The sequence below is a fragment of the Pseudophryne corroboree genome, chromosome 6 (assembly GCF_028390025.1).
Source record: "Pseudophryne corroboree isolate aPseCor3 chromosome 6, aPseCor3.hap2, whole genome shotgun sequence".
NCBI lineage: Eukaryota > Metazoa > Chordata > Amphibia > Anura > Myobatrachidae > Pseudophryne > Pseudophryne corroboree.
The window spans coordinates 449410428-449482516 of NC_086449.1; the positions used below are offsets into that span (position 1 = coordinate 449410428).

The following is a 72089-nucleotide window of genomic DNA, read 5'->3' on the forward strand; positions in this document are numbered from 1 at the left end:
TAAAATGGAAAAATTAACCACTAGAGAATTGAAAAGTTGGTATGACCTCATTACACTTGAAAAATACCTAGAGGTGGGACGTGTCCCCCGAGGTTTGAGGTTAAATAAAACCCCTATTACGGGATATCAAAATGAGGAGTTCATTAAAAGTTGGAATAGAATTTTAGATGAAAGTGCAGCCAGATTGGTAGGCCTTATTGTAACTGAAAGAAAGAAAGAACTAGAAACCTTAGAATTAGATCTTAACAAATTAGAAACAACTTTGTTAAAGTTTAATGAGGATGAAGAATTTAAGAGAGATGTTACTGACCTTCAACATAAATTAGATAATTTAGAAAAGGAGATCATTCAGCGCAAACAAAAAAAGTTTGCAAGAGACAAGTTAGACTATGACAGTGGAAAGATACATGATTGGGGCACCAATGCGAATAATAAACCTGATCAAAGGGGATGGAGAAGGACAGAGAACGATTACAACAATGAAGTTTTTTTTATCCCAGACGGGATTATTCTCCCTTTCACTACTGCAGACAAAGAGGCACCTACGAGATGAGGAGAAGGAATTCCCGCCAGTCTTCTAGACGTAGATACGGGAGAAAACCTTCTTATAGAACCGATTAATCACTCGTAGGGCGATATCAAAGATTTGTACATCAAAATCGATATGAACAATTTAGATCCCCATCTCCTAAAGGTAGGGTTTTTTTAGAGGAGAAAAGGAAGGTAGGTCTACCATACCTCCAAGAAAGGGAACGTTTACACACCCGGTTAGAGTCCCTACAGGGGGTGAAAAGACAATTACTCCCAGGAGAAGAGGTACAAGGGGCGGAAGAAAGATCACCCAACAAGAAAAGAAGAGCGATCAACCTCCTGCAAGAACCATTAAGTCATCAATCATCAACCTTATTAAGAAGGAACTATCAACCTCACAGGTATCAGTACTGAACAAAGGCATGAAATTTGCTCCCAACCAACACGTGGATAAATTTAATTTATTCATAGATTTAAATAAATACATACAAAGTCTTACTTTGAAAAGACATTTTTTTTAAAACCCTATGCCTAAACTGAACCATGAACCTAAGATTAAGCCAGTGGTAGCACCCCCATCCAGATATTACCCTGTTGAATCGAGAGGAAACCATATTGAATTCTTCTTCAATTCCGTAAAAGAAGACTTTAGGTAACTTAAGGTCCAAGATGATAGATATTGTGGTAACCTTACTCCCCAAGAGAGATTAGCAGTCAAGCAGCTAAAGAATGATGATGAAATAGTGATTAAATCAGCGGATAAGGATGGAGCTGTTATCCAGGAAAGAACGGCTTATGTTAAAGAGGCACTCAATCAAATTGAAGACTCTTCTACATATGAACAACTAATAGGGGACCCCATGTTGGTGTATAGTGAGGAGTTGGATGATGTATTGAACAGGGCTAAGAATAAAGGCATCCTTTGCAAGGAGGTATTCGATTAGTTGAATAACAAAACCCTGAGGGTTCCTGTGTTTTACCACCTCCCCAAGGTGCATAAAGGGGTGATGCCACCACCCGGTAGACCTATAGTGGCAGTGGTGGACTCATTGACCTCTAACCTGTCACATTTTCTTGATATTAAACTTCAACCGTATGTCAAGAAACAGATGTCATATTTGAGAGACTCAACTTATTTGTTAAGAATCCAGGGTGAATTCCAATGGCTACCTACTTACAGATGGGTTACAGTAGACGGCCAAGCTCTATACACCTCCATCCCCCACACCAAGGGGTGTGAAGCAGTTCAGAAAATCCTTGTTAAGGATAGTTCAGTTAGTGAAGATGAGAGAGAATTCTTGCTGGAGAGCGTTAGGTTTATTTTAAACCATAATTACTTTGAGTTTAAGGGGAAGTATTACCATCAAAAACGTGGTACAGTGATGGGGACAAAGTTTGCCCCATCGTATGCTAATATCTACATGGATGGATGGGAGAATGACATCATATATTCTGATGGAGAATTCAGTTGCTCCAACATCAGGTTCTATAAAAGATATATAGATGACCTGATCTTCATTTAGGACGGTGAAGAGGATGCCCTTGACAGCTTTATCTCTCGAATTCAGATTAATACCTTCAATCTCAAATTCACGTATAAACAACATGCTTTGACCATTGATTATTTGGACGTTCTCTTAAGCATCGATAATGGAGGTAGCCTCAATTCAAAGACCTTCTTCAAAGAAACAGATGCCAATAGCTTTATACCTTTTAATAGTTGCCACCTGTCCAGGTGGAAAATCTCAGTTCCATACTCACAGTTTTGGCATATGAGGAAGAATTGTAACAACATAGTTATTGGGAACAATCATCCATTTTGGTCGAACAATTTATTGATAGAGGTTATAATGTGACGGAACTACGGAAATATCAAGTTCGCGCTTCTGAAATAGATAGGACAAGTTTACTGGTTAAGCAAGATCACACCAAAAAAGAGAACCAGATGGAGAGACCGTTCATTACTCAATATAATCAGGAAAATGTTAAAATTAAACGTATTTTGAGTAGACACTGGCACCTTCTTTTGAAAGATCCCATATTAGGACCACACTTACCTGAAAGACCCAACATCATCTTTAGGAAGTCAAAAAATCTTAAGAACATATTGGCACCCAGTCAACTATAGTCCAATCATCAGAATACCGATTCCACTAGTAGTCATCCCCTTATGAAAAGATCGGGTCTCTTCCCGTGTAATAAATGTACTTGTTGCCGTCTGATTGACAAGAAAGGTTTCTGTTAGAAAGATGAGTGTCACAACTGAGGGCCTGAGCTGACGGGAGGCAGCCTCAGTTGTAGGGGCTGAGATGTACCGGAACCTGGGAGGTTGTATCAGACCCCTGGACATGTAAGTAACATGAATAATAACTGCCCGAAGGCGTGACCACAACAACTTGGATAAAAGTCAATGATGTTTATTATGACAACTCCGCAACACAGCAGCAGTAAAAGAAAACATAAAAGTCAGCAAAGAATAAATACAGTTCCTGGGTACTACAGGATGGCAGGAGCCACAGGGCACTGGTAGTGTGAGATAGTTCTTATAATCTTCTAGATGGAAAGTCCTTACCAGGCTCAACTGTAGCAATGGAGATAACCCAGGATTGTACCAGCTGGTGTTCCAGGAAAAGCTGGGTTGCTGAAGATAAAACGGCTGCTGTGGATACTGGCTGGAACCAGACTGTTGTTAGCACGGAGTGGATACTGGCTGGAACCAGTTAAATAATAAATGAACTTGGGAGCGATGAAATATGAGCTGAAATGTAGAACTTGAGAGCGGAGAAATAATAATACCGGTGGAGAGTGGTAAAGTGTAGAAAGGACACCGGCCCTTTAAGAGAAGCTGTACTCTGCTGGAAGCTGGGCTGGAAGCAGGTAATGTTGTAGCTGGAAACAGATGAATCCACAATGGATTGGAGAGTCAGGCTACACCGCAGGTGGAATGCTGGTGCGGGTCTCTATGGTGGAAGTCTTGAGACAGGAGCTGGAACCTGGAAGACAATCACAGGAGAGAGACAAACAGGAACTAGGTTTGACAACCAAAGCACTGACGCCTTCCTTGCTCAGGCACAGTGTATTTATACCTGCAGCAAGGAAGGGATTGGCTAGGCAATTATGCAGATTATCAATACTGAGAACAGATTGGTGGAAATGATCAGCTGACAGAATCCAAGATGGCTGCGCCCATGCAGACACTTGGAGGGAAGTTTGGTTTGTAATCCATGTGGTAATGAAAACAGTAATGGCGGCGCCGGCCACCGGAGACAGGAGGCGCCAAGCTGACAGGTGCACATCCAACCACGCGGACACAGCGGAGGCCGCGGCTGACGTAATCGCCACTCAGACACTCTGCATGCAGAAGCTCAGGGACGGCGGCGGAGGCCGCGGGAGACGCCATGCCAGGTGTAATATGGCGTTTACTGACAGCGTCTCAGAGTGACAGGAGAGGATACAGGAATGTAAACATCAGGATAACAGATGGGATCCGGTCCTGGAGCGCTGAGCCAGCCTTAGGAGGCATCTGATGGGTAAGAAATGGCGTCCAGATACCCGGATCGTGACAATGAGTATAGTAAAATTAATCGTTTAAAGACAGTGGTCACATGTAATACAAATTATGTGGTGTATAAAATCAATTGTAGCTGCAAGTTATCCTATATAGGCCAGACTAAGAGGTGTCTAAAAATAAGAATACAAGAACATCTGCGAAACATCAAAAATAAGGTTCAAAATCATAGCCTCCCCCGCCATTTTCAGGAGAAACACAACTCAGAAATTCAGGGCTTGACATGTACGGTTATTGAGCATATACAGGAAGATAAGAGAGGAGGGGATAGAGACAGACAGTTAGCCAAAAGGGAATCTTTTTGGATTTATACCATGAACACTCTCATCCCAAAGGGATTAAATGAGAGCATAGATATGGTAGCCTTTTTGTAAGAGCAACCATACTGGTTCTTGACCCACTCTTTATTCCAACAGTTAGTGGCTGGCATTAATTGGGTGGGTTTACATCTGGTATTTTTTTCAATATATTTTTCAATGTATTATATAACTATAACCCCTCCCCTGTTATTCTTTATAAAGGTAGATAAGCTCTCTGTATTAGAATACAACACTGTAATTGGTCAGCTCTTGTACAAATGTTCTTGTGTCTTTGGAATTTATAATTGTAAAGGTGGAACTTTGTTCTTTGTGGTGCCAATAGTGCTATATGTATAGTTAATTAATTTAGAGGTGGTAATTTAATTTATTTCATGAATTTTTAAGTATCTTGAGTTGTAATATGCCTAGCCGATATAGATATCATATTTGTATTTATAAATCGATCCCGTTACCCCTCATTAAACATTAGGGGTTAGGTTTATAAATCAATCTGAATAGGAGACATAATAGTAATAGGTAATATTCGATTGGGGTCATGGAGGGTGTATATGTATGTATGTACGTATATATATATATATATATGGTACCAGGTGGCTTGAATGAACAGTTTAGCTTACAATGTTTCTCTTAAAAGGTTTATATTATTCTTAAAAGGTATTTTGATGTTGATTTAGAGGATGAAACATAAAGTTTGAGTATAATGACATCTTTATAATAGTATTATGAATGTCCATTCTATACTGTCCCCGTATATGGTGATGTTTTTACATGTTGTTCACATTTGTATATATCCCGTTGCCAGGTTACCGGCGCAGCTAAGGGAGGAGGAGCGGAGAACACCACGTGATGCGGGGCTACGTCATCTGTCCCCGACGGCCGCCAAGGAGGTATGCGGAAGTGGGAGGAAAGCATACAGACGGCAGAGCGGGAGACTGAATAGACGGCACGCAGCGCGAGCTGGTGACGTCATCCGGACCCGCCGCATCGCCGCACCTGTCGGGAATCAGGCACGTAGTGGTTTGTAAGTATAAATGTTTGTTCTGTTAACACTGTCTTTTGGTTCTGACGAAAGTTGTGAAATACAACTGAAACGTTAATCAGCTACAGAAGTCTGTCTCCCTTTCTTACCATTACTTCAAGTTCCCCAGTGAGTGCCGCCGTTGGTCGGGTTATATTTCACATGTTGTGTTGGAAGGCACCGGGGCATTGCGACAGGAGGTATTGAGTGCCGGGCACAAGAATTGTATATCTATATATATATATATATATATATATATATATATGTGCATATGCATATTTATATATAAGTTAATGTATGTATTTTTTTAGGTAAAAAGTAGTATATATTGGTAATTTATTGTCAATGGGTTGTATAATATATAGTAAATAAGGATAATACAATAAATAAATAATACATATTAATCACATTGTTTATAGTTTAGTAGTTATAAATACATTTAATCTATTCACTGTTTTACACAGCATTGCTAACCTTATAAAACCTGGTTAGCTTTGAAATTGCCACTGTAACTTATTGGATATTATACCTTTATAACTATGTATTAAGTTGTAGCACTTTTTGTTGCTATTATGGTACGAGCCGAACGGCTCCTTAGCCACCCATAACACAGAATAAACCTTTTATTGATAGTATTAGACCACGTGATGTAATCACGTGATGGGAAATCCTTAGCTGTCCCGCTGGAACGCATAACAAAATGGCGCTGGAACGCACTCGGCCCCGCTGCGGCGGCCGCGTGTGGTTAATGGAGTGTGTCATGGGGCGGCGAGCGGGCGATGTTGGCGGCGCTGGCTGGGAGTGTATTCCCCTTAATACTTATACTAAATAGTTTAAGTTTACATAGTGTTTACATCAGACCCTCCAACATGACCCGCCCCACTAGGTACAAAATGTTCTGTTTCTGGACTTCCCTCTTAATTTATGATTTCCATCACCTGTGTTGAACTAGTTATTTGATAAGAAAGCTGTTTCTTCACAGGTGATGGCAATCATAAATAAAGAGGGAAGTCCAGGAGCAGAGCATTCTGTACCTAGTGGGGCGGGTCATGTTGGAGGGTATGGTTACATGTGCTAGTATCATCGGACACATGTCCCGCCCCACACTCGTTTTGATTGGAGGAGGAAACTGTCAATCTGAAAGAGTCAGTCTCAGGTTGTGCTGATTAATAAAATGCATTGTAGGTAATACAACAATTAAGGTTTTTATTCACAACTGGTTTATTAATGAGGTATTTCAATAAAGTATATTATTCTATGCAAGTATTCTAGTGGGTTCATGTTTTTGTCTTGGTTTCACTATCAATAAATAAGGAGTAAAAAGCAATTTTCAGAGCACCAATCATATCCAAGTATTGGATGATATCACTATCCTTTCCCTTTATAAAGGGCTAGTTTTGGCTCAGTGCATCATTGCACAGGTACTGAGTTTCCACTGCAGATTCACAGAAGGTGAGGTTAATTAATATGGAAATTTTGGCACTACTTTGAACAAAGTTCTATTTAAATGTCTTTATTATGTATATTTTGTTTTGTAATATTATACTTCAGACCTTACACAACTTGGGGTTCTTTAGATATATTGGTATATAAATATATTCACTTATTATGTTTTGTGTATATTTTATAATTATGTGATAATGAAATTGCACTTCTTTTTATTTGCAATTTATTGTTGCTATAAATGAATTGACTGTCAGCATTATCAAAATTTTTAATTGGCATCGATAACAATGGATGGGATATATTCTCTTTCCATTTTTGTATAGTGGGGAATGTCCCCAGTATGGGTCCTTTATATTAGAAGATTGCCATACTTACTGATATGGGAAATAATGTACCAATTATCTGTAATCAGAATAAATAACACCACTTGATTAAATATACACCTATATGTACTCATTAGATTAATTTGCCCTAATATCAATTTACTAGGTTTCTCACCTAACTGGTTTCTTCCTCTGTACCTGAGTGTCCAATTTTTTTTACAAATAGCCTCACTATAAGGTATGTGGGGATTTGTGGGATACCTACATTAAATTAAATTGTTTGCTTGTCTCATATACATCATGCTAGTTCAATATAATTGAACTAATTAATATTCTTTAATAGGCCAGATCGTTTGCCCACCAGTAAACCCTAGTGACATACGGGTTTTTCTTTCAAGCATATAGGAACGATTTACCAAGTCATTTTAATTTGATTAATGACTGCTTGTATCAGTCAGTTGAGGTATGAGCTAAGATGTTATCATGATCTTGGAATTTCTCTTGTTCTTTCTTCTTCTTTTTGCAATCCTTTTTGTCTGTTTGCTCCGATATACTTAAAATCTGTACAATTGTATGTTTCTCATTTTTTGTATGAATAAGATATATGATTTTAGTTTTGTAAAATCTTTTACAATTATAGATGTACCCCTGATGAAGTCTCGCTATAGGGATGAAACGCGGTGGGTTATCTATATTGTGATGTTATCTCCGAATCAGCATTAAGGAGAAGGAGGAGAATATTGTGGATCAACTACAATTGTTTTCAACGCTAAAAATCATATTGCTACGAATGTGGAACAATACATCTCCTCTGTAACGATTTTGATATTATTTTGTTTTAATAATATTTTTTTAGGATGGAACATGTTATCAATTGTTTTTAGGTGTGTAAGCCACTTGTAAATTCTTTGGTAAAAAATTGGGTGTTGATAAGACACTCTGGCGCCAGTTCTCCTATTGCCATATCTATCTATCTATCTATCTATCTATCTATCTATCTATCTATCTATCTATCCCGACCAACGGCGGCACTCACTGGGGAACTTGAAGTAATGGTAAGAAAGGGAGACAGACTCCTGTAGCTGATTCAGCTAAATCAGCTACAGGAGTCTGTCTCCCGTAGCTGATTCAGCTAAATCAGCTACAGGAGTCTGTCTCCCTTTCTTACCATTACTTTAAGTTCCCCAGTGAGTGCCGCCGTTGGTCGGGTTATATTTCACATGTTGTGTTGCAAGGCACCGGGGCATTGTGACAGGAGGTATTGAGTGCCGGGCACAAGAATTGTGTGTGTGTGTATGTATGTATGTATGTATGTATGTAAACAAAATTGACCGGCACACTCCAATATTTGATTAACAAACAGCCTAAGTTCCCTCAATGTTATGCAGATATAAAGAGAGAGAAGGTTTCGGCACTTACAGGACTTGGCATATGTTCAAGAATCCAATCGTGTCCAAATTTTCTTTGCTGGACATCCATTAAGCAAAAATCAATGTTTTATTTATTTGACATAAATTTCCTCATCTCCTGATGAAATTTATGTCAAATAAATAAAATGTTGACTTTTGCCTACTGGATGTCCAGCTAAGATAATTTGGACATGATTTGATTCTTGAACATTTGACAAGTCCTGTGAGTGCTGCCACCTTCTATCTATCTAGTGTTAATCAACAAATATAACACTTTCCATAACATGCAATTATCTACTACCTTAAATTATTTTTCAGATGCTGCTGTATGTTGCTTTTTTACAGGTAAATGCAAAGTCAGTTTTGTAATGCATTGCACAGAATACATCAGGCTTCCTTCTATCATCAGTTCACCTAACATTATCTATACTGTACCTATATTAAACATATCACAATCTAGTAGAAACAGCTGTCATGGAGAACAGTTAGGTGGTACTAATGAGCCCCCTAGTCAAATCAGTAGTGATAAAATCCTCAACCACAAGGTTGAAAAGTGAAGTGATACCACCAATGTGTCCTGCCAGAGACAGGTAAGCCACAGAGGACCATTTGGAGACAGATAATGTAGTCTGTACTAAATTAATTGGCATTTATAAGAGCCATAGAGACGATCAGTTGGAGACCGATAAGAAGATCTGTCCCAAGAAGAATGATTTCCTGAGAAAGATGGTAAGCAGAGAAGCTGAATGGGAGAGCTCACTGTGCATCAGGAAAGAACCTTGAGAAATGACTGCAGTTCTAAGAGAGGCGGATGGAATCCTGAGAGACTATAAGACTGAAACTGTGATTCATAATAGCTGTCCATGTTTAGGCCAGGTTGAAGAAGTGAGATAGTACCTTAATAGGGGATGGTCTGTTTATTAATTTCTTTATTTCAGTAAAGCACAATTTGTATTAAATCTGGATTTTACTATCTGAAGACCCTTATTTAGCACTCAAAGGATTGCACCACTGCCAAATCCACCAGAGGTAAATTATCCAGATCTTACACACCCTAAATATTGCTAAACTTTAGCAACCCAGACATATTATCACAAGATTAACCATATAAATCCTATTATTATACTCATAATACTGTATGGACAACTACATTATTCAATATGTAAGCACAACAGTCCCCATTATAAAAAACTTGCATGTAGCTCATTGCTGCTTAAATACATACTGTACAGTCCATAAACTATGCTAAATACTACATTTTCATTAAGAACTATAAACTTATTTCAATTAAGCACATAGTCAGTCCTGAACACATAAAACAACCTATACATTAAAAACTGTACCATCATTGTCAGAACTAATAGGTAAAATATAATTGGCTAGTCTTGGTAACACAACCACAATTCATTTTTCAAAGCATAAGTAAATCTACTCCTTAGAGGCAAATGTAATAGCCTGTGACTTGCAGCCATCGGCTAGATCCTGACTGATCTGGTTGATACTATTGGTTTGCCATTTCAAAATCAGGCAGACTTGCTGGGATTTTGCCAGTGCCTCAAAGTGTTTGTATTGTCTAAGTTATCTATTTGATTTTGGATTGGACCAAGCACAGAAAGAGGTCTTAAGGTCCATACACACTATGAGCGATGTCACCTAGTGTTTCCTCTCTTGGGCCGGCGGTGGCAACCCATACACACTGAGCGATAAGACCGTTTATATCGCTCAGTGACATCACACAGCAGCCATCCATGCATGCAGCTCCTGGACGGCAGTCCAGATCGAGCATGCATGCACTGCTGACAGTGAGGATTGTTGCCAACCCACGGGGCCGCTCATCGATTGTCACTATGGTATACACACTTGCCGAGAAAATTAGCAACGTCACTCAGGAAGGGGGAAAATTAGCGATGTCGTTCAGGAAGGGGGAAAATGAGTGACGTCGCTCATTTTCTCGGCAAGTGTGTATACACCTTAAGTGTGCTTCAGGGCACTCAAGAGCCTGGGTTACAGTCTGATTTAGCTCTCTATCCATGTGGAATTTGTTTGTTTTCCTCACATTTTCATGGATTTCTTCTGGGTACATCCGTTTCCTACTTTTATTATTTACTATAAGCAGCGGTGGCACACATTGCAGGGGGGTTGCTTAGCACATTAAATACATGTTATGCTATACTGTATGTAATATATGTGCTGGCTGGTTCTCCCAAGGATTGGCAGCACTGTGTGTATCACAGCCACAATGTTGCACCTGGGACTCAGCAGACTCAGTGTTCCGTGTTAAAGCTACATTTACCATTATATTATGTTCTTAATTATTTTGCTTCCATCTTGCATTCAGTTATCCATATTTTCTCTGACGTCCTAGTGGATGCTGGGAACTCCGTAAGGACCATGGGGAATAGCGGCTCCGCAGGAGACTGGGCACAAAAGTAAAGCTTTAGGACTACCTGGTGTGCACTGGCTCCTCCCCCTATGACCCTCCTCCAAGCCTCAGTTAGATTTTTGTGCCCGATCGAGCAGGGTGCAATCTAGGAGGCTCTCCTGAGCTTCTTAGGAAAAGTTTAGTTTTAGGTTTTTTTATTTTCAGTGAGACCTGCTGGCAACAGGCTCACTGCATCGAGGGACTAAGGGGAGGAGAAGCGAACCTGCCTGCTTGCAGCCAGCTTGGGCTTCTTGGCTACTGGACACCATTAGCTCCAGAGGGACCGAACGCAGGCCCAGCCTCGGAGTCCGGTCCCAGAGCCGCGCCGCCGGCCCCCTTACAGAGCCAGAAGCAAGAAGAGGTCCGGAAAATCGGCGGCAGAAGACATCAGTCTTCACCAAGGTAGCGCACAGCACTGCAGCTGTGCGCCATTGCTCCTCATACACACTTCACACTCCGGTCACTGAGGGTGCAGGGCGCTGGGGGGGGGGGGGGCACCCTGAGAAGCAATAAAAACACCTTGGCTGGCTAAAGTTACATCACATATAGCTCCAGGGCTATATGGATGTATATTAACCCCTGCCAGATTACAGATAAAAGCGGGAGAAAAGTCCGCCGAGAAGGGGGCGGAGCCTATCTCCTCAGCACACTGGCGCCATTTTCCCTCACAGCCCCGCTGGAAGGACGTCTCCCTGACTCTCCCCTGCACTACAGAAAAGGGTTAAAAAGAGAGGGGGGGCACTAATTAGGCGCAGTATAACTATATACAGCAGCTATAAGGGGAAAAACACTCTATATAGTGTTATCCCTACATATATATATATATATATATATATATATATATATATATATAGCGCTCTGGTGTGTGCTGGCATACTCTCCCTCTGTCTCCCCAAAGGGCTAGTGGGGTCCTGTCCTCTATCAGAGCATTCCCTGTGTGTGTGCTGTGTGTCGGTACTGCTGTGTCGACATGTATGAAGAGGAAAATGATGTGGAGGCGGAGCAATTGCCTGTAGTGGAGATGTCACCCCCTAGGGGGTCGACACCTGAGTGGATGGGCTTATGGAAGGAATTACGTGAAAGTGTTAACTCTTTACATAAGAAGTTTGATGACATGGGACAGCCGGCTACTCAGCTTGGGCCTGTCCAGGCGTCTCAAAGGCCATCAGGGGCTCTAAAACGACCGCTACCTCAGATGGCAGATACAGACGTCGACACGGATACTGACTCCAGTGTCGACGACGAGGAGACGAATGTAACTTCCAGTAGGGCCACACGTTACATGATTGAGGCAATTAAAAACAAAACTGTTTTACATATTACTGATAGTACAACAGGTACCGTTAAAAAGGGTATTATGTTGGTGAGAAAAAACTACCTGTAGTTTTTCCTGCATCTGAGGAATTAAATGAAGTATGTGATGAAGCGTGGGTTTCTCCTGATAATTCCTAAAAGGTTATTGGCAACGTACCCTTTCCCGCCAGAGGATAGGGCACGTTGGGAAACACCCCCTAAGGTGGATAAAGCGCTCACACGCTTGTCCAAACAAGTGGCGCTACCGTCCCCGGATACGGCCGCCCTTAAGGATCCTGCTGACAGAAAGCAGGAGACTATCCTAAAATGTATATACACACATACTGGTGTTATACTGCGACCAGCGATCGCCTCAGCCTGGATGTGCAGTGCTGGGGTGGCTTGGTCTGACTCCCTGACTGAAAATATCGATACCCTAGATAGGGACAGTATATTACTGACTGTAGAACATTTAAAAGATGCATTTATATACATGCGTGATGCACAGAGGGATATTTGCCGACTGGCATCAAGAGTCAGTGCGCTGTCAATATCCGCCAGAAGAGGTTTATGGACGCGGCAGTGGTCGGGTGATGCCGATTCTAAAAGGCATATGGAAGTATTGCCTTATAATAGGGAGGAGTTATTTGGGGTAGGTCTATCAGACCTAGTGTCCACAGCAACTGCTGGGAAATCCACGTTTGTACCCCAGGTAGCCTCTCAGCATAGGAAGACGCCATATTATCAGGCGCAGTCCATTTCGGCCCCATAAGGGCAAGCGGACAAAAGGCTCCTCAATTCTGCCCCGTGGCAGAGGGAGAGGAAAAAGGCTGCAACAAACAGCCAGTTCCCAGGAACAGAAGTCCTCCCCCGCTTCCGCCAATTCCTCAGCATGATGCTGGGGCTCTACAAGCGGACTCAGGTACGGTGGGGGCCCGTCTCAAAAATTTCAGCGCACAGTGGGCTCGCTCACAGGTGGACTCCTGGATCCTTTAGGTAGTATCTCAGGGGTACAAATTGGAATTCGAGACGTCTCCCCCTCACCGTTTCCTAAAGTCTGCCTTACCGACGACTCCCTCCGACAGGGAGGCGGTATTAGAAGCTATTCACAAGCTGTATTCCCAGCAGGTGATAATCAAGGTACCCCTCCTGCAACAAGGAAAGGGGTATTATTCCACGCTATTTGTGGTACCGAAGCCGGACGGCTCGGTGAGACCCATTTTAAATCTAAAGTCATTGAGCACTTACAATGGTGTCTCTGGACATCAAGGATGCTTACCTCCATGTTCCAATTTACCCTTCTCACCAAGGGTATCTCAGGTTTGTGGTACAAAACTTCCACTATCAGTTTCAAACGCTGCCGTTTGGATTGTCCACGGCACCCCGGGTCTTTACCAAAGTAATGGCCGAAATGATGATACTCCTTCGAAGAAAGGGAGTTTTAATTATCCCTTACTTGGACGATCTCCTGATAAGGGCAAGATCCAGGGAACAGTTGGTGGTCGGGGTGGCACTATCTCAAGTAGTGTTGCAGCAGCACGGTTGGATTCTCAATATTCCAAAATCGCAGTTGATCCCGAAGACACGTCTTCTATTCCTGGGGATGATTCTGGACACAGTTCAGAAGAAGGTATTTCTCCCGGAGGAGAAAGCCAGGGAGTTATCTGAGCTAGTCAGAAACCTCCTAAAACCAGGCCAAGTGTCAGTGCATCAATGCACAAGGGTTCTGGGAAAAATGGTGGCTTCTTACGAAGCAATTCCATTCGGCAGATTCCACGCAAGAACTTTCTAGTGGGACCTGCTGGACAAATGGTCCGGATCGCATCTTCAGATGCATCGGCGGATAACCCTGTCACCAAAGACAAGGGTGTCTCTCCTGTGGTGGTTGCAGGGTGCACATCTTCTAGAGGGCCGCAGATTCGGCATTCAGGACTGGGTCCTGGTGACCACGGATGCCAGCCTGCGAGGCTGGGGAGCAGTCACACAGGGAAGGAATTTCCAGGGCTTGTGGTCAAGCCTGGAGACTTCACTTCACATAAATATCCTGGAGCTAAGGGCCATTTACAATGCCCTAAGCCAAGCAAGACCTCTGCTTCAAGGTCAGCCGGTGCTGATCCAGTCGGACAACATCACGGCAGTCGCCCACGTAAACAGGCAGGGCGGCACAAGAAGCAGGAGGGCGATGGCAGAAGCTGCAAGGATTCTCCGATGGGCGGAAAATCATGTGATAACACAGTCAGCAGTGTTCATTCCGGGAGTGGACAACTGGGAAGCAGACTTCCTCAACAGGCACGACCTCCACCCGGGAGAGTGGGGACTTCACCCAGAAGTCTTCCACATGATTGTAGACCGTTGGGAAAAACCAAAGGTGGACATGATGGCGTCCCGCCTCAACAAAAAAACTAGACAGATATTGCGCCAGGTCAAGGGACCCTCAAGCAATAGCTGTGAACGCTCTGGTGACACCATGGGTGTACTAGTCGGTGTATGTGTTCCCTCCTCTGTGTCACGAACCTCGGGCAGCGGCGACCGCGCTTGTCCCTGCGGGTGGCCTGGTCTGCCCGGCGCCTCTCTTCCCCTGTCAGTCTCCGGCTTCAGCGGCGGGTCGGCGCTGCTCTCCGGCGGCTTCCCGGAAGCAAGGGCGCCGCCATCACAAGCAAGGGCAAGGAGGCGGAGCAGGTCTGACGTCACCTGCCTGCTCCGCCAATCAGGCTAGGGCGGGGAATTTAAAATCAGATACCAGGCAGAGATCCGATGCCTGAGTATCTTCGTTTCTCCTGTGGAAGCTATGATCCAGAGCTCCCTCGTCCCTGCAAGCATCCTGTGCTTCCAAGCATCCTGTCCCTGCAAGCATCCTGTGCTTCCAAGCATCCTGTCCCTGCAAGCATCCTGTGCTTCCAAGCATCCTGTCCCTGCAAGCATCCTGTGCTTCCAAGCATCCTGTGCCTACAAGCAACCTGTGCTTCCAAGCATCCTGTGCCTACAAGCACCTCCGTGCCTCCAGTTACCTCCGTGTCTCCAAGCACCTCGTGCCTCCAAGCACCTCCGTGCCTCCAAGCACCTCCGTGCCTCCAAGCACCTCGTGCCTCCAAGCACCTCGTGCCTCCAAGCACCTCCGCGCCTCAAGCACCTCCGTGCCTCCAGTTACCTCCGTGCCTCCAGTTACCTCCGTGCCTCCAGTTACCTCCGTGCCTCCAAGCACCTCCGTGCCTCCAAGCACCTCGTGCCTCCAAGCACCCCGTGCCTCCAAACACCTCCGCGCCTCAAAGCACCTCCGTGCCTCCAGTTACCTCCGTGTCTCCAAGCACCTCGCGCCTCCAAGCACCTCGTCCCTCCAAACACCTCGGTGTCTCCAAACACCTCCGTGCCTCCAAGCACCTCCGTGCCTCCAAACACCTCCGTGCCTCCAAGGGTCTCCCAGCACTCCCTGTACTCCCAGTACCTCAGTGCCTTCAATACCACAGTGTCTCCAATATCTCAGTACCCCAGCCTTCATTATTTCTACAAGTCTTGTCTTACAGGAGACCTACAAGAATTCCTCTGGGCCTCCCGCCTGCCGTCTTAGTTCTGCATGAGGAAGACCTACATCCGGCCATCTCTACTACGACCCAGTGGCGGTTCCTCTTCCCGGTCATCGGAAGAAGCCCCGAGTCCACAACACTCCCAAACCAGGTCAGTGATAGTATACTCAGGCCTCATGGACTCGGGGGATCGGAACACGGACTCTAGTGCCATCCAGAACCTGGCTTCTCGAGTGCAAAGTCAGGAAGCAGCACAAGGTCAGGTGATGCAGTACCTCCAGCAGTTGTCCGGGCGTCTGGATCAGATTCAGGCGTCTCTGGCCTCAGTAATTCCGGCTCCTGTTCCAGCAGTCGCACCAGTTGCCGTTGCCAGCAATGTTCAACCATCGGCCGGTGTCACTCCACGCCTTCAGTTGCCTACTCCGTCCCGCTATAATGGGAATCCCAAAAATTGTCGTGGTTTCTTGAACCAGTGCGAGGTACATTTCGAGCTACTTGCACACAACTTTCCTACAGACCGGTCCAAGGTAGCATATATTATTTCTCTGTTGGAAGGTTCTGCTTTGGATTGGGTGTCTCCATTATGGGAACGATCTGATCCCATGGTTTCCAACTACACCAACTTCATCTCGTCCTTTCGAAGGATTTTCGACGAGCCCGGCAGAATGACCACTGCTTCTTCCGATTTGCTCCGTGTTCGGCAGGGCGCCCGTTCCGTGGGCCAGTACGTGGTTCATTTCCAGACCATTGCTTCCGAACTACGCTGGAATAATGATGCCCTGAGAGCTGCCTTCTGGAACGGTCTTTCCGACCGGCTGAAAGACGAGCTGGTTACTAGAGATCTGCCGGATCCATTAGAAGATTTGATTTCCCTTTGCGTCAAGGTGGATCTTCGGATGCAGGAGCGTGGAAGAGAACGTAACCGTTCGGATCGTTCCAGGTTCCGGAATCCTACTCCTAGGCCGGTGGCCTCACCTAGCTCAGATGAGCCCATGCAAATTAACCGCTCCCGACTGTCTCCGGAAGAACGACAGCGTCGTCGTGAGGGTAAACTCTGCCTTTACTGTGGAGCCGCAGATCATTTTCTTAAATCTTGTAAAGTCCGTCCGGGAAACGGGCAGACCTAGCTTGTTCCGGAGGAGTCAAGCTGGGAGTTACGACAAAAGCTTCTCCAACTTCGGACTGCTTGCTTCCAGTAACTCTAGTCTCCAATTCAGTCTCCAGGTCTTGTGAAGCCCTATTGGATTCCGGAGCTGCAGGGAACTTCGTTTCTTCCTTCTGTGCCCAAAGTTTGGGTTTAAAGTTACGGCCTATCGAGCGGCCAATTTCACTGACGGCTATCAACGGGACTAGAATTTCCAAAGGTCTCATAATGTGGCGCACGGGGCCAGTTAAGCTGCGGGTCGGGGCTCTACATCAGGAAGATTTGGAACTCTTGGTAATCCCAGAAATGCCCCATGATCTGGTTCTTGGAATGCCTTGGCTGAAAAGTCATAACCCCCACATCGATTGGAAGTCGTCACAAATTCTGTCCTGGAGTTCCTTTTGTCACACTAATTGTCTTACTCCTGTTTGTCCGCTCCGTGTTACCTCCAAAACGGATGAAGAGCACATTCCGGAGGCATATCAAGGGTACAAGGACGTATTTTCGGAACAAGCTGCTGACCTGTTACCACCTCACAGGCCTTGGGACTGCCCTATTGACCTTGTCCCAGGGAAGACGCCACCTCGTGGTCGCACATATCCTCTGTCTCTTCCCGAGACTCAAGCCATGTCGGAGTATATTAAGTCCAATATGCTCAAGGGATTCATTCGCCCCTCTTCCTCCCCTGCTGGTGCAGGCTTCTTTTTCGTGAAGAAAAAGGACGGGGGGTTGAGACCATGCATCGACTACCGCGGCCTAAACGACATTACTATTAAGAATAAATACCCCTTGCCACTAATCACAGAGTTATTTGATAGGGTTCGTGGTGCCCGCATTTTTTCAAAACTCGACTTGAGAGGAGCTTATAATCTTATACGCATCCGAGAGGGGGATGAATGGAAGACTGCCTTTAATACCCGAGATGGGCATTACGAATACTTGGTGATGCCGTTTGGTCTTAGTAATGCTCCCGCGGTTTTCCAGGGATTCGTCAACGAAATCTTTCGTGATATGCTGTATCAGAGCGTTGTGGTATATCTGGACGACATACTGATTTTTTCCAAGAATCTTGTCGAACACAGGACTCAAGTCAAAGAGGTGCTACACCGTTTACAAGAGAATCATCTCTACGCCAAGCTTTCCAAATGTACCTTTGAAGTAACATCTATTCCGTTCCTCGGTTATGTCATCTCGGGGACGGAGCTTCGCATGGATCCGGAAAAGTTGTCGGCCATTCGTGATTGGACTCAGCCTCTTTCCCTGAAAGCAATACAAAGGTTCCTGGGCTTTGCGAACTACTACAGGAAATTCATTAAAGGTTTCTCCACCATTGTTGCACCCATTACTGCCCTGACGAGAAAGGGTTCTAATCCTAGTTTGTGGCCTCCGGAAGCCATTGTAGCTTTTTCTCGCTTAAAGTTAGCTTTCACGACGGCTCCAGTTCTCCAACAACCAAATTTCGAGGAACCCTTCTTCTTAGAAGTTGATGCATCTTCAGTCGGGGTGGGGGCTGTCCTCTCCCAGCATTCCTCTGATAAGAAATTACATCCGTGTGGCTTCCACTCTCGTAAATTCTCTCCAGCCGAACGAAATTACTCTATTGGAGACCAGGAACTCTTGGCAATCAAATCTGCCTTGGAAGAATGGAGATATCTTCTAGAAGGGGCTAAACATGTGTTTACCATCTACACGGATCACAAGAATTTACTGTACATCAAATCCGCACAATGTTTGAATCCTCGCCAGGCGAGATGGGCACTTTTCTTTTCCCGATTCTCGTTCATTATCAAGTACCGTGCCGGGACTCTCAATATTAAAGCAGATGCGCTTTCCCGTTCACAGGTTCCCACAGACGAGGATGAACCTCCGGAGCGGGGTTTAATTCTGAATCCAGTTTCTGTCTCTGCTGCTTTAACTACTCCAGCTCCTCCTCCTGGAAGAATGTCCGTACCAGCTAGATTCCGCCCAGGAATACTACGGTGGGTCCATAACTCCAAGTTTTCCGGTCATCCCGGCGCTCAGAAGATGTACAAGTTTCTGCAAAGGTCTTACTGGTGGAACACCATGAGGAAGGATGTACAAGATTGCGTTAATTCATGTCCCCAATGTACACAACATAAATCTCCTCGTCTGCCTCCTGCAGGGTTACTTCGTCCTCTGCCTATCCCTGTGAGACCCTGGACTCACATTTCCATGGACTTCATCACTGACTTGCCCTGTTCCAAGGGTTGCAACACCGTTTGGGTTATCGTTGACCGTTTTTCGAAGATGGCACACTTTGTGCCCTTGACTGGTCTTCCGACAGCACCGAAACTGGCTCTATTGTTTATCCGAGAACATTTTCGTTTGCATGGGTTGCCACAAGAGATTGTTTCTGACCGTGGAGTACAGTTCACCGCCAGGTTTTGGAAAGCCCTTTGTTCAACTCTACACATTAAACTTAAGTTTTCGTCGGCTTATCATCCCCAAACAAATGGACAAACGGAACGAGTCAATCAAGATCTAGAGACTTTTCTTCGGTTGTATCTCTCTCCTTCACAGGACAACTGGGTGGAGTTGTTGCCTTGGGCGGAGTTTGCCCATAACCATTTGTTTCATTCTTCCACTGGGGAATCACCATTTTTCGTCAACTACGGGTTCCATCCCCGTGTTCCGGAATTTCCAAGCCTTCCGATAATAGAGGTTCCTGCTGTAGCGTCCACTCTACGACACTTTGGACAAATTTGGAGAAAGGTTCATGCTAATCTTAAGCAGGTTTCTGTTCGGTACAAGTTCTTTGCAGATAAGAAACGGCAAGCCGCACCTCAATATAAAGTTGGGGACAGGGTATGGCTGTCCACACGGAATCTCCGGTTGAAGGTGCCCACCATGAAATTCGCTCCAAGGTTCATCGGTCCTTACCCTGTGCTACAAGTCTTAAATCCTGTGGTCTGTAAACTGGGTTTGCCTGCCCATCTTCGCATACCTAACGCCTTCCATGTTTCTCTACTCCGTCCCCTCATACTGAATCGATTCCACTCAGCACTCCCAAGGCCAACGTCCGTAGTGGCAGAAGCTGGAGCGGAGTTTGAAATCAAAGCTATTCTGGACTCTCGTTATCTTCATAAAAAATTACAGTACTTGGTGGACTGGAAGGGTTATGGACCTGAGGAGAGAAGTTGGATTGGGGCTACTGAAGTAACGGCTCCTCGTCTGATTCGGATCTTCCACTCCAGACATCCGACTAAGCCCGGGAAGTGTCCAGGGGCCACTCCTGGAGGAGGGGGTACTGTCACGAACCTCGGGCAGCGGCGACCGCGCTTGTCCCTGCGGGTGGCCTGGTCTGCCCGGCGCCTCTCTTCCCCTGTCAGTCTCCGGCTTCAGCGGCGGGTCGGCGCTGCTCTCCGGCGGCTTCCCGGAAGCAAGGGCGCCGCCATCACAAGCAAGGGCAAGGAGGCGGAGCAGGTCTGACGTCACCTGCCTGCTCCGCCAATCAGGCTAGGGCGGGGAATTTAAAATCAGATACCAGGCAGAGATCCGATGCCTGAGTATCTTCGTTTCTCCTGTGGAAGCTATGATCCAGAGCTCCCTCGTCCCTGCAAGCATCCTGTGCTTCCAAGCATCCTGTCCCTGCAAGCATCCTGTGCTTCCAAGCATCCTGTCCCTGCAAGCATCCTGTGCTTCCAAGCATCCTGTCCCTGCAAGCATCCTGTGCTTCCAAGCATCCTGTGCCTACAAGCAACCTGTGCTTCCAAGCATCCTGTGCCTACAAGCACCTCCGTGCCTCCAGTTACCTCCGTGTCTCCAAGCACCTCGTGCCTCCAAGCACCTCCGTGCCTCCAAGCACCTCCGTGCCTCCAAGCACCTCGTGCCTCCAAGCACCTCGTGCCTCCAAGCACCTCCGCGCCTCAAGCACCTCCGTGCCTCCAGTTACCTCCGTGCCTCCAGTTACCTCCGTGCCTCCAGTTACCTCCGTGCCTCCAAGCACCTCCGTGCCTCCAAGCACCTCGTGCCTCCAAGCACCCCGTGCCTCCAAACACCTCCGCGCCTCAAAGCACCTCCGTGCCTCCAGTTACCTCCGTGTCTCCAAGCACCTCGCGCCTCCAAGCACCTCGTCCCTCCAAACACCTCGGTGTCTCCAAACACCTCCGTGCCTCCAAGCACCTCCGTGCCTCCAAACACCTCCGTGCCTCCAAGGGTCTCCCAGCACTCCCTGTACTCCCAGTACCTCAGTGCCTTCAATACCACAGTGTCTCCAATATCTCAGTACCCCAGCCTTCATTATTTCTACAAGTCTTGTCTTACAGGAGACCTACAAGAATTCCTCTGGGCCTCCCGCCTGCCGTCTTAGTTCTGCATGAGGAAGACCTACATCCGGCCATCTCTACTACGACCCAGTGGCGGTTCCTCTTCCCGGTCATCGGAAGAAGCCCCGAGTCCACAACACTCCCAAACCAGGTCAGTGATACTCTGCCTCTCATACCCAAGGTGCTGAGAATTATACGGCGGAGAGGAATAAGAACTATTCTCGTAGCTCCGGATTGGCCAAGAAGGACTTGGTACCCGGAACTTCAAGAAATGCTCACAGAGGACCCGTGGCCTCTACCTCTGAGAAGGGACCTGCTCCAGCAGGGACCCTGTCTGTTCCAAGACTTACCGCGGCTGCGTTTGACGGCATGGCGGTTGAACGCCGGATCCTAAAGGAAAAAGGCATTCAAGACGAAGTCATCCCTACTTTGATAAAAGCCAGAAAGGATGTAACCGCAAAGCATTATCACCGCATCTGGCGGAAATATGTTGCGTGGTGCGAGGCCAAAAAGGCCCCAACGGAGGAATTTCAACTGGGTCGATTCCTGCAAGCAGGAGTGTCTATGGGCCTCAAATTGGGATCCATTAAGGTTCAGATTTCGGCCCTGTCGAGTTTCTTTCAAAAAGAACTGGTTTCAGTGCCTGAAGTCCAGACGTTTGTTAAGGGAGTGCTACATATACAGCCTCCTTTTGTGCCTCCAGTGGCACCTTGGGATATAAATGTTGTTTTGAATTTCCAAAAATCACATTGGTCTGAACCACTTAAAACGGTAGATTTAAAATATCTCACGTGGAAAGTGGTCATGCTGTTGGTCCTGGCTTCGGCCAGGCGGGTGTCAGAATTGGAGGCTTTATCCTGTAAAAGCCCTTATCTGATTTTTCATATGGACAGGGCAGAATTGAGGACTCGTCCTCAGTTTCTCCCTAAGGTGGTTTCAGCTTTTCACCTGAACCAGCCTATTGTGGTACCTGCGGCTACTAAAGACTTGGAGGACTCCAAGTTGCTCGACGTTGTCAGGGCCCTGAAAATATGTTTCCAGGACGGCTGGAGTCAGAAAATCTGACTCGCTATTTATCCTGTACGCACCCAACAAGCTGGGTGCTCCTGCTTCTAAGCAGACTACTGCTCGCTGGATTTGTAGTACAATTCAGTTTGCACATTCTGTGACAGGCCTGCCACAGCCAAAATCTGTAAAAGCCCATTCCACAAGGAAGGTGGGCTCATCTTGGGCGGCTGCCCGAGGGGTCTCGGCTCTGCAACTTTGCCGAGCTGCTACTTGGTCAGGGTCAAATACTTTTGTAAAATCTTACAAATTTGACACTCTGGCTGAGGAGGACCTGGAGTTCCCTCATTCGGTGCTGCAGAGTCATCCGCACTCTCCCGCCCGTTTGGGAGCTTTGGTATAATCCCCATGGTCCTTACGGAGTTCCCAGCATCCACTAGGACGTCAGAGAAAATAAGAATTTACTTACCGATAATTCTATTTCTCGTAGTCCGTAGTGGATGCTGGGCGCCCATCCCAAGTGCGGATTGTCTGCAATACTTGTACATAGTTATTGTTAACTAATTGGGTTATTGTTGTTGTGAGCCATCTATCCAGAGGCTCCTTCTGTTATCATGCTGTTAACTGGGTTCAGATCACAAGTTGTACGGTGTGATTGGTGTGGCTGGTATGAGTCTTACCCGGGATTCAAAATCCTTCCTTATTGTGTACGCTCGTCCGGGCACAGTATCTAACTGAGGCTTGGAGGAGGGTCATAGGGGGAGGAGCCAGTGCACACCAGGTAGTCCTAAAGCTTTACTTTTGTGCCCAGTCTCCTGCGGAGCCGCTATTCCCCATGGTCCTTACGGAGTTCCCAGCATCCACTCCGGCATACGAGAAATAGAATTATCGGTAAGTAAATTCTTCTTATTATTCCCCTCTCTGGTGATTCTTATCACCATCCTATTACACAAATCAAAAGGTTATTATTTGAATTACTAGGGAGTTTTAGGATATCATACAAAAAAGGAAAGAAAAGATGCATGACTGGATTAAAAAATGATAATCACCCCATCAGATGGGGCTGTCCACATTTTTTAGTTGTTAATAGACTCTACACAAATTATTGGTCTGCACTTGAAGCATATGAATACTATGCCTAAAATGATTGACAAACATAAAATATTGTATTATTCTAGAGAAAAGATTAGCAACACTTGATACTAAGCACCCAAAAAGATTCCTACCATTCTCCAGCTCCTTCTGTATCTTTCCCCATGTTTTTTTGTAATTCCTTATTCAAATATATAATAATTTTTGACTTACACTATTATAGAATTTGAAACATAGAAACATAGAATTTGACGGCAGATAAGAACCAGTTGGCCCATCTAGTCTGCCCCCTTTTTTTTTTAAACCATATTTTTTTATCTCAAACCTCATTTGATACTCATTTGTTTGTAAGGATATCATTATGTCTATCCCATGCATGTTTAAATTGCTCTACTGTCTTAGCCTCTACCACCTCTGATGGGAGGCCATTCCACTTGTCCACTACCCTTTCTGTGAAGTAATTTTTCCTCAAATTTCCCCTGAACCTCCCCCCCCCCCCCCCCCCGCCAGTCTCCGTGCATGTCCTTGTGTCCTATTGCTTCTCTTCATTTAGAGAATGTTACCTCCTGGACTTTGTTAGAAACTTTAAAATATATCAAAGGTTTTATCACGTCCCCCCTTTCGCTTCTTTGCTCCAAACTATACATTTTGAGATTTCTTAGTCTTTCTGGGTATGTTTTGTGATGTAGGCCATGCACCATTTTAGTTGCCCTTCTTTGTACAGTCTCTAATGTATTAATATCCTTTTGAAGATATGGCCTCCAGAATTAAACACAGTATTCTAGATGATGCCATACCAATGACCTATACAGTGGCATTATTGCTTCTATGTCTATATACAGTATGTGTAACATTCTTCACCTACTATACCACAGCACATGTACCACTTTCAGCTACTAACAATTGAGGCAACTAATTATACTACCATCTAATCCATTAAAGTCAATATTTCTGAAGGCACCTTTTCTACCATAAAAATAGTGGATAATGGAAAAAGTACTCCAGCAGTAAACTCACCATCTGAGAACATAAAGGATATAGGGGGTCATTCTGACCCGATCACAGCATACTTTCGCTCGCACAGCTGCAACCGGGTCACTACTGCGCATGCGCGGGGGCTGTAATGCGCACACGCGTCATTGCGGGCAACGAAGAAGGGAACGAAGAAAGTGATCACAGTGGCGATTGTTTGAAAATAGATAGGTGGTGGGCGTTCCTGGGTGGCAACACAGTGTTCGGACCCATTTTCTGGGAGTGGTAAGAAAAACGCAGGCGTGTTTGAAGAAATGCAGGCGTGTCCAGGGCGGGTGTTTGACGTCAGAGCCAGGACCAAACAGGCTGAAAACATCACAGCTGGTAAGTATGTCTAGACTTACTTAGAAACTGCACACATTTTGTTCCCATAGCAGGGCTGCACAAGCGAATGCAGCCTTGCTATGGGAAAAAAAACCACCCCCATAGGCGGAGTATAGTTGATCGCACAGGCTGCAAAAAGCAGCTACGTCCGATCAACTTGGAATGACCCCCATATTTCCTTCTTTTTACTTCCCTCTTGCTATGCTGTTTCAGGTACCTCTATGGGACCAGGGCATGTTTCACAGAGATGTGTTTTGGGTATTGATCTAATTGGTCAGTAAATCTCACAAAGGGAACTACATAGGAGAGTACATATTGTTCACTGGCTCCCAAGGTAATTCATGAATAGGGTATTTTCTACATACCCAATACCTTTCCTTACACAGTAGCATGGTTGCCCTGTAGCAACTGTTACTTGCAAGGCAGGAGCATAAAATTAACTAGCTGCTGGTACATTAAGATCCACTACAGACTACATTATAAGTGATTTCCATCTGTTTTCTTGTGGCAAGACCATTCTCTATGTATCAATTCTGAGATGTTGATAAAGTGAGCTAGTATAGGTATGCCTGCCTCTACAATAATAGGCATGTATAGACAAATCATTTATTTTTGTTAAGTGTCTTTGCAATCCTACAATATATTTGTATAATTGAATTTCCTGTCAAAACATCTGTATGCTCTCCGCTTTGTAATTCTTTATTTACACATATTCTTTCTGCTATAGCACTTAGCTCATATTAACCATATCTGTAGTCATTGAAATATCCAAACTTTCAATCATAATAAAAGTCAAGACAATCAGGATATACCATCCAAAAACACAACCCCAAAGTCCTTAATCTGGCCTTGGGACCAACAGCCTATTTCTGTACATGATGATTTTCATAATATTTTTTAGCATTATGTTTCTTATTAGAGTCACTGCACTGGCAAATGGATCACATTTTATTATGAATGAAACATGCACTTATTGGCAACTGGCCACGGAGGTGCCTGCAAGAACCATTCACTTGAATTGAATCAGCTCTATCTTGAAGAATGTCTTTCAATTGAGCTGTATCAGGAGATCAATACTGTCTCCTCCTTTACTTTAATAGCAGCTGTAGTTGTCAGCAATGTTTGATAAGGTCCTTCTTACTGGTCTGTCTTCAAGCCTGCTCTCATGAAATTTTGAACTATAAACTCATTACCAGGTTGTAGATCATAGCAAGCAACATCAGTGGTGGAAGTAGAACGTTTTTCAGTGGTACTGATAGTAAAAATGGGCGAGGTTATGTGTCATGAGAGGGCGTGGTCACATAAGACTAGGGTAGTGGCTACATTATGCCAAACACTGTAATGCCCATTACACATTATGCCACACACTATAATGCTTATTACACATTATGCCCCACACCGTAATGCTTATTACACATTATGCCACACACCATACGGCCCATTACACATTGGGGGTCATTCCAAGTTGATCGCTAGCTGAAAATGTTTGCTGCGCAGCGATGATGCAAAAAAAGACACTTATGCGTATGTGGTGCAATGTACTTTCACAAAGGCCGATGCAGTTTCAAACAAGGTCTAGCGATGCATTTCAGTCACGCTGGCTGCTGCAGAGTGATTGACATGAAGTGGGCATTTCTGGGTGTCAACTGACCGTTTTTAGAAAGTGTTCGAAAAAACGCAGGCATGCCAGGAAAAAAGCAGGCGTGGCTGGGTAAACGCAGGGCGTGTTTGTGACGTCAAATCCGGAACTGAACGGTCTGAAGTGAGTAGGTCTGAAGCTACTCTGAAACTGCACAAAATAATTTTGTAGCTGCTCTGCGATCCTTTCGTTCGCACTTCTGCTAAGCTAAAATACACTCCCAGTGGGAGGCGGCATAGCGTTTGCACGGCTGCTAAAAACTGCTATCGAGCGATCAACTCGGAATTACCCCCATTATGCCAGACACCGTGAAACCCATTACATCACACACCGTAATGCCCATTAAACATTATGCCACACACTGTAATCTCTTACATATTATACCACATTCCGTAATGCCTATTACATATGATGCTACACACCGTTATGCCACTGACACCATTTTATGTCCCACACACAAAAATGCCCCTTATAAATGATGTCCCAGCTGTGGGCTGGTGGTACCACCACCATATTTGTTAATGGTACTCTGTACCACCCTACTTTCAGCACTGAGCAACATCCACAAGAATGGTTTGTGTACTGATCACAACAGCATGTATTTCTTCAGCTGGTTGCTTAGTAAAATTAGATAGTTCGTAGTGAAGTAATTTCTCTTACTGTGTTCATTTGTGGGTGGAATAACAACATTTGGTAGTTTTCCAAACAGTATCTCATAGGGAAAGTAATTAATTCTACTCTAGGGGTTATTCTGATATAATTCAGTACAATTTACAAAGCTCCTGTCCACTGAAACTAGTTTCTCTGCATATTTTTAGAACGTCTGCCTTAATTGTGCCATTGTAATGTTCGTCTTTGCTACTGGATTGTCAATTATATGCTGCATGTAGCTCGCAAGCACAGTATCTACTTACATATACTTTCATATAATGTAGTTAGAAGCATATCAGGAAGTCTGATTCAGACTAACCCTGCCCATCTAACCTGTATTGGTGAGTCCATGGGACAACTGTGACCATGCCAGCAAGAATTATTTTGGGGCTGTAGGCTTACCTTTAAGAGCTTTGACATAATATATACATAGAAGAAAAGAAGACTGTTATGTTAGGATAAAGATATGAAATTAAAAGTATGTCTTTATTAATTAAGATTAAAAAGGATAGAAAGTCCTGAAAAACAAACACTGAAAACCAACTGGTCAGGTTGGACACGAGAAGAAACTGGACGTGACTATAGGAGTATAAATAACTTTGTTGTCACACCATGAAGCAAATTGTATTGATATAAACTGAATTAACAGTCAATTCATAAATTCACATCCCATATACGGATTGGCCAACCAGCTTGGGTCAGGTATATTCCTGATGGTTGTGAGCTAAACAGATAAGGAACCTGTGTCAATTCTGATCTGCGCCTGACTGGGTGATATTAAGAGATGAACTGAAGAGAGTGTAGTAGCAAATCTGCTGTCAGTGTTAGGCACAGAGTAATTTATGTATGACAGATCCTACTACACTTGGTATTCCTATGGGGTCACCCATCCAAGTACTGACCAAGCCCAACACTGCTTTGCTTCCAAGATCGGATGGTATTGGGCGTTGACAGTGTGGTATGGTAGTAGATCACTGATAGTGCTCCCCCTCTGGGATCACTGATGAGAGTTCGCCGAATGTGATTTAGAAAAAGAGATAGTGTTACACAAAGGTTTGTGAATAAATGTGTTCAGATGGATCTGCTGTCAGCGTTAGACAGTGGACATATCCACTTAGTCCTTTCCTGTAGATTACAACTATTTGCATTTCATAATATTTGTTCACTTAGTGTGTCTATCTATCATCTATCTATACAGTATGTGTCATTAGTAAACATTTTCTTTTACAATATCTTTGTGTGTTGCTTTGTGCTTTCTGCTCAATATTTTCCATTAGTAATCTCATCATGTCCAGTCATAAATGCTTGACATTTGATGACCATCATCAAGTCTCTTTGTTTCCAAATCCTGCACCACACCAACTGTGCTGAGTGTGGCGGTAAAAGTGTGGTGGAAAAAACAATTTTTATGTCTGCCATAGAATAGTGATTGTGTTGTTCCAGTTTCTGTCTGTTTAGGGAGGCCACTATTAACATAGTAGACTAAGTCATTGTTCCCTCGGAGTGGATTGTTCAACTACATATGGTAAGTAATCAAGAAGTGTTACACTTTCCTTACCCCATTCATCTCTGTGAAACTTATCAGTTTTATTACTGGCATCAGAGTAGCTGGTTTTAAAATTGACATTTTACCAAGTAAATGAAAGTAGGAATACACACTTTAACATTGCAATCCAAAATAACGTTTGCAGATTTTTCTACAAGTACAGCAGTGTACAGATGTGTTCTCATACATCTTGCCTCAATACGCCACACAGTTGTAGATGCCTGGTGTGAGCAAGCTGACTGGTCCTGTGCAACTCCTTTAGCATTGGGCATCTTTTTTTGCCAAAGTTGCATCTTATTCACATTGCTACTGTATGTGAATAATATGCACAAACAGACTCTGCTGATTAAACAATGTGGCATACCTATATTCTGTATGTGACCGCACCTGTATCTGCATACAAAATGTTATGTTACAGTGTTTTCTATGAAATGCTATGCTATAGTGTTTTCTACGAAAACACAGTAGCATAGCATTTCATAGAGACCTACATCCACAGTCGCACACAGAATATAGGCATGCAGCATATCATCTAAACCAGCAAAAGCTGATTGGTGCATCCTATTCACAATGTTTTGTGAATAAGATGTATTTTAATAGAAAATGTATGAAAATAAGCTTAGCACTACCATGTCACACCATGGCATGACGTGTCTAGAAGGGTTGTTTAACATGCAGGGAAGCTAGGTGTGTGGGGACACATTTGTAGCTGCTGCTATTTCTCTAATACATTCCGGTAGTCCGATTGTTACGGGGGTCTAATTGGCCACTGAAATAAGCTGCTTATAACCATGTAATTGTGTAGAGACTCTTGCTACATGTGCTAGTTGTTCATGAAAGAATAAATAAAAATCCATCTTATAATTGGAGGTGGGACTATTATGAGATCATTTTTCAGAGGTTCAAATGTTTATTCAGTATGTACCAAAGGTTCTGGCACAGAAGCTTTAGTTAAGTCTTACAAAGGGGCAGTTAAGTAGGAATACTGTAGTTAGAAATCCAATTACTATAGTAACCTACTATTCCTATTTTATTTTGTTAATGTGTAATCTGATTTCTTGAATAACTACAATCTGGAGATACAGCGTAGATGTTTTGTACCTTCAGATAAACAGAAATAAGAAACTTTTTTTCTTATGATATTGTTTCATCCTCGGGCTTGGTCACGGTTATTTGGCAAAATGAAATTATCGGACTTGGGTACCCACTAGGACCCACATACACTAGACCACCCCACAGACATTGTTTATATCTTAAGGTACTTTCTTTATCTTTTCCTGTACTCTAAATGGCAGAGTATTTGCAGGAGCCGGACAATCTGTTACCGAAAGCAGATACTGCTCTTTACACTCAGCCAGAAGGGTTAACCTTAGCAATCTCATCCTTCCTCCTCTGCACATGCTTTGGAAGCAACAGGAAGGAAAATAGAAGCCAGACTCTCTGAGTTGAGTTTTTTCTGGACTCTTGTCTATTACTATATTTATTACTATGATAATTGCAGAAGGGGTTTTGGGAACACTCATTCATTATTCGATGCATAGATGGCAGATAATGAACAGTTGTAGTCCATCCTCAATCCTGCAGTTATTTTAGTACTTTTACTATACTACTGCCTATCGCTGTTGAGAATCTACAAAAGCTTACACATTTTTCATGGAAATTATTACCTCTGTACTGAAGATTCTCTTTGGAGGTATGATATGATGTCTGGTTAAAATATATGCTGTGTTAATATAATGTGTGCACTACAATTACTACTGTATATCTACTGGCAATACTTTATATAATGTTTAAAAAATGCTTTTTGTGATCTAAAAACAATTACACTTTTAAGAACAAACAACATTGACTGGGGAGTCTTATCATATGCAATTAATTGCCTCCATTTCAGGCAGATATTATATTGCATCTTGATAACATAATAAATAATTATAACATTTTGTTCCTGGGAATTGTGATAAAATTGATTTTTTCTTCTTTGTTTTACCTTCATTTTGTGTTTGTGTTCTAGGTTTTTTAATGAATCTCAATAAATATTGTTTTTAAATTACTATACTGAAGAAGTGCCCCCTCAAAAAAAGAGCTTCTTTCCTTTTTCTGTATGAATTAATATTAAGCCACATGGAAAAACAAGGGATTGTAAGTTTTCAGTTAAGGTTTGACTGGAAATTGTGGAAGAATTTACAAAGCCCTGTGGAATCATTGTCCAGGTGTATTGTGTGCCCCAATATGTGAATGTAAAAAGATACTGATCATCTGGATGTATTGGAAATGAAAAAAATACAGAACATAAGTCAGCTACTGAATTTTTTTTACTATCTGATGGAATTTGCATTAAAAAGGTGGCAGGAATTGGTACGACAGGACGCAGTCACTTAAACAATTGCATCAATTGCTCTTAGGTTTTGAACTAGCCTAAGCTCCTCCCACTGCTCTTGTGTACAAGAAATATGGGCATGTTCACTGGACTTTGTGTTTTAACCAATACCCCTTGATGTATTAGTTACTGAATTACGGGAAACACACAATTTTTTGTTTCAAGATTTAAGGGATATTGCAATCTACTTGAAATTATTGCCCATTTTGAATTTCATAATAACTGATTAAGAATGTTGAATCTCTCCAACATCATTAGATCCTGTTGTCCACATTGTGTCAGGTATTGTTGACAACAGTTTCGGTACTTCTGGAGGATTAAGGTTCAGTACATCTAGGCTGTGTGGATCACTAAGCAATGCATTAACAACCAACCACTGGATTAAATCTGGCATATGTAAATATACCATATCTGGGGAGATGATTTCAGTAAAATTAAAGTTTACACAATAAGTATTTTCTTTGCAAATTAGCTATTATATCTGCAGCTAAAAGAATTGAATGCTCCTTGTCCGTGGACTGATTGCTATTTTACCTCTTGTGTTCTTGTTAGCAGAATAATTTTATTAGCTACCCCTACTGAATATATGATATTATTTGTGGTAGGTAAAGATTTTTTGCCTGTTACTGTATAAGTGATATTGAAGGCCCCATATCAATCAGAAATGAATGTCAAGAATGTTCAATTGGTAAATCAATAGTTGATTCCTTAGGTTCACAACATATTTATGTCATAGTGATAATGAAATTTCTGCGGTGTCATTTTTAGAAAGGAACTGTCTTGATTTCTCTCATTTACAGGCACAATCCCTAACAAAAAGTCGCTTCCCCTGACAATTGAAACAAATAATTTGTGAATAATCAAATTTTGGGTGATGAGTAAAAGCATTTTTGTTTTTCTGTTGGCCAGCCATATCGCATGTGTCTAGATCACCAACAGCTTGTATTTGTTTCCAAATATATTTATACAAGCAATGAGAAATTTGGTAACTCCTCTTTCCAATTAGTAATATTATCCAGGTGAATGAAAAAGGGGTTATTCTGAATAAGAAACAAAAAACAAGTATTCCCTAGCACTCTGGATAACATCAGCAACAGGATTTGAAAAATATATTGTGGTAGATCTCGGATGCATATATTTGCAAAGATATGTTAAGCCCCCAGGTCAACTTCAAGGCATCACTGAGTCCTGGGGTCCCAAATACTAAGTCTAAATCTGGGGCGTGGTACCCCATAAACCGACTCTGCTTGCAGCATTAATATTCTGCAGTTGTCCACTTCTTGGTTCCTAAAATGGAATGAAAACAGACACTCTTTTGGATATGTTTCCCTTCTAAGCATGATTAATTCTCCCTTCCTGTTTCGATATGTTATGACTTTATTCCAGGTGTCTGCTTCTTTCTGTTTTTTTTAAACATCACATTTCACTACTGTACCATTGCAAATAATCCTTTGAAAATATGACATTATTTACATGTTGTTGTCAGGATCTTTAAATTTTCTTTTCTCTTTACAATTACATTTAAAAATCCTCAAAAATGTCCCTGTAGATAGAATTAAATAGTTTTTAAATTATTGTAATCCTGACCTAGCACCTCCACTGCCACCCCCCTTCCCCCATACTACACAGAAGAAGGATTTCCTTATAGTTGAACTTTTTTCTGGTGATGCCTTCACTTGCATCTCCTCTGCATTGCTTGAACACAGGGTTGCCATCAGAAATGATGGGGCCTGGGACTAGCAAAATGGGCAGCCCCCCCCAAAAAAATAATAATAATTAAATATTTATATATATATATATATATATATATAAATATATATATAGACAAAAAAGTTCCAGTATCCTGGAAGGGCACTCTCCTTAAGAAAATGGATCAAAACATCACTTTCAAGGTGTCATCACAGGCTTTATTCAGTTGACGTTTCGGCTCACGAGCCTTTTTCAAGACAAGCCATAAAATATTCCAATTCATAGAAGTCGAATCCGCAAATATAAGTCATGCATTCAGTACCAACTCCACAGACAAGTGGCCCTGTGGTCCTATGACCTGCTCAATGTAACAGTCACAGAACAGGGGATCAGATGGCCCACTATCCTCATATCAGATAACCGGTGTAACTGCAGTCCCTGCAATCAGGAGACTGCAATTACACCGGTTGTCTGATATGAGGATAGTGGGCCATCTGATCCCTTGTTCTAAGACTGTTACATTGAGCAGGTCGTAGGACCACAGGGCCACTTGTCTGTGGAGTTGGTACTAAATGCATGACTTATATTTGCTGATTCGACTTCTATGAATTGGAATATTTTATGGCTTGTCTTGAAAAAGGCTCGTATTGTTGAGCCGAAACGTCGACTGAATAAAGCCTGTGATGACACCTTGAAGTGATGTTTTGATCCATTTTCTTAAGGAGAGTGCCCTTCCAGGATACTGGAACTTTTTTGTCTATATTTGTGGACCTACCTATTATTGGTGGATCTCACTGGGAGCACCCCGAACAGTAATGAATGATGGATGAGAGTGCAGGATCTACGTGTATATATATATATATACTATACTATAATATATATATATTTTTTAAATTCTATGTCCCCATAGCTTTGTCCCCAGCACCATATTATGCATCTCACACAGTAATACCCCACACAGTAATGCCCCAGTACCTGCTCATTGAGGTACTGCTTGCTGTCAGGTGTTCTGTGCGTCGTCGTCCCCCGCTGGATCCACTGCAAACTGTTTGGCAGCCTGCTTCAGGTAAAACTTTTGAAAATGTCATTCGAAATTGGCCTCCGCCTCAAAGGAGACAGTTATTTAAGATACTAGAGCCTCCTCTAGCATCTTTAATATCTGTCTCCTCTGAGGCGGCAGATATCTTGAGAGGGACATTTTCAATAGCCTGCTGGAGCCTGGCAAACAACGGCAGCGGTGGGGGCAGGAGGATGAAAGGTGGCAGGAGGACGGATGGTGGTGGGCGGGCAGTGGCATGAGCGGCCCGGGACTGTTGTTAAAGAGGCCAGGCCCGGGACAGCTGTGCCAGGAGCACCCCCCTGATGGCAGGCCTGCTTGAACATGATAGTCCACAAGTTGTGACCTAAGGAAACTTCTTTGATTAGTGTTTAGGTAGGGATGACTGGGGTTTATCTTTCATTCTATACAGTAAATTTACACCAAAGGCATTTATTAAAGTTAAATCTATTAGGTGTTTTTAAATTGCTGTTAAGAGAAAAATGGTGAGTATGGTATATAAACAATAACATTTACTGTACAAATAATTTAGTCTCTCTTTTTTACTTACAGTTGGATTTCCCAAATGCCATACAACTTAATACTTAACATTTGTAAGGAGAGATGCTATGCTGATTAGCCTGGCTAATCAGGGTTGTATTCAAAGGGTTGTTTTAAAGGGTTATGAAATATTATGAAAATACTTTTCCAGGACCTACACAGTGGCTGTATCTGTGCCAGGCATTGAAGGATTGTGCTTTGCTGGGATGTGATGACTTGCTCTCCTTTCATTGCAGGTAATTGCACTGATCCCTTGCAGTTTGGGTCTGTTTCGAAAACTCATGCTGCAGTGCAAATATATTCTATTGGGTTACTACAATGAAAATATTTCTATCAGCAGTTATTATTGTAATCGATGAAAATGTATTTCAACTTTCTTAATTGTTGGTAATCTGCTATCTCAGTGTTTATTCTAGTGGAGTTTTATTGCATCCTCTAACTGGGGGGAGGGGGGGTTACACATTGATTGGAATTAATGGACACACATTGATAGCATTCATTCTTAAGGAGAGATGGTAGGCTGATCGGGGTTGTATTATTCAAAGGATTGTTTAAAAGAGTTATGAAATATTATGAAAATACTTATCCAGGATTAAAAAAAGGATGAAAATAGACAGAAACATCCAATCAACTTTTCAGCAAAGGAACAGACAATCAACATGCCTTTCACCCTCATGCAACCTCATCTGTCAATTAAACGTATGTACATATCTTTCTCTATGACATGCTCATACAGTCTAAGAACAGAATGTAACTATTTTTTATGTAAGAAAATCAGTTTTTACATCATGATTTGCTTGTGACTGTAAATACCTGGGTTTGGATCTTTAGATGCAATCTACGGTCAGCTGTGCTGATCAAAGTTCACTCACATACGCAAATTATTAATAATAAAAAGTGTTTGTAAATGGACAGCTGAACACCACCAGTTATCATACTGTATATTTAAATGTTTAAATGTAAATATTGCAACTTTATTAAATTCTAAGCCTACAGGAACTGTACTTTTGTCCCAACGAAACCATGTACTACAAATTGATTTTCTTCATTGCAGTCCATAGTTATTTCTCAAAACAATAACATCCTTCATTCTTCCTGCAACTCACCCCTCTACACATTGCTGCCTCAATTATCCTCTCCCCTCTTATTAATACTCATGAGATTTTTAGTTATCTTTCTACTTTGACAATAACATCCGTAACCGGTCACCATAAAAAACATTCACAAACCACCTACAACTGTATTTATCTCTTTCTCCTGCTTCTATTAGCTGGTGACATTTCACTGAATCCATGATCCAACCACATATCTCACTCACATCAACCTGATTCATAGCAATATAGAAATCCAGCCAACCTCAAAAATATTACATGTCTCCCTGCACCCTCCAATTCACTAAAATGTGCCTTATGGAATGCATGCTCTGTTAATATCCATACATGACCTCTTCACAGCTAACAACTTCGATCTGCTGGCTATAACTTAAACATGGCTCACGCAATCAGACACGGCCCCCCCTGCAGCACTGTCACATGGTGTTCTCCACTTCACACACACCTCCAGGTGGTAATCTACCGTGGCTAATTGAATACCCCCCCGTATGCAGGAGATTGCTCTAAATATAACAATATACATGAAAAACTGAGCACAATGAAAATAAAATCACAGCATAGCACACAGTGACTGATAGGTAGAAAAAAAAAAATCACATAAAGCAACTTAGGTGACATCACACTATAAAGACTAAGGCAGTATCAGCTCCTAAGTAATTACCAACATATAAAAAGTGAAAAAAAATCCTGCATTGTAACTCACACAGCAATAGCAGTGTAACCCTATGGTATTATGCATTGACTATTAAGTTCCAAATAATAATGAAAAGCATGACACAAGAGAGATACACACATAAATAATTAATACAATAACTAAAAGTAATAACTAAAAACACAAAAAAATAATTATACACATATTGTAACCCCAAAGACAAGGAGATATTGCTACACTCCCCCCACTCACCTCAACACCAAGGTAATAATAGTATAAAAAACCCCTATACATTACTACACACCCAATCCAGCTCCCCCCACCAAGGTAATATTTGTATACCACCCATACACACATTACCACCACGTCTCCAACCCCCAAACTTCTCTCCCATAAATTAACAACCCACCTCTCCTTCACCATGTATTATTAGTATATACCCCCTCACACACAATACTACACCCTACCAGATAACAGGAATAAACCCAGGTACTTACCACTGCCTGTAGGATTGCTGTGCTCTCCTCACACACTGGCTGCTGCAGAGGAAAAGCCAGGCCAGGACATGGCAGGAGGCAGGGACTTGAGAGCATATTGTTGTATTCAGTGCCAGGGATGACTCCAGTCCCCAGATCCTGTGTGGATCAGTTTATTTCTACAGGTGGACCCAGCCACAAGTGCACAGTCTGAGAGGGACACTGCACCTGTAGAGGGCACAGATACTGATAGTGCATGGGATGGCTCTGCACCTGGCTCACACATCACCTCCTGCATGTGAATTGAGATGAACAGGAGGGGAAGAGACAGAGAGGAGTAGACAAAAGGACAGATGGCAGATGTGGATGGAGAGAATTCATCCACATCATTATCTCAGTGAGAACCTGGTATGCAAAGCCAGCCCCCCCCCCCCTTCTTTGCGCTCTCTTTTTCACATGCTGCAACACCCAAGTTACGGCACTGCTGAGGAGAAAGGGCAGTGGGGCTTTACTCTGCAGCATGACTAGGTGCAGGGGGAGCAGTGGGCCCTGGAGGCAGTTGAGGCTCCATAGCAACTGCACACTCTGCACCCATGGTAAATAGATCACTGCTTGTACTGGTTTTCCTGACCTGCATCTTGACTAAGATTCATATATTGTTCCTCTAAACAGACTTGTCTGTGTTCTCCCAGTTACAAGAATCTATACCTACCATGTTGGGTTCATATTAGCCTCTCAGACCAAGCAAGCAACAATTGCTAGATACATAATAGATTCACATTTGAGACAATTGATGTCAATTGATTCTATTTGAGACAATTGATTCTATTTTCAATTATTTCATTTAAAGAGTAAAGAGAAGGCTCTGTTATCTTGCCTGGTGTAAATACCACAGTACTTTTTATTGGGTCATTTAAAAACAAATATAGCCCACTGCATTGATAGATCGAATCATATTATTTCAGGACAGGTTTAATTTATTTTATCTCAACATAATGTATGGTACCGTGCCAGAGTCTACTTCACATGCTCAGATGTTCAGGAACATAGCACTAGGGATTTTCTACTACATATGCCCAATTCTCCAGGAAAATAGCAAAAGTGCCTTTTTACCAATGATTTAAGCAGCGCAGCCATTGTACTCTAGAGAATTGAGTGTAATACATGGATGCATGGTGTTCAGTGTGGACCTCAAGAAGAAAGGTGTGCCCTTGTGGCACAACCCTAATTTTATCACCCCGGGGGCAACCCCAGCATTCATGGAGATATTGGGCTGCCCTTGGAAACTGTACTGTCAGCTCCTCCTCAGTGACAGTCACAATACAGCACCCTTTCACTATGGAGAAACCAGCATTTTGGTGTCACCCCTTATAGGGAAACACCCAGGTTCGGGCTGTACTTCCTGCACTCTACTAGTATTACCAGTTGATTTTGTTACCAACATATTATCACCATAGGACAGTGATGGCTAACCTTGACACTCCAGCTGTTGTTGAACTACACATCCCAGCATGCCCTGCATCAGTTTTAGCAAGGCCAAATAGCAAAACTGTAGCAAGACATGCTGGGATGTGTAGTTCAACAACAGCTGGAGTGTTAAGGTTAGCCATCACTGCCATAGGACATGTGACATCATTGTAGATATACTTGATTGGATATTTTTTCAGAACATTAAAAAAAATGTTTCTTTAAGATCATAATGATTTCTAAGGTTTAACTTATCATTATATTTCTGGCTTTTATTGTAAACATGTGGAACAAGCAAACTTCTGTTACACATAAGTGAATAGATGTTAGTTAAAAAAAAATCAGTTTTGAAATGTTTCATTGTTTTATGAAGGGTAAAGCATGGGTCAAAAAGTTAAATGTGATTCTTATCTCTAAATTAATCGATGGTGAAATGCTTAAAGTTAAAGATTGCATGTCACAACAAAATGATGGAAGTGTTGATACTGTTTCAGGCTCCAGTAGTTTTCTAGATTAATGGCTAGAGACCTTGTGTTTTTATTGCTTTATGCCACTGATACAACACATTTTGTGCTAAATAACAATTACTGTAAATTTCATCTCCAACCCAATAAACATATTTTCAATAAATAGAATTTGCAACATGAGTTTTAATTAAGCATAACATTATGTTCAACTATTAAGTCAACACAAAATAATTATATGTCTCTCATGTGTCTGAAATATATAGATATCTGTTATGAATCAACACCATTTCCACTTTTAGGTTTACTATTTTCATGTAATATTTGTTTTACGATGTAAAGACTATAATCTATGTAAAATGTTTGCCAAAATATGCTAAAGTACCAATACCATTTTAAAGTAAATTCATAGTAATACTTATTAAAATAACCCCCCCCCAAAAAAAAAAAAAATGAAAAGGATTATCTTGGAAATGAGAATGTTAGTTATATTATAATGTATATGTCATCGTGGAATGACAATATCTTATTGTGATATCATATAAACATTTAAGTATTGTGAAATTCAACTTAAAAAAAATAATGAGGCTCCATTTGGGATTTTAAAATACATCAATTAATTAATACATTTAAATAGATAATAAGCACCAGTATATTAATGTAAACAACAACATACTGTAGTGTATAAAGAAAACCATAACAAACAATTTATATACATACACTATGATAAAACACTAAGGGGGTTATTCAAAGATGGACGCAGATCTTGCTCCCCACAGCAAGATCTGCGTCCATTTACTCACATGCTGCGGGCCGTCCAGCATAGGGGAAGGCCGCCCAGCATGTATGTGTTGCTGCCTCGTAATGTGTTCACAATTTAATTGCAAACGCATTGTTTTGAGGTTGACCCCTGCCTGCCCCGCCTGACTACGCTGGCATGGGGTCTGGTGCCATTATTTTTCCGAGCAGCAGCATGTGATGTCATGCAGCTGCCCTGAAAACACTCCCACCACACCACCATTTTGCCCACCATGCCCACAAAATGAAGGGTCTACACCCCCCCAACAGCCACCACTGTCAATCACCGGAAGGATGTGGCCACATTGTGAACGGTCGCAGGAGCACACTATAGAAGCTGCGTGTGCGCAGACCCCCTGGGGTCTGAATAGAACCCTAAAATTCTTATATAGGGTATCTACTCAGAGGAATCCAATATGACTGTGGCAACAGAGTGGATGAGAGTAACTTTGTGCATATAGCCCTCCTAGGAATTTTTTATTTATTAAGCTCTGGCTCCTTTAGTTATTCATTTGCTTTATGTGTTAGTAAAAGTATTAGTCAGCTAGTAAGCAAAATGCATATAGCACTTGCAACAGTGCAAGTCCCATATATGGTTACTTCCTTGGGGATCAGTATGAAAAACAGGCGGCATGGATCCCGGTCATCAGTATACCGACAGCAGGATCCTAGCCACTGGTATGCTGTCAGCGGGGCAAGCCCTAGAAAGCCCCTTGTGGGCTCGCTGCACTTGCCATGTTGCTTGGTGGCTCACTGTGCTTGAAAGCCTGTGGCACTGGGCTTTCACCACTAGTTGGGATTCCAGTGTTGGCATTGTGACATCCAGGATCCCGACTAGCTGTATTGTAACCACATCCCCTCTTTGTACTGTCAATCCACCCTGCTGCCGAAGTGCACATCTTTAGCAGCTTTAAGGATTCTGCAGAGTCCTGGCAGGTAGGGAGGCCAATCCCAGGATTGGGATCGGCGGGATCCCGGGATTTGGGCCCAAAAATGCCAGGATTTGAATCCCGGGATTGGAGCATCCAATCCCGGGATTCACGGGATTACATTGCGCATGTGCGGGAGGGTGGGTGTGTAAGTAATACTACTTACTAGTAGGTGGGCGGCAGCCATAGACAAATGCTGAACGCGGCAGCACTTCAAATGTAGTGACGGCCGCCAGCCAATCAGAGCTGTCGGACCGGCAGCCAATCAGGGAAGCTGCCGCAGCAGCGGCAGCCAATCAGGAGCGACTGCTGCGGCCGCTTCCCTGATTGGCTGCCAGTCCACCAGCTCTGGTTGGCTGTCGGCTGGCGCTTCATTTGAAATGCCGCAGTGTTCAGTGTGTCCATGGCTGCCACCCACCTAATAGTAAGTGGTAATACTTACACCCACCCTCCCTCCGTGCAGTGCTAGCAGCCTCCCTCCATGCAGCAACCTCTCTAACAGCCTCCCTTCCTCCCGCACTGCTACCTACATCCTCCCACACCGCTACCTACACCCTCCCTCCTGCACCGCTACCTACACCCTCCCTCCCTCCTGCACCGCTACCTACACCCTCCCTTCTGTGCCGCTACCTACACCCTCCCGCACTGCTACCTACCCTCCAGCACTGCTCCCTACACCCTTCTTCACTGATCCCTACTGCAATCCCGGGATCCCGGGAATCCCGGGATTGAGCGTTTTTCAATCCCGAATCCCGGGATTGAAAAAACGGCCTGGGATTGGCCTCCCTACTGGCAGGGCATAATCTAAGACCTATAAGCAGTGTTGCACATTTGGGTAGAGGGCTTGCTTGATCAGAGATGGATGTTATTGTACCACTGCTGCATCATTGTATCCAGCAGCTGTGCAAAAGTATACAAAAGTAGCAAGAGGCATCCATAATGTAGTAGAATAATGGCCACTGCATGCTTTTTTGACCTGCTGCTGTGTCGGAAGATGTAGCATTGTATCATCTGTGTAAGTATTGGTCATCTGAGTAACCATCAGGTTGCTCAGGATGGCCGGTGTTTTCATGCTGCTGAGTTCCATGAAGCTGCATTGGAAGATGTAGACCCTGGCCTTAGCATGCCTACAAAATGGGGATGACATGCTTCCTACTACTGCCCACTTTCCAAATGGCTGCAGATTGTCACTCACCTGATGCCTGCAACCGCACTGCTTCCAATGACGCAGCAGTAGGTACTTTTGAAAGGTGACTGCAGGCATTATTGATAGTTTATGTATGTTTGCTTGTCTCACACACACTGCACACTCACATCATACTACCCAACGTTTGCACCAATGGAGTCAGGACTCCCGCGTGCGTGCACTTTAAAAGGGGCATGGCCCCAGGTGGGAGGAAGCATGGGCTCATGGCACAGACCTATTTTCTGGACTTTGGAGACATGCCCAGTGCTCCCCAAGCATTTGGGCAGCCTCCAGCTCAAGTCCCTGCACTGTTTAGATGCTCTGTTCTTTGCAGAGCAGAACACAGGTGATCAGTGGCTCCCCCAACTTCTCCCCTGACCACGGCACACTGCAGCCTGCAGGACAGTGTCTGAATAGTGGGACTGTCCTGCTGGAATCGGGACAATTGAGAGGTATGCTTACACTGCAAACAAACAGGCTACTGTACTGTGGAAATGATTCATGTTTGTAAGTAAAGCAAAATAGCAAGCAACTTTTGTAGTCAAAACCATGTTGCACTGCAGATGGGGCAGATAGAACATGCAGAGAGATTTAGATTTAAAAAATCAATTGCTGTGTAAAAATTAAGCTAACGGTTGTGGGCTACTTGCAAAACCAGCCAGTATTTTCCCTGCACAGAAGAAATATTTTGCTCCCCTTACATGGCAATATGGTTTGTTCCAAATATAAAGTTGCTTTCTTTTTCTGCTTAATTTTCAAACATAAGTCAGGACCTGTGTGTGGTGCAGAAAAAATAAAATAGGTCAGAGGTTCCCAAACGCTGTCCTCAAGATTCCCTAATGGTCCAGGTTTTAAGTATATCTATGACTCAGTATAGATGGTTAAATCAAATTAACTGAAATACCAATTAAGTAACATGTGGCCCAGCATGGATATACTTAAAACCTGCACTGTTAGGGTGCCTTGAGGGCCGTGTTTATGAACCTCTAAAATAAACATTTGCTTCTATGTTAAATTGAGCCTGCGCTTTTTTACTGAAAACTGCAGTATATTGCTTGTTACTTGTGTATCATTTGAGGGCAGAGACAGTGTTGAATTTAAGATTATTTGTAAATAAAAAAAAACCAAAACTTTACAGTGTCTGAGCTGCACTGCAAGAAAAACTTTTTAAAAATGTTTTCCAGTCATAAAAACAATAATTTAAAAATATTTTATATTTCAAGAAGTGCATGTTGAGTGAGACACATCATATTATATTGTTCTGTGTGCTTTAGTATCCCCATCATCTACACCCCTGTTCTGTTCCTAGTGCAGAAATTGCCAGGGTTTTGAAAATAATAAAAAAATTTACAAAGTGTATTTTCCAGTGTCTGCTAATGTGTGTGGTGGTGTCTCGCCATAATCTGCACCCCAAAACAATTACTGCAAGGAGACCTTTCTTATTTCTGGTGTTTAAAAAACCCCCAGTCTTCTATAATCAAATTTAAAAATTACAATTTTTCAATGATAGCTACTGTGTGCAGTGGTATCCGCCACATTGTCTGCACCTTAAAAAAGTCTCACAAAGGGTATCTGTTCTGTTCCTAGTGAATAAAAACATATACCACTGTTTTTTTGTAAATAATTTTTTTGGTAAATTGCAAGTCTTTTAATCAAACTGCATGGTCATGCCTCATTTCCCAATCTCGTTGTACGTTCACTTGGTGTAGTGGCAGTAAAGTTCAACAACAGTAGCTTTACTCTGGTCTGGTTTAAAAAAATAAAACCAATCATGAATCAGTTGCTAGATGAGCAGGAGTGACTCCGTACTACTGCCAATCATAGCACTTCTTCAACATCTACTAAAGGTGGTTAAGGGGAAAGAAGGTGTAGAGGGCATCTCAAATTTAAACTTTTCACAATCTTAAAGAATCATCTCTAACTATGATGGAGTAACAACTTACAGCAGAAAAATGTAGAATTAATAACATGCCATGCTTAATGTGCAGTAGCAAGGAAAATCTTAGACTATGACCTTTCTTTGCTAGTAATGCTGTTTTATGCACTAGAATGCCTGTTGAGAAATCTGTCAGGCATCTTTTGTAACCTTGCATTCAACATCTTCTCATTCTGAGTCCAGATGCATCACCTTTAAAACAGGTAAATCAGTGCAAAATTAGAACACTGCTTGGAGTCAAAAAGTCAGCAGATGGTTCCAAAAGTAAAAGAAAATAATTTTTAGTAATGATAATCTCTCATCAGATATAAAAAAATAAATAATAGGCAAGTTGAATGGTACATTCAATTAACAATATTTTAGTATAGCTGTATCAACCTCCTCATTATTTATCAGAGGCAGTCCACCTGTATCCAATTTGCAAAGGCTAACTGACTGCGGAGGATGAATCTTCATCCCAGAATGGGACAGCTGCCACCCTACTGCAAAGCAGAACACAGAAGCCATAACAGCAACATAATGTTAGCATTTGATCTGCTTCCAATATCTGCAATCACTGCTTCTTGTCTTAGAAAATTAGATGAGGTTAAATATCCCTGCTACCAAAGTCTATCTTGATTCTATTCTACAAGAGCAGCAATTCCTCACCAGTATCATTTGTGGCCTAGAAACTGTCATTGTAACAACTATCCACTAAATGACAAATATGTGGACTAGTGATACTGGTCAAACTAAAGATTACATGACTATGACAGCACATTGTGTTGGTATATCATCTTCAGCCACAACATAATCTTACACACAATGCCAGCTCATTCACAGGGAGGATACTTTCTGAATTACTGGCCTCACTAAGAAGTATACAGTTTTTAATCTGTTGGAAAAACTAAGTGATGTGATAGCAAAATGGCTTAGCCTACTACATCTCTACTCAGGATTTGTCATTCCCATAATGCAGGTAACAAAGTATGGGCATTATGAGTGAATTTCAAAACATACCATGATTTGCACATACAATAAACTTATTAGTTAAGAATTTCTTCAAAAATCAAAGGTGCATGCTGTCTGTGGCCTGAAAAACCTCTGAACATTTTCAGCATTCAGCAACTACATGTAGAAGATTACAGTGTCCGTAAAAACAACAGTTTCATTTGCCATGCCACTAACTGAAGCAAGAGGTAGTCAACAGGTGCAATTACACCGTTTTATGTGCTTCAGGACCTGGAGGGACAGCAACAAGCCATTTAAGCATACATAACAAACCATAAGATAGGGAGAGGGGAGCATGTTCCCTTAGTACCACATAGTGGAAGTTACTCTCAGTTTATGCAAACTACAGAAACCATTTGAAATTGTAACCTATGAATTGAGTTCAGATACTACCAATCTGAGTCAGGTGTTTCCCTCAATCAAACTACTGGAAAAGTAGCTAGAGACGCTGAAGGAAGAGCTGAAATGAAGTGATTCCACTAAGTACAGTATGATCAAGTTCTTTATTTGCTTAACCAGGACCAAAGGGTTTACAACATTTTGCAACTAGACCACTACAATTTTGGCATCACTGCTTGAGCCTAGGTTTATGTCTTATGTTATGTCTTTCCAACTGATAATGTTTTTAAAAAGTGCAAAGAGCTCCTTATGAGTAATTTCTCAGCTCAGTTGGCACTTGATACTGCAATGTCTCATCAAATGAAGCAGCTCAGAATCCAGGTACATTTTATGTTTGCTACAAGGATGTATTTGATGTTTTTATGAGTCAAAACCCAAATAATGCATTTTAGACAGGTATGCTTGCACTATATTTTGATATTATATATTTTGCACATTTCATATATGTTACACCAGTATATTGACTGCACTATTAGATTTATTTTTAAAATACCATACAGTACTTTGCATATCCTACTTACATATATCTTTATGGATCAGGTTCAAAAATAACATAGTCCCTTAATATAAATATCTTCAAGTGTGCAAAAGCTATTATACTGCCTATGAGCTGGGGTATTACATCAATAGACACATTGGTGTAGTGAAGTTCATTGCTACTGTACCTGTTATTCATATCACTGCTTTGCAAGGAGAACATCATCCTCATCAATTTGTTTTGTTCTAATCATTGGTTTGAAAGCTTTATGAAAGAAGAGACTCAACAAGAATTTACGTGAATAATAATTGATCAAAGTGGGATTTTGGAAGATTTTTTATTTAAAGTTTTAATTATTCAAGCATTTTATGATTTCCATTATTCATGTGATCAAAAGTGTCACATAAAAAAATACTGATTTCTATATTTATCATTTTTTCCTGCACAATTGTTTATTACCCAGATGCTACTAGTGTATTGTGCTCCATGCTGAAAAGCCTGGGTCTGTGTCACACTACTGTATATTTCCCTGTTATAGTTTGACCTGCCTAAACCTGTCAAAGCCTTGTGTTGGTTGTGGTCCCTTCCAACAGTTGCAAACAGCACAGGATATGAATGCTGGTGCTTTTTTTGTTAAAGGAGAATCACTCTGTCTCTTAAAATGTATTCATTTTAGCCTTTTCTTTACTAGTTACACACCTTTTAAATATAAAGTTGATGATGATGGTTGTGAATATGATTGGACTGTGACATGACTGCACAACATAAAAAAGTTTGTAAAGTATCTTGAATGTGAATGCATTTAATTACTAATTTTAAGTTGCGTTTAACTTAAGATGTATGCAACTCAAAATAATCATATAAAATTAAATTTTCTAAAGGTTTGGAGTGATTGTTTGGCTTATTTTGAAACATGTAATTTACATTGTACCTGAGCTCTCCTTTCTACTTGGTTTATAGTTTGTTCACCGCAACTGATGCATATTCCGTAGTTCCTCTGTATCTCCCCCCTACTATTTCCTGTACTAACACTTCCTACTTTTCCTTTTCTTTTCCTATTTAAGCCTCCAATGTGAAACAAGTTGTATAGTACGCTATCTAGGGGGTTCATTCTGACCCGTTCGCTCGCTGCTTTTTATCTCAGCCAAGCAAATGGGTACCCACTGCGCATGCACTGGTGCCATAGTGTGCCGGTGCATGCCAGATGGCCAAAGGCCGTAGCGGGGCTGTGATCGCCTCTGCCTGGTTGACAGGCAGAGGCGGTTGCTGGGTGGGAGGGGGTGGAGTGGCAGCGTTCGGCTGCCGTTTCGTGGTAGCGGTCTGGCCAATGCAGGCGTGGCCGGACCGTGCGGGTAGTGGCCCACAGCGGTTGCGTGACATCATACGCAGTCGCTGCGGGCCGGGGAGCGACGAGTAGCTACCAGCCAGCACGCTAAAGCTGCGCTGGTCGGGAGCTATTCTGGAAGTGCAAAGGCATTGCCGCTGTGCGATGCCTTTGCACTTCTGCGGGGGGGGGGGGGGCGGCACTGACATGCGTGGCGGACTAGCCCTGTGCTGGGCGTTCCCCCATATGTCAGTGTGAATGATCGTAGCTGCGCTAAATTTAGCACAGCTACGATCATCTCGGAATGAGGCCCTAGGTTTGTTAATGCCTCTCTCTCCTCCCAACGCCCTTAGACCCTCTTGTAGCACCTTTGATGTAATTTTTGCTACTTAGATTGCAAGAAACTTTTTACTTACTGTTATACTATTGCCTTAAACTGTATTTCAGCTCAATTCCCTGTTGCCTAATCCTCCCCCACTCTTTTTTTCTGTATTCTCTCCTTGCGGTTCATTTCTAAAAATAGTTAAAAAAAGATTTTAAAAAATCATACAAATTAATTGTTTTTGTGGTACTCGTTCTATGCCTGCTGCTTGCATCCCTATGTGTCCACCTTTTGCTATTATTACCAGTTATTTATATAGTGCACACATATTCCTCAGCACTTTTACAGAGAACATTTGGCCATTCACATCAGTCCCTCCTCCAGTAGAGCTTACAATCTATATTCCCCTCTACATGTACATGAACACATATTCACGCTAGGATTAATTTTGGTTGGAAGCCAATTAACCTACCAGTATAGTTTTAGATTGTGGGAGGAAACCGGAGTACCCGGAGGAAACCCACGCAAGTACGGTGAGAATATACAAACTCCACACAGTTAGGGCCATGGTGGAAATCGAACCCATGAACTCCGTGCTGTGAGGCAATAATGCTAACCATTATACCATCTGTACTGCTATCTATATCTATCTGTATCTTGAACACAAACCATTGCAATAATGACTTGGGAGTTAAAAGATTATAATTATAAAATCCATAAGAGAATAAATGTTTTGACTAAAATAATTTCAACGCTAAGTGAAATGTTACATACCTCTTGGCAAAAGGCCTGAGAAAGATTTCTTAATTCATTTAATTTGATTAATTAATGCCTATAGCATATCTGAACTAATTAATTACAACCAAACTGTATCCACATATCCAGAAAAAAAATGTCATATTGATTTAAAATTAATTGACAAGATATAGCAATTAACAGGACTAAACAAACCTGGGTTGGTGAGTGCATTTGAATGTTTACTGGATGACTGATGCTTCCAATTCTAAAGATTTAACTTAAAATTTGAATACAGATTAAAAAATGTAAAACTTTTTTTTGTTAATTAATGGCAAGAAAGTAAACAAAAATGTGGTTTAACTTACCTACTGTATGTTATTAAACCTTCTTTCTATAAATTTCAATAAGACATTATACAGTATGAGTTAATAGGTTGTTAGTATTTTGGATAATCAATTATTAATTCTAAACAGAATTGTTTCAAATTAGCATTTTTATTGCCGGAATATTTATTTACAGGTTATGCCAAACACCCTGAGCCACACTGTGTAACATGTAGATAGTAAAGTGCAATTTAAATATTATTTTTTATATATGTACATTGCTTTTAATTTAATTGTAAAATATTTACTATATTCTATTGAGCCTGCAGATGCCATTATGCAGAATATTTACAATTGTTCACAAATATTGTGTTTTTTTTGTACAGATGTAGCATATTTCATAAGAGGCATAAACTGTCCTGCACATTATCACCTTCCAGAACAAGTAAGCAATATATAAGGGAGCAGCCCTAGACGGCACACCCTAACTAAGAACAAGTAAGTACTCAGAGCTACACTCAACCCCATTCAACACCCCAACCTCAGTAGCAACCAGAGCAACTTACTTTATCAAGACACCAGTGCCAGCAACATCCAGTTACCCTTCCCTAATGACCAACACCAAAAAATCAGCAGCATCATGATTTACACCTTCCTTCACAGACCCCAACCTCAGTAGCTCTGAGTTACATCCCTCCTAACCAACACACTGACCTTACCAGCAACCAGAGACACCCTTCCCATCCTACCAACACTACAAAAGCACCCAGATTTTCTGTACACTCCCACCAACTTGACCAACACCACACCACTATCAGAACTCCCCCTTGCCAAAAACTACAACTTCACCTTCAGCAGCACACAGCCATAATAGTATACTAGTTAAAAAATCGTTCTAAAGCAGAACCTAGGCAATGGGGGAGGTCAAGGCATCCACTTCACTGCTAGCACCCTCCTCCATTGTTTACTTCACTGGTACAGTGTAATAGAACTTCAGTATTTGCTATGAACATTGTTAAGCTGCATATCTGTTGCATCTCTATGCTACCATTTTGTGGCAGTATTCACACTTTTATGTATGATTTACATCTAGTGCAAACTGCTTGAAATAACTTGAAATGTATCTGACTACATGCCAATGGCTCAAACATATATTGATTCTTCATAACACTAATAATACTATTACACTGCCAATGCCTATTCATGCCACTATAACACAATTCAAAGCCTCGCGTATTGGTGGTCATTCCGAGTTGCTCGCTCGTTATTTTTTTTCCGCAACGGAGCGATTAGTCGCTAATGCGCATGCGCAATGTACACAGTGCGACTGCGCCAAGTAAATTTGCTATTAAGTTAGGTATTTTACTCACGGCATTACAAGGTTTTTTCTTCGTTCTGGTGATCATAGTGTGATTGACAGGAAGTGGGTGTTTCTGGGCGGAAACTGGCCGTTTTATGGGAAAAAACGCTGCCGTTTCTGGGAAAAACGCGGGAGTGTCTGAAGAAATGGGGGAGTGTCTGGGTGAACGCTGGGTGTGTTTGTGACGTCAAACCAGGAACGAAACTGACTGAACTGATCGCAGTGGCAGAGTAAGTCTCGAGCTACTCAGAAACTGCTAAGAATTGTCTATTCGCAAATCTGCTAATCTTTCGTTCGCAAATCTACTATGCTAAGATTCACTCCCAGTAGGCGGCGGCTTAGCGTGTGCAAAGCTGCTAAAAGCAGCTTGCGAGCGAACAACTCGGAATGAGGGCCATTACTGTCCCTCACTTCATGATATCATAAAAAGGCATATTAGAGATACAAGGAAGAGTTGAATAATTATCTACAATAAACGTAATATGGCTGGTTTTAAGGGGCAGATGTATTAAAGGGCAGATGTATTAACCTGGAGAAGGCATAAGGAAGTGATAAACCAGTGATAAGTGCAAGGTGATAAATGCACCAGCCAGTCAGCTCCTAACTGTGAATTTGCATATTGGATCTGATTGGCTGGTGCGTTTACTACCTTGCACATATCACTGGTTTATAACTTCCTAATGCCTTCTTCAGGTTAATACATCTGCCCCTAAGTTCCAAGTGCTGCTGCTATAAGATATACGGGAGGCAATCATGAGACCACCTGATGGGATCCCAGCAGTCACAATGCTGACATTGGAATCCCGACAAGTGGTGAAATGCCGCTGCTGGAATACTGATGTCACAGGATTTTCTCCCTCTATGGGTATCCACAACACCCATAGAAGGAGAATGTAATCTGTAGCGAGTGCAGCAAGCCACTGTGCCCGCAGCATGGAAAGTGCAGCAAGCCCACAAGGGGCTTTCTAGCGCTCACCCCGCTGCCAGCATACTGGTGGCTGAGATCCTGCTATAGGGATCATGACAGCCGGGATCCCATACATATGTATTACAGATATACTGTATGTGTTTTGCATCATTGTGTATAATTTACTAATCCTAACAAATAGTAATTCTGTAGACAGCACTTATTTTGTGTTCCCAAATATTAATTAAAAGTGACCATTACAAATGATTTTACAAATCCATAAAGAAGATTCTCACTTTGTAGTATAGGTTTTGGTTTGTCATTTACCATACTATTATATTGTAGCTATTTGATTTTATATATATATATATATATATATATATATATAATTGTCATAACAAGCAAGTTTTATTTACTGGCGATGACAGTGCATGCAACCCGCTAGAGACCATCTAACTAAACAAAATAATCTAATTGCTTTATGTTGTGTGTGCTGGATATGATAATTTGTTGTAATGTTGCTGCATAATGATGAACTTATTAGTAAATGTAAAAATAGTTTGTAAGTAGTTATATTGTGAGTAGATTGATTACCTTTTAAGGACTAAAGTTATTTCATTTTCCCACACTGAGAGTTTGCATTTCACCAATTGAACAATTTAGAAATCATACAAAAATGCGTCCAAAATTAATCTTATTCCATATTTGACCATGTAATTTTGCTGGCTTTCATACTGGGGTTTTCCATAAAATGTACCCAGTGCTACTTTAAAAAACACCAGTACACAATGAATTGATAGCAGTCATCGCAATTCTGATTATAATGAATAAATTATACCAAATTTAAGAAATAAAGTGCAAATCTGAAATATGCAGAATAGTGTGGCAATAGTGTAACCTAAGGAATATGTCACTGACACTCCCTACAGTACCTTTTTGAAGACTGCAGGACTGCTCTTTGGTACTGATTATTACATACAGCACTCACTTGATCCTGCATGTTGACAAAGGTTTAATCACCAACAAATGTTTAATCACCACAAAACTACCTATAGTAATTTGTCTAAAATTATTAAAATTTCCATTATGTTGTACACTGGCTTTTATTCCAAAGATAGCATTTTACAGACATTTAATCAATACATAAATTAACCAGAATTGCCATAAACCACAGTCACCTAGCAAGTGAATCTCTTAAAGAACACAAACACAGAATAATATGAAGTGGAGTTTAACATGTTTAAAAATGTCACAATGCTTGTAAAAAATATAATAAATATGACATAATATATAATACATATATATATAAAATATACACAATAAAATAAAAATATGCTAACACGTTTCTTAAAGTAAAAGAAATAACAGCAGAAAATATAACATTCTTGTACAGTCCTTTAGTCCTGTGATCTGTTGGTATGGAGGATAGCAAGAATACAGACAGCTCTTCAACTAAATGGACTCCAAGAAGGATTAACAAATTCTAAAAATAATCAACATTTGAAAACTTTTTTTTTTACATATTTATAAATTCTGACTTTATAAGTTTACCGATGAAGGCTCTGCATATGTTAATGGATTTTAGAACACTGTTTAATGGCTCTGTGTTTAAACAACATTTTAGCAGTTAATCATAAAAAATGTGAAATCTTTTCATCAGGATATCAAAGAAATGTAATGATCAATATCAGAAATTACACAACCCCACATGATGCATTATAGTCAAATATAAATCCCTTCAGAAAATATGTAATTTTGCTTGTTCCGGTTTGCCCAGAAAATAATGTGTGGCATAATTTGTGCATATACAGTAGCTGCCCCAGTTATAAATAAAGAGGCCTTCTGAAATATATCTAATTAAATAAATTGTTTTAATGTATTGTTCACTGTGTATATATAATAATAAAAAGTTGAGACTTCTCCATTGTCCTTTTGTTATGTCTGATTTTACCTAGGGGACACATTCTGTCTCCCAAAGTATAAAATTTTTTAGAACAGGACAAAGGCCATAACAGTGCCTATAGGTCAGTGCCTTTATAGACCAAATGAACAAGTGATATGTAACCAAAGTTAATATTAGTATTTTTGACTCTTTACTCCTTAATCACAACACTAATGTCAAATAGCACTGTCAATTTTTATGCTATGATGTCAATTCTGCCTCCTCTTTTCTCCAATGATATCAGAACACATTTGAAGGAGCATGATATATTGACAAGTGCACTGAGATGTTTCTGTTCTGACATGTTGAAGGCTTGATGTTATCATTAGACAGATATCCAGTTTTGGCATTTGATGTCTTGATCTTATTTTAAAATAAAAGCCTATGCACAATGTAGTGACAAGAGACATTGAATATTATATGCAGTAACCAAAGCCAGTAAGAAGAATTGAACTAACTAGCAGGATGAAGCCTCATCACTGCCAACATTTTTTTTCCAAGGATCTTGCAGCAGACTAGAGATGATTGAGCTATGTTTAAAAGTTTAGGAGTTTGTATGAATTTTATGAGCTTGGGCTTCAAAATTTTGATAAAATTGGAGCTAATTTTGTATTAAAGAACAATTTAGAACTAAAGGGAAACATCACAATGTCTCAGATATAAAATATTCTTCTACATCAGTATTATTAGTTATTTCATTGAAAACAATGTAACTAGTAACTAGGCATTTTAGCACTGTGTGCAAGAAATGGCATTGGCGCCCCCCCTATGCAAGATAGGGGCAGTGCATGGTGTAGTCACACAAAAATATATAGGGGCGTGGCTTAATGGGGAAGGGGCATGGTCACAAAATAATACCAATTCATACTACGGTGCACAGTAGTCTCCATTATTCAAATTATGCTGCACAATAGCGCCACTACAGCAGGTAGAGCCCCTTTTTACACATTACGGCAGACAGCGTCCCCTTTTTACACATTACGGCAGACAGCGTCCCCTTTTTACACATTACGGTAGACAGCCACCCCTTTTTACACATTACGGCAGACAGTGTCCCATTTTTACACATTACGGCAGACAACCACTCCTTTTTACACATTACGGCAGACAGCGTCCCCCTTTTTACACATTACGGCAGACAGCATCCCTTTTTACATATTACGGCAGACAGCGCCCCCCTTTTTACATATTACGGCAGACAGTGTCCCACTTTTACACATTACGGCAGACAACCACCCCTTTTTACACATTACGGCAGACAGCGCCCCCCTTTTTACACATTACGGCAGACAGTGTCCCCTTTTTACACATTACGGCAGACAGCATCCCTTTTTACATATTAAGGCAGACAGCGCCCCCCCTTTTTACACATTAGGGCAGACAGCGTCCTCTTTTTACACATTACGGCAGACAGCATCCCCTTTTTACACATTACAGCAGACAGCATCCCCCTTTTTACACATTACGGAAGACAGCATGCCCCTTTTTACACATTATGGCAGACAGCATCCCCTTTTTTACACATAACGGCAGACAGCATCCCCTTTTTACACATTACGGCAGAAAGTGTCCCCCTTTTTACACATTATGGCAGACAGCATCCCCTTTTTTACACATTACGGCAGCCAGAGTCCCCTTTTTACACATTACGGCAGACAGCGTCCCCCTTTTTACACATTATGGCAGACAGCATCCCTTTTTTACACATTATGGCAGACAGCGTCCCCATTTTTACACATTATGGCAGACAGCCCCCCTTTTTAAACATTGCGGCAGTGTTATGAGCCACGGCTGTGGCTCATTTCCATTTTGCGTTTTGGTTATGTATTTTATGTTATACTTCTGTTTATGTTCCCCGTGGGTGTCATGGGGTGCTCGGATTTCACCCTTAAGGAGAGGATACTGTTATGAACCACAGGTAGTGGTTCATTCCTATTTTATGTTTATAAGTTGTCTTGCAGGCCAGGATTTCCCGTTGCTCTGTTTAAGAATACTCTTGTTTGCTGCCGGTGGTGAGTCTGTGTAATTGCAGCTTGTTCCCAAGTGTTCAGCCTCACCTGGCTGCTAATTGCATCTTGTCAGTTTGGAGTCATGCAACAGGGCAGCTGCATGACATAATTAATTAGGCCTCTCTGTTATATGCTGGCTGAGTGCAATTCACAGACGCTGGTGATATTTCTAGGTTTCCAGTCTGCTTGAGTTCTGAGCTTGTTCCTGCCAGTTCCTGAGCTCCTGTCTAGCAGTGTCTGTCTAGCTGCTTCCTGTGTCGATTCCTGTGTCAGTCCCTGTGTCGATTACTGTGTCTGATCCCGTGTCCTGCCGTGAAGCGTTCCTGTCCAGAAGTCCTGTGGCTTTGCCTATGCCTGGTCGAGTTTCTGGCTTCTTGGTGTCCACCGGTCTGTCGTTTGGGATTCTGCCTGTCCTCCAGTTCTGAGAGTCTGTGTCGGCAGCGTTGGGGGTTCCTGTCCGTTTGCCAGTATTTGTACCGGTTCCGTGAGTAGCGGCTCTGCCACGTCCGTCGGCCTAGGCCGCTGTATTCCTTGGTTATATCTGTCACTGGTGTTTTGCAGAGGGTTCTGCTTATGCTGTCACCGCCGATACACAAAAGTATTGTGTCGGCGTGTGGACAGCTTTTCCTTTGTTGTTCTTTTCCTTTGGCGGCAAGCCGCACATACATTTAGTTTTAGGCTAGTCAGTAGCCCCTGGCTTTGGTTGTTTCAGTTAGAGGGCCCCTTGTTATTACCCTGTCTCAGTTCACTCTTTGTCTCTCCTTAAGACCTGAGGGGGCATCGGAGTTGGGCAGACTTAATCCGCCCTTCAAACGCGGCTGCCATGGGCCCAAGAAACCATAGTCTCGCAAGAGTGAATTGACAGCACGGGTAAAACAACGGAGGTAGGGTGCCAGGGGCTATTCCCATTCCATTTCCCTTTCCCAGCATTACGTCCTGGTGCTCTGGACTCTCTTTATAACATCTCCCTTGTTCTGAGCACCAGGAACCTAACAGGCAGACAGAATAGATAGAATAGATAGATAGAGATAGATAGATAGATAAATAGATACTTATCATCTCTCCCCACTGGCAGTCAGGCTCCTCGGTGCTGGCAGATGATCAGATTCCGGGCAGGGGAGGAGGATGAGGAGGGAGGGGGACTGGAGCCACAGCAGCACTATGTAATTGGTAGAGGCGCCGCTGCAGCAGTCCCCTCTCCTTTCGCATTGGCTGCCCGCTGCCGCTGGGAATGCTGGGTTGAGGGAAGCACATCCCAGCATTCACAGCAGCGCCGGGCAGCCAATGCGGAAGGAGAGGGTACTGCGGCAGTGCTTCCACTACCAATTACATAGCACTGCTGCAGCTCCAGTCCCCCTTCCTCTTCCTCCTTCTCCGCTGCCTCTGGCGCAGCTGCTCTCCTCCCCTGCCTCCAGCTTTTCTCCGGCATGGAGCAACCACAGCAGAGGTGGCTTGTAATGAGTCAATTTGACTCATTACAAGCCACTAGCCGTTGCGCCCTCAGGGCAACTGCACTGTGTGCCAGGAACACCTGGCACACACGTAGTAACGGCGCTTCCAGATACACATATGCCACCACAGTGCCAGATACACAAATGCCCCACAGTGCCAGATACACATATGCCCCACAGTGCCAGATACACATATGCCTCACAGTGCCAGATACACATATGCCCCCCAGTGCCAGTTACACATATGCCCCACAGTGACAGATACACATTGCCCCACAGTGCCAAATGCATAATACCCCACAGTGCCAGATTACATTACCCCACAGTGCCAGATACACATTGCCTCACAGTGCCAGAAAGATATTACCCCACACATGCCCCCCACCACTGCTGCTGTGTGTCAGGGGAGCAGAGCACAGTGTGCACCTCTCCTGCCCCTTGTGCTCAGTCTGGTGGTGGTGTGTATCAGCTGTCAGGGACTAGGTAGGGAGGAGAGCACAGCTATGTTTGGCGGCGGTGGCGTGTAGGATCTCAAACCATCCACTGGTTCATGAGCCAATCAGAGCTCATGGACTGGCAACCAATCAGGAGCTGCTGCTGCTGGTCTGCGAGCTCTGATTGGATCATGAAACAGCGGCTGGTTTGAGGTCCTACATGCCGCCGCTGGACATAGCTGTGCTCTCCTCCCTTCCTGACCCCTGACAGTTGAGACACACCACCAACAGATGGAGCACAAGGGGCAGGAGAGGCGTACACTATTCTCTGCTCCCCTGACACACAGCAGCAGCAGCAATGGGGGCATGTGTGGGGTAATATGTTTCTGGCACTGTAGGGCAATGTGTATCTGGCACTGTGGGGCAATGTGTATCTGGCACTGTGGGGCAATGTGTATCTGGCACTGTGGGGCATATGTGTATTTGGAACTGTGAGGCATATGTGTATCTGGCACTGTGGGGCCTTTGTGTATATGGCACTGTGGCGGCATATGTGTATCTGGCACTGCACTATTGAGGAATATGTGTATCACACCCCATTTTAATTAGCCTCACCCATTTTTTGGTGCATGCACCAAAGTCATGCAGACACAGTGCCACTAAGGGGCATTGCTACTGTGGCATAACTACTGGGGGTCAGGCTAATTTTTAAGTTTATAATTTTTTTGTGACCCCCAAAGGATTTTTATAAATATCCAAATGGCCTTTGGTAGAAAAAAGGTTCCCCACTCCTGATCTAGTGAAAGCATAACAATAAGCATAACAATATAGTAATAATTTCCTTACATACATACATACATACATATAGTATGTACATACATGTGTGTCTGGTTTCAAAGAGTTGATAATCATATTAAGTTGGAGACAGTCAGTAATGTAGATTAGGGATTGTGAATACACCTTTAATGTAAAAGGAGAAGGCTGCTGTTGACAGATTCTAAAAATGTGGCAGATATGTTTTTCTTGCCTAGCTCACACTTGCCATTTACCACTAAAGTGTACAGTACTTTGTTCAGCAAGCATTTTTTCTGTCAGTGCCATCATTGTTCCCTACCTTTTCTCAACTGTTATCTGATAAATAAGTATGAATAAACACATTTGCAGCATTAAATTGTCCTAAACAAATATAGCATTGATGAGATGTATCAAAGCTTGGAGAGAGAGAAAGTGGATATAAATAAAGTACTACCAAACAATAAGCTTCTGTCATTTTTCAAACGCAACCTAAAATATCTCTCTCCACTTTATCTCACTCCAAGGTTTGAAACAAATCCCTCATAGTTTACTACCTGATGGCTAATTTACTGTGTTATTAGCAACTGAGCTGTGCAGGTTGTCTAGGAGATACAGGCAGCTTATCTCCTTTCCTGGCTACCTCTCAGATGCTGCTGATCATACATTAGGAGTGACTGTCATTCAGACTCTGCTTCATTGGCTACCCAGTCCTTAAATAACTGCCTAGCTATTTCACTTGTACTAGTGATTTTTCTTGCTCAGTATTTACGGTTTCTGATTGATTTGGTGTTTTGTTTCCTGGTTTTGACCTATTCACTGACTTTGATCCTGCTCTGTCTGCCATGACATTGAATTGTTGATGACTATTCTTCTGCCTTAGCCCTTGATAATAGATATGTTTGTTGTCTTTTTAATAGTGTATAATCTCCCTTAATTCACACATTTATTAATGTGTGTACACCTCTTTCCAAATGTTGGTTAGCATACCCTGCACCAGTGATACTGCAGTGTTATTATTTTTATTATTATTATTATTATTATTATTATTATTATTATTATTATTATTATTATTGTGTGTGTTGTGCCAAACATCTCGCTCAGTTACTCCTTGTGCAACAATAATATTGACCATTGTCTGTGTTTCTATTTTTGTTTATTTGTGAGAATAGAATTATAGAATTGTGTCCTGTTTATACAATATTTCAGAGCTACACTTATCATTGATAAGTCATTGCTAGCCAAGGTCAAGTCCTGGTGGCATCTAAGTATCTGTAAGCATACCTATTTGTTGGGGGGAAATGTAGCTGTTATGCTGTAGATGAAATACATATTTGTGGTTCTAAAGGCTTATCTTAGGCTAAAAGATATTAGGGTCAGTCATCATTGAAAAGGCTTGTTTTATGAAGACTGCTACTACCAGGTAATTATAATACTGATTGGGAAGTTGGAGAGCATGGTCTTTCCATTTGCCTGCCTTTGGCCATTATGGGCTAAATGTAATATCCTGCAAGATGCAGGAAGTGCAGGACTTTGTGTGAGTCTGGACAGATTTTTAAAGCGGAAGCCAATTACATGTCATAACCAATCTGTTTATTCCATGTAAATGATTGCCACTTTAAAAAAGCCATCCAGACTAGGACACAGTCCCGCACAACCTGCTTCTCACAGGCTATCACATTTAGCCCCATAAGCGAAAAGAGTGATGATAGATTATTTGTAATAATGATGTGCTTAGTCATTGGTCCATTGCAGATGGAAGTGATGTATTGGTACTCTCATATGCACTGTGCAATGAAAATTATTCCTACTACTTAATGTGACATTTAATAACACAGAAATTGTTTACATGTGCAGTACAACAAATTGCATTATAATATAGCCTTATTTTATCATTTATTCCCTCTAAATTAAAAAGTAGTACTGTAGAGTAAAATATTGATTTGCAAGGTGTATGAAATCTTGATATTAATGTAAGAATCATTTTATCATTTTTGAAAAATGAAAATGTTTAACTCATTGTTAAAATGCATTCACAAAAATCATTAAAATGCTGTAGAAACAAGCTGAACATTTAAAAACTGAAATAAATGTATAAACTAGCATGGCTGATAACTCCTGACTATTTGAAAAATACAAATATTTGTCATCTCAAGTTCCAGCAGGTTACCATGTCAGAATATGTTTTGGTAGGGCCTTCCGTCTTATAAGGTGGTTCAGTTGCAAAAAATGTTGAATTGTGGGTCCTAACTACAGTACTACTTTATCTGCATATATAGTATAGTATGAAGTCCAGTTGTCTCCACCTCTGAGGAAAAAGATCTTTTCCATGGAGAAAAAAAACAAAGCAAGGAATGGTCCCGAAAAGGTGCCTCCTCAATGTTTTTATTCAATTAAAATAATCGTAAGATGCAAAGTAAAATGTAATGTTTATTTTTGTGTGCAAAAGTAGACATTTATGTGCCTAATCCTTCAAATTCATGCTCAGTAAGGTCCAAGTTGATCTATTCCACCCAAACCTTTTTGTCCTTACAGATGGTTGTAGTTTTACAAACAGACATACTGTATGATGCCAAATTTAAAATGAACACATTTGTTCTATCAGTATAATCAGGACAGCTATCAGTTAAAATTTTGTGTCAAAATTACTAAAGTCTGTAGAAAAATAAACATTGTCCCAAAAATGCTTATATTTCCCTATATAACAGGCTTACTATACAATACAGATGTGTCCTCAAACATCTTTGCTCATAACGCACTATTTAGGATCCTGAGTCGTGAGTTGTAAATAATGTTATGGCGTGCGTTGTGCCCCACACTATGTAATACACAGTTTAGCAGCTGGGTGGTGAATGCTCCATGTTAAGACTAAAGTGCTGAATACAATGCTGTGGCAGTAGGCAGTGATCTGTGAGAGGCTGGCCAATCACGTTCTTGCCTTTATAAAAAAAAATCCCCTTCAAAATACAGTACAATGCCACTCTGCCGCCCTTTTAACATTATTCATTTTGTCATTACATTGTGCTCTGGATTTTATTAGCATAAACAGCTTTATTATCTCAGAAAGCATTTGAGGCTTAGTTGCTATCAAATGGACAGAAATATGTAATGCACTGTAATCAGTTTCTATCTCATTAATATGACTTCCAGATGGTCTCCATTGCTGTGCTGCCACGCTTGGCAGATTCAATATGACTTCTTTTTTAAACAGGGCCGCCAATCAGATAAAACAGATCACATATACACCAGGGGTGCTTACTCTTACCACATTTGACTGTGGCCTAACGAATACAGTCACTGCCCGCAATGTGTGCACCCCCGGGTTTGATACCCAGCAGAGCACACAAGTATTATTTTTTTTATGTATTTAATATTTTTTAGTGCAATAAAGCTATTTGGTGTGTTGCAACTTCCCTTAATATAAAAAGTCCCCTTCTACAAAATACAATGCCAAGCTGCTGCCCTGTTCACACTATTCATTTTGTCATTACATTGTGTACTAAATACTGGATTTTATTAGCATAAACAGGTTTATTATCTCAGAAAGAATTTAATGTTTCTTTGCTATCAAATGGACAGAAATATGCAATGCACTGAACCACTGGGTCCCTATCTTATTAATATGACTTCCAGATAGTCTCCATTGCTGTGCCGCCACACTTGTCGAAATTGTCGAAGATGGGTATAAAAACTGTTGGATTTTGCCACATTCATTTTGTTGTTACATAATGTACTAAGTTCTGGATTTCATTCAATAAAGTTATTAGGTGTGTCACTTCTTCCCTTTATACTGTATCTGAAAAAAACCAAAATTCTCTTCTACAGTATTCTATGCCACGGTATGATGAGGTGCTATTTACACTGTATTGTTCACAGTTTATCCCTACACTACAGTATGCAACTCAATGCAGGCTTCGGCACCTACCCCCATTGATCACCCATTCGTTTTCATTCCCACTGAGCTCACTGTATACCTGTACTAAAGCACCTCCCCCAGCCATGCTGCCACCCATTCATGCTATTGATTTTGTCATTACATTATGTACTAAGTTCTGGATTTTATTAGCATAAACAGCTTTATTATCTCAGACTTGCAGATGGTCTCCATTGTTGTGCTGCCATTCACATTATGCTGTATGCTGTAGTACACAGGCCCTAGAAGAAACTGCACTCCACACACAGGTCAAATCACATATACACCAGGGGTGCTTACTCTTACCAGAGATAGCTGTGGCCTAGCGGTTAAAGTAAAGCACTTGCAGTGCATGCTCCCTCGGTTCAATCCCCAGTGGGAGCATACAGTTTATTTATTTATTTATCCTACTGTCTGTCATGTGTACTGCATCCAGCATCATGTGTCATGCACTAGGGACTGTACTCAGTTGAAAATGTCGACACATGGCAGCTGCTATTTATGTGGGGAGCTACTCATCCTGCTGAGGTGGCAGGACTGGCCATTGGCTAACAACAGGGACAAGCAGCAGGCTTATAACTGAGCCCGCCATGAAATCCAGTTGAAATATGGCCAGTTCCGCAGCGTCAGGTCACTTCAGCAGAGATGGAGCGATCTAGTGACCAGACAGCCCAGGAAGCTGAAACTGCTGCGGCTTTTGCTAATGATGCGTAAGTACAGTCCAGTACTGCACATTATTATTGTTTAGTACAGCACTTTATACTCTATAGCCAATCAGTATCCGCTGTAGTGGCATACTGTTTGGTTTAATGTATGCTGCGGCCCAATTTACACTATATGGATTTTGTCTTTAGATTGTGTACTAATACCTGACATTTCTTAGCATAAACAGTTTTCAAATCTGAGCTTAATGTACTTGTATGAGTATTGTGAATTAGTGCTCCCTACACTGTAAAACTCAATGCAGGCTTCTGCACCTCCCCCACTACAGTATCTCATTAGTATTCATTCTCACTGAACTTACTGTATGTGTGTACCAAAGCACCTCCCCAGCCATTATTTACTGTTACAGTATTCAATGTCATGTACAATACAGTAATTCAATCAATACAAAGTCAACTACAGTATAAAACAGTAAATGCATATTGTACAATAATTAGTGAATAGATTACAATGATACTCACTCTGGTGGTGTGCATTGCCAGTGTATATGGCAGTGTGCATTGCCAATTTATTCCTCTCTCTGTATAGTATTTTACAGTACCTTGTCTGAGGAAAACTCTATCCCATTTCTCTCCACATCCGTTTGATACTGTAACATGAGATGTCCAGATTATATTCTGAATGAAGAATGTGTCTTATTTGTCCAGCAGTATGCTCATCATCAGCATGAGTTAATTCTTTAACAATCTTTTTGACTCTCCTACAGTAATACACAGACAAAAATGATTGCACAGTATAGTTATAGAATCTGTTGAGATTGCAATGTCAAGTACAGTACTACAGTACAGTATACTGTAAACTGGATACAGTATTAATCTAAATAGCATCTACTGCAGGGACATGCAGTCAGGGGAGGCAGTGCCTCCCCTGTGATTAATGATTAAAATAATACAAAGAAGATACTGTACTTACTGTATGATACATAGTCTACTGTATGTTATACAGTAAGTACTGTATCTTCTTTATTGTATTCTAATAATTTTAATACATTAGTTTAGTTTGGCAAAGGCACCGATAGCAGTTCCTTCCATAGACAATGGGAACGGGGATAAAGCAGGGGCGGGGCAAAGCAGTGTGCTTTAAAAGCCCATTGAAAAAACTGAAGAAAGTAGCACTAGTATAAATGCCTCATTGACAGGGACGGGCTTTCAGCATGATTGGACAGCGTATCCAGTGCTTGTCCAATCACCCATATAAGGCGTCGGAAAAAGGGAACTGCCAATACTTAGAATAAACTCTTCTTCCTAGATCATTCCCCCCTGACTCTTTGTCTTCTGCTTGTGGTGGGAGCATCTCGCGCCCAGCGATTATCCCTGTGCAGCAGGCAGCACTAGGGAGTGGGAAGAGTGGCACTCCAGGGGGTCATTACATGTACTGTAACTTGCGCTACAGGAACAGTACATGTAACTGGCACTACTGGAACAGTACATGTAACAGACACAATAGGAGGCATTACATGTAACTGGCACTACAGGGGGTCATTACATGTAACTGGCACTATACAAGGCATTATGTGTAACTGGCACTACAGGAAGCATTATGTGTAACTGGCACTAAAGGAGGCATTACGTTTAACTGGCACCATACTGGTGTAACTGGCACTATACTGGGGCATTACATGTAACTGGCACTATACTGGGGGCATTACTTGTAAGGAGTTCATTAAGTGTAAGGCTGCCAATTGTATGTGTAGGGGGGTGATAATACGGTATACCATATATATTTATAATTCAATAACATAATACTGTATAGTTGCAAAGCCACACCCACTTTGCTAGGACCACGTGCGCCTTTGCCGCACACATTGGGGAGAGGGGAGGGTGCTTCAAAAGATCTCGTTCAGAGTGCTAGTAGGCCTGGAGCTGTCTGGGTACTTTGGGGTCTGTCCTTTTATCACAGTATACTGTATACACAATGGTTGAAGTAGCAGCCCACCCCCATGTACTCTAATGTACTGTACTGTATCCTAAAAAGTAAGCTGAGGTTTGTGTTCTTGTGCTGCTGGGGAAGTAATGGAGAAGCCTGTGCCTCCCCAGCCGTTGACCTCACCGCTCGTCACTGATCTACTGTACAATAAATCTGTAAAGTACAGTACTGTATGTAGAGTCTTCTACTGTACTTACCATGTGCATTTAGAAGGAGTTCTATATCTGTGGTGCATTCTCATAAAAGCACGATTGTGCACAGTCTGTAAATGAACTACAACACCACTTTCTTTCAGCCAAGCCTGGATCTGTCGTGTTGTCTTGTTTTCCCTTTTCATCTTAGCAATTATCTGGCTCAAAGATTTACTGATTTTTGCCGGCATGTTTCATGGCAGGAACTGTGGAGAAAAGATACTGTACTGTAAACACTGACCTGTACTGCAATTTTTAGCTCTCCATTACCTAAAGTTTTTTACAATATACAGTACAGCAGTTGCGTTACAAGGGGGTGACATCAAAATGCCGGCTCCTGCTCAGTGACAGGAACCAGGTGCTGCACTGTAACAATATGTGCAGCACCTGGCTCCTGTGACTGTGTAGGAGTCAGCACCGCAGCCATACCTGGTTCACTGCACTCAGCTGATGCTGCAGCTACTGGCACACAGTGTCCAATCAGCGAGTGCCACGTCCGGCCTGTGCGCAAGAGACCTGCCGCTGCTGCCACTTTACTCACAGCAGGAGAGTCAGAGACCGGCTGTGCCATGCAAACACTCGCACACCAGGCACGGAGCACTGGGAGGGGCAGACACAGGTGAGTCACACACAGTGACAGGAGCCCCACGCTGCAGGTTGAGCGAAGGCAGCAGCTTGGTATAGTGCATGTATATGCTGGTGTGTGTATGCATGGGACACAAATGTGGGCATGTGTGGGGCACAGTGGGTGGCATGTGGGTATGCCTGGGGCACTCCCTGGAGGCAGCCAGTATCTCCTGAATCCCCCAGAGTGCCTAAAATGGGGTTCCATCCTGTGTGCCTATGCCCCTTGTGTTTGGCCATGCCCCCATTATGCGGCCTTCCACACCGGGTGTCCTCAGGGGCAGTGACGCACCTGCAGTACAGTACAGAACTGTGTACAGTATTATGGATGTTAAAACAATTCAGTTGCCCCTCATGACGTCTGCAAATTGGTGTTGCAGTTTCTTGCACACAGCACTAAAATGTCTAGTTGCGGCACTACAAATTACTGTACATACAGTGGATGTGCATCTATAGACATGGCTGGTGTACAACGTAGGAATACACTGAGATAACATGAGAGAAAACAGGCTTGTCCAGGTACAAAGTGGACATTTTGTCCTCCTACGAGCCGGCACATGGCTTACTGCCTAGAACCTGCTAAGGTGTACAGAAATAACAGTAAATAGACATGTCTGCTCACTGCACAAATCAAGGGGCTAGTTTAGGCAGTAGGTAAACTCCTGCACCAAGGAGTGTGTGCGACACACCACATACAGGTTACAGTAATTCCCACTAGGGTGTGTGACAAATTACAGTACATACAGTAAACATGCATCCATAGACATGGGCGGTGTACAAGGCCAGGGGCTAGGCACTATAACAATACATGGTCATACTGCATACCTACCAACAGGTATCCGTTTGGATCCTCGACCATGTTAAGGTCAAACTCTATTGGTCAACATTGACTTCATCGACATGGACAACACATGACAGGTTGACACATGAAAAGGTTGATGTGGCATTTAAACAAAAAATTATATTTTTAACTTTTTCATAGTTTACCATCCGCATGGACTACGATTGGGAATAGTAATCTGTGCCAAGTGCAGCGGCAGTGGAGTGAGGCACCTTGCCCACAGCATTGCGAGCGAAGTGAGCCATGCAAGGGGATGTGGTACACTGATTGGAGTTCCTGGTCATGTTACGGAAAAAATGACACCAAAAACAGTTCAAAAATCCATGTCGACCTTTCCATGTGTCAACTACTTTAATGTGTCGACTATTTGTCAATGTCGACCATGTCAATGTCGACCAATAGTGGTCAACTTAATGACTGTCAACCTTAACATGGTCGACCATTCATATCGGAACCCTCCCAACATGATCCTCTCTAGGAGGGACAGAATGCTCTGTTCCTGGACTTTCCTCTTAATTAATGATTGCCATCACCTGTGGTGAAGCACCTTTACTTTCAAATAACTAGTTCACCACAGGTGATGGCAATCATTAATTAAGCAGGAAGTCCAGGAACAGAGCATTCTGTCCCTTCTGGAGAGGTTCATGTTGGGAGGTATAATACTGTACAGTGCAGTAGCAGCAGGGGGATTAGGGGCCTATTTACTAAGCCTTGGATGGAAATAAAGTGGCAGGAGATGAAGTACCAGCCAATCAGATCCTAACTGCCAAGTTACAGGCTGGGTTTGAAAAATGACAGTGAGGAGGTGATTGGCTGGTAAATTATCTCCTCCACTTTATCTCCACCTGAGGCTTAGTAAATATACCCCTTAGCTACTGTAGCAGGAGTGAAAACAGGCTCGTTCGGGGACAAATTGACCAATAAGCATCTCCACTCAGTGGCCATTTTGTCCTCTAACCAGCCTGTACACGGCTTGCTGCCTAGGACCTGCTAGGGAGCCTGACAAATTATAGTACATACTGTATTGTAGATATGGCCGCTCGCTGCACAAATCAAGGGGCTAGTTTATACTGTAGGTAAACGGAAGTACCATTACTGTATAGAAATGTGGCAATCGGCGGCATATAATGTACAAATTACCTGTACTTACTGTACCAGCGAGATGATAGTTCAGAAATAGGCACAGTTTGTGGTAGAAACAGTAGAATGCAGCAATAACTTTACTTTAAAGTCAGCAGAAGTGGCAGAGTGTATCTCATGGGTTTGTACGGGTGATACAGCTGAAGAGACGATCCAAGTAGCAAGTCTACACTGTTGGATGCAGAGTCACAGAATGCATAGCTGCTTGTGTCTACAAAGCGGCTTTATACAGTATGATGTGTCTGTAAAGTGTGTAGCCACTTTGTCTGTGGTGCCAGCAAGTCTGTGATACCCATTTTCAAAAAGGAAGACTCATTTGTGTGAGCTTTTAGCGGCTGACACCTTAGACAAAGCTGCTGATTGCCATTGTGTGCATTGCCGATGGGTCTGCCCTGCTATTGGTCGACCACAATGCAAATACACCTGTATCAGAATTTGGGAGAGAAGGTCATCCTTTGTCCTTTGTCATATTTGATAGCAAGTTAACCTGGAATACTTTCTGACATAACAAAGCTGTTTATGTTAATAAAATCCAGAACTTATGCCCTCATTCCGAGTTGTTCGCTCGGTAATTTTCTTCGCATCGCAGCGATTTTCTGCTAATTGCGCATGCACAATGTTCGCACTGCGACTGCGCCAAGTAAATTTGCTAAGAAGTTTGGTATTTTACTCACGGCATTACAAGGTTTTTTCTTCGTTCTTGTGATCGGAGTGTGATTGACAGGAAGTGGGTGTTTCTGGGCGGAAACTGGCCGTTTTATGGGTGTGTGTGAAAAAACGCTGCCGTTTCTGGGAAAAACGCGGGAGTGGCTGGAGAAATGGGGGAGTGTCTGGGCGAACGCTGGGTGTGTTTGTGACGTCAAACCAGGAACGACAAGCACTGAACTGATCGCACTGGAAGAGTAAGTCTCGAGCTACTCAGAAACTGCACAGAAAAATCTTTTCGCAATATTTCAAATACTTCGTTCGCAATTCTGCTAAGCTAAGATACACTCCCAGAGGGCGGCGGCTTAGCATGTGTAATGCTGCGAATAGCGGCTAGCGGGCGAACAACTCGGAATGAGGGCCTTAGTACATTATGTAACGACAAAATTAAAGCATCCAAATCCAACAGTTTTTAGACCCGTTTTCAACAATTTTGACAAGCGTGACGACACAGCAATGGAAACTACCTGGAAGTCATATTAATGAGATAGGAACCCAGTGGTACCATGCACTACATATTTGTGTACATTTGATGCAAAAAAAAATGAAATTCTTTCTGAGATAATAAAGCTGTTTATGTTACTAAAATAAAGGATTTCGTACACAATATAATGAAAAAATGAATAGTGTGAACAGCAATGTGGCATTGTATTTTGAAGAAGGGGACATTTTTTATATAAAGGAAAGTAGCAACACACCAAATAGCTTTATTGCATTAAAAAATAATAAATAAATACATTAAAAAAAATAATAATAATTGAGCGCTCCGCTGAGTAAAAATCCCAGGGATGCATGCATTGTGGGCGGTGACTGTATTCATTAGATCACAGCCAACCATGGTAAGAGTAAGCACCCCTGGTGTATATGTGATGTGTTTTGTCTGATTTGCGGCCCCGTTTAAAAAAAGTCATATTGAATCCACCAACCATGGCGGCACAGCAATGGAGGCCATCTGGAAGTCATATTAAAGAGATAGGGACCCAGTGGTACAGTGCATTACATGTTTCTGTCCATTTGATAGCAATGAAACCTGAAATTCTTTCTGAGATAATAAAGCTGTTTATGCTAATAAAATCCAGGATTTAGTACACAATGTAATGACAAAATTAATAGTGTGAACAGGGCAGTAGCATGGCATTGTATTTTGTAGAAGGGGACATTTTTTATATAAAGGGAAGTAATAACACACCACAAAGCTTTATTGCATTAAAAAATAATACATTAAAAAAATAAAAATAATTGCGCGCCCCACTGGGTATCAAACCTGGGGGTACATGCATTGCGGGCGGTATCTGTATTCGTTAGGCCACAGCCAACCATGGTAAGAGTAAGCACCCGTGGTGTGATATGTTTTGTCTGATTTGCGGCCCCATTTAAAAAAACAAAGTCAGATTGAATCCGCCAAGCGTGGTGGCACAGAAATAGAGACCATCTGATAGTCATACTGTATTAATAACATAGGAACCAAGTACACTGCATTACATACTGTATTTCTGTCCATTTGATAGCAAAGAAACCTGAAATTCTTTCTGAGATAATAAAGCTGTTTATGCTAATAAAATCCAGGATTTACTACACAATGGAATGACAAAATGAATAGTGTGAACAGGGCAGCAGCTTGGCATTGTATTTTGTAGAAGGGGATTTCTTTTATATAAAGGGAAGTTGCAACACACCAAATAACTTTATTGCATTAAAAAATAATAAATAAATACATTTTAAAAAATAATAATTGCACCCGTATCAAACCCGGGAGTGCACACATTGCGGGCAGTGACTGTATTTGTTAGGCCACAGCCAACTGTGGTAAGAGTAAGCACCCCTGGTGTATATGTGATGTGTTTTGTCTGATTTGCGGCCCTGTATTTTCAAAAAAGAGCAGGTGAGAGTTGCATGGCGCCCACTACTCGGTACGCAGCAACGATATTTGAGGACACATCTGTATATTTATTTAATTATACTATCAAATGGCATGTGAAAACATTATAAATTCTACTTAGAGAGTCTATGAAAAAAGAGAGAATTAAAGTTATTGTAGATAAAATAGTCACAACCCTAGCAAAATAAATTGACTAGGCCATGCAGAGTGGTGCACATTGCATTAAAGGGGAAACATGAAAAAAAATTAGTGTAGAGTACATAAAACTTTTTGCCTAAATTGTTAATGATGCCATTACAGCATCATAACTGTATATTGCCATAAGCTGCAGTACTACAGGTTGAGTATCCCATATCCAAATATTCCGAAATACGGAATATTCCGAAATACGGACTTTTTTGAGTGAGACTGAGATAGTGAAACCTTTGTTTTCTGATGGCTCAATGTACACAAACTTTGTTTAATACACAAAGTTATTAAAAATATTGTATTAAATGACCTTCAGGCTGTGTGTATAAGTTGTATATGAAACATAAATGATTTGTGTGAATGTAGACACACTTTGTTTAATGCACAAAGTTATAAAAAATATTGGCTAAAATGACCTTCAAGCTGTGTGTATAAGGTGTATATGAAACATAAATGCATTCTGTGCTTAGATTAAGGTCCCATCACCATGATGTCTCATTGTGGTATGCAATTATTCCAAAATACGGAAAAATCCCATATCCAAAATACCTCCGGTCCCAAGCATTTTGGATAAGGGATACTCAACCTGTAATATGTAGTTTGATGAAAATAATTGTACATGTTGCAGGAACTGGATGCAAACGATGTATAACATGATAAAATTAAATGTGCTTTTATAGATATATATATATATACTAGGCTAGGAAACTTAAGAGTCATGTATTTGTATGTGCAATGGACATCCTGGCTCCAACTGTTAGAGGAGTGCCCTCTTTTGAAATAGGGGAGTTTTATTGTTATTGTAGTGTCACACTTATTATCTGCTATGACAGATGTCCTCTGAAATCTGAATTAATGATGATCGGTACAGCAATTCTATTTACACATTCCTTCAGCAGGTTATTTGCCACTGTAGTAGCATCTCCTTCAAACATGGACATGCTTCTGCTAAAAAAATAAAAAATAACTTGACTATAGTCAAGATTTTAACATTTCTTAATTTATGTAAAAATCAGTAAATATGATTAAAAACAAGCCCTTGAATCAGACCAAGTCATTTTTTTTATAATCATACCACACTGTTCTGCTAACAAACATCACATCATAAAGTATAAAGTTGAAAAATCTTAACCACATCCCCACCCAAATGATGGGCTAAATATACTATGGAGCACTTTTTTCTATTCAATTTATAAATTTAATGCAAAACACTCCTGTTTTTATTAAATATAATTACCATTTTAAATCCAGCGGCATAAATTGCCAAAGATGTGGGTAGGTAGTACTGCTGATAGTCTAGATCAATACATATGTGTTCACCAGCCATCCAGAATCCATAAGATATATGCCTCTAAAGAGGTGCATCTTGGGATGAATCCATAGCTACAGTAGTTATGCAGCACTTCATTTTGGCTGAACATATATTGACCTCTCCAGCTGATAGTACTTAATTTATTAGTTTTAAGGCTAAATATATCATGCCATGTACTGTATGTCTATTCAGCCACTATTGTTTGTAATTTCTCTTTGGACTGCTAAAGTAAAGATAACAAATGGATTACCAAAGGAGTAAATAACATGTCTAGTGGTATTACTGTCCATCACTCTTTATTATTCATTAGTGAGTCAAGGCATTATTCTCTCTTGTGTATTTGATACTATTTTTACATTATTATACTGTACAGGAATAGGGTAATGTTACTTTAATATTGGCTACACAGTCAAGCCATATCTATATGCTATTGTGAGACATTCATATAGAAATCTGTACACCTAAGGTACAGTATACCTCTCAGAAAAATTGTTTTTTGTTTGTAAGACTCAAACGCATGTGTAAATATACTGTTTGCTATCTCTTTTTCTGCATACAGTATGTTCAGTAACCAAAACATGTCTATTCACTACAGAGTGTAGATGTCTTTTTTGTACTGTTAAAAATGTAGGTTTCCTAATTGCACAATAATATTTATAAATGCAGTATACTGTATGCTTCCATTGCAGATTTTCGTGTTGTTTTCACACAACATTTTATGATTTTATGTGGTCTATGCAGGGCCAGTTCTAGACTGTGTGGCACCCAGGGCAAATGTTTTCTTTGGTCCCCCGTCCCCCAAGGGTTAGTGTGCGCCAAAGGAGTGCGCCAAAAAATAGGAGTGTGGCTTCAGTTATGCCCCCAGTAGATATTCCCCCTGTAGTTATGCCCCCTGTAGCTGTGTCCCCTGTAGTTGTGCCCCAGATTTTCCCCCTGTAGCTGTGCCCCTATAGTTGTGCCCCCTGTAGGTTTGCCCCCAGAAGTTGTGCTACCTGTAACTGTGCCCCCTGTAGATTTTCCCCCTGTAGTTGTGCCCCCCCGTAGATTTTCCCCTGTAGATTTGCCCCCTAGTAGCGCTGCTTACAAACACAAAAAACAAAAAACAATACTCATCAGCCCCGCTTCTGCTTCCCCACTGCTGCTGCCGCTGCTATTCCGTCTCTGGCCACCCGCTCCTCTCTATGGGAGATGACTACAGTGGGCGCTTACACAGCCCATGGCACCTACTTCAGCCGGAGTGTGGGATGCAGGGTGCAGGTGGGTGGCTGCAGGGTGACTGCACCCGTAGTCCGCAGCACTCTGGACATGCGCCCAGCTTGCCCGTTGCTGGATCCACTCCTGGGTCTATGATATAAGTGCATACTGTATGTGTTATGAGACACTGTGGCTCCTCTCGCCAGGTACCGGTCATTGCTTGGCAACCGGGATGTGTGAGCACTTCTGGACAGAGATCCCTGCTGGATACTAGGCAACCGGGACACTGGGTGGCTGCAGAGAAGGTTGTTTTCTAGGGGAACAGTGTGTTCCTGTTACATGCAGCGCTGCAGCTGCACAGAATTTACGAATTAATTGACACTTCCAGTCCGACTCTGCCCAATGGTGCACACTGCTCTTATAAGGCAGTCAAACCAGCTGTACCTTGCTGGTTATAATTTCTGATTAAGTAAAAACTGGCAGTCAGTGTACTTGGTGATTGCACTTAGCACTTATCCTGCCATATTCCCTGCACATCTCCCGTCATAGTCTATGCCTTGTACTCATTTACATCCTGTTCCAGTGTGTTATCCCTCATCTGCCTCCTTAGTGTTCCTGGTCCTAACCTGCAAGATATACAATTGGACAGTAATATAATTCTATCTCAGAGTGCCTCTGCTCTTGCTGAGATCCTAGTGCAGTCCTGATCCTTTTCCTCTGTGATCCTGAG

General features: G+C 42.0%; 1 pseudogene; it reads right to left on the reverse strand.

The window, feature by feature from the left end:
• Positions 1 to 27877: 27877 nt before the first annotated feature.
• On the reverse strand, positions 27878 to 27996 carry LOC134939078 (5S ribosomal RNA; annotated as a pseudogene).
• Between the last annotated feature and the right edge of the window lie 44093 nt (positions 27997 to 72089).